Raw genomic sequence first — 72,089 nt, 5'->3', positions numbered from 1 at the left:
AATTAACATTGTGCGAGTCAGGTCTTCCATAATGTTCTTAGTAACCTGTGTGCTCTGGGATAGTCTTTATTTCTTGACAGATATATGTCTTATCTGGTCCCTTCTTGCTACTGAGAATCCCTGTCAGAAAACTGATCCGTTGTGAAAAGAGTATGTAAGTATTATATTTTCTTATTTCTTTGACACACAGTTCTCTGAGTTATACCACATTCATGACTATGTCAGAAAAGACAGAAAAGACTAGATCCCATCAAATATATTAAAAAATTAGGCTAATGATGCTGACTCATAATTGAAGGTACAGAATACCAACAAAATTAGATACTACTTGTTGCCAAAGCTATGGGACTATACGGTGTTTTCATGAAAGAATAGTGAACCACAGTGGAATAAGCAAGGGGCAGGAAATCAAGAACTGGAGTTTATTCCTGATTCTGCCTTTAAGTCATTGTGTGCTTTTGGGAAAAATGTATGCAGTTAGATTTTAAAAAGCAACTTCTGCTGTCTGGAGGAGCTGTGAGTCCCTGAAAACCTCTGAAAAACCTTACAATTGACTCAACTGGAGACCCTAAATTGGAGTGCTTATACACACACACACACCCCCACACACCCCTACCTCTCCCACTTCAGCTCCAAGGACTCTGATGTTTGTTTTCAAGCCAAACTTAATTGGTTTCATTCAGTGAAGCAGTGCTGTACTTAGTTAAGGCTGAAATAAATTTTTTCTCAAAAGTGTGTTTCAAGAACAGCACAGCTCAGGTAGTGCTTAACAGCACCACACAAGTGAAGGAATGGTGGTGATACGATGCTTCTACTCGTGCTTGGACATTGTTCTTTAATTTTGAAGGAAATACTCAGGAGGTCAAGATTGCTACATTAACAGCTACTGGCAGTTCTACAAGAATGCAGACCTTTCAGTGAGATTATTTGACTCAATCTATAAACCTGATGGCAACATCCCTTTGGGTGCCATTTAGGAGACCCCCGTTCAAAGTCAAGTGGTTGACATATGGTCAGTGCTACTTTAACACAAACAATTCAGAGGTCTGTCTAAGGGAAACATGGGGTTTTGTTCTTTTCCTAATTGGGATGTTAAGAAATGCTTAAAAATTATTTTCTAATTCTACTGAAATTTCATACGATAATATACAATCTTACTAGAGAAGTTGGATTGCTTTCCTTGCATTTAAATTTGCAGTTATAAGTGCAGAAGCATGGCAAAAAGATAATGTAATTTCTTAAAACTTTGAAAAGAAATTAAACTGTCAGCTTAGACATTACAGCAACAATCACCGCAGTACTGTAGAAATTAAAAGCACTTCATTACTTATGAAAGTGTAGAACATCATTGCAAACTTCAGTTTTTCTTCTTCCAAAATAGATGACAAACAAAATGGTTGATCACCCATTTTTCATACAGTCTAGAAGAAATATTGAAGCTATGTATTTTGGAAGTCTCTTATAGTATGGCAGGCACTTAAATTCAAGTAATTGTTACTATTATAAGTTTTGAAGTCATGGGAACAAGATTGCTGTTAATGACAGAAATAAAAAAGATTATAAACGTGTGATTTAACTACAGAATATATTTTTCTAGTCTCTTAAGAGTGATATCCTCTCCACCTTACATGAACCCAGAATACAAATCTTTGCAAAGAAACATTATCTGATTAGCAGGAAAGACAGGTCTTAATGGGAATTTCATTTTCTTTAGAGGAAGCATTTGAGGCTGTACAAGGTAGTGGCTGCAGCTGTCTTTCTCTGTACGCAGAGTATTTCTAGCCTGCAGTGACTTCCAGTGTATAACACTTTGACAACTTTAAAAGCCTTTACAGAGATCCTCTCCTCGATGTTGTGGAAGAGTCCTTAAAAAAAACCTGACTTTGAATTTTTAGGTTAGCATTTTAGCAGATCTGGTACACACGCAGATCTGTTCCATGTGTGACTAGTGGTCTTTTAAAATAAAACAGTAAAGTCATAAAAGAAATCATATCAAACGAAATGTGAAAAAATCCATTTTCTCTTTCCAGCTAGTGGTGTGATGCCAGAAAGTAGTATAATTTAAAAATGATGACTAGGAAAGGGTCTGATTTCTATAATGCAGAAAATAATTGTCTAATTTGTATTTGAGATCTGATTTCCATCAAAGAGATGGTATCAACATTTAGCTGATATCTAAAAGTGGGTTATCTTTGGATATATTAAGACATTTCTTCTAAAGTGATTGCTTATGGATGACTGCAACAGGCTAGGGAACAAGAAATAAAATATTCTAAAATGTGTGAACTTTCTTGCATTTCAGCTGTTGATGAATGATGAATCTGCTGATGGATACTGTCCAAAAACCACCCTGTGTGTGTTTGTAAGAACTATGTAAAAGACATTACATGGAGAAATGGAAGAGAAGATTGTTAAAAGTGCATGAAAAGCATGCTCCTTAAAATAAATAAGCAAAGAAATACAGTTCATCCACAAATGGAATAATACATCCTAGTTTCTGTTGAGCTGTTTAATATGCATATATTACTATTTTTTTTTAATATACCTCCTCTGTTCAGACCTGTCTAAACCTGTGAAGTTTTGAAATGCAACTGTAAGCATGAACTGAGGAGAAAAATCTGCTCTAAAAGAGCAACTTTTTCCTTAAATTTTGGAGAAAATTCTCTTTGATTCTTTACTCTTGTTCATTTTTTGGAATACAATACCACTTTGATTTTCATCTTTCATAGCAGCTTATGCAGAATGGTTTGCAAATTAAATAAAGTAATTATAGAGTTAAAGTGAGTGTCTAACAATTGATCAAATTTGAGAGAGATTTGAAAAGGTACTGTTTTCTATGGAGATTTCAATTGAGATTGAGAACCAAAGAAATTAATAGTCATTGAAGGGCTGTTTTAGATATCAAGAGCTTCAAATAATAAGAAGAAATTCATATACTATCACTATTCAATGACAGAATAAAATAAGAGACTAAGGATTTGCTAGATTGCCCTGAAAAGTAAAAGGATGTAAGATTTAGGAACAGTCTGGAAGATAACCATTATTTTAAAAAAAACAAACCAAACAGAAAAAAACAACCCAAAACAATCCACAAAACCTTGTGAACAACAAGAAACAAAAGAAGATTAATTTATTTTTAATTTTCCTTTCTTCCACTTTTTGGAGAACTAGTTTATTTGTGACTGTAGACTTTGTCTTCTTGTTGACTCTGCAACAACTAAGTCAGCCTCAGTGGTGATTGTGTGAGGACCTAGGAAGCAACATACTTGCAGATGGAGACTTAGCCTCAGAGAAGACAGAGAAGACATGAGACTTAAGAATTGTTTGACTGAGACTGTGTTTGCATGATGGCCACTTACCAGAGTGTCTTCTGTACATATATACAACATGGAAGATAGTATGAAAGAAAATAAAAATCAGCAATAGGAACCAGGAGCGAATTGAAATAAATGAGGTTTCCAATTTAGAATCCTGATTTCCAAGTCTGAGAGTGGCTGGAAATCTGGCAGTGGCAAGTTTCTTCTCTGACACAGTGAAGGTCGATCAGTCACAAGAGAGGCTGGTCCAGGACAGGGTAGCACTGCAAAGGATGACGATATGAAGACACATAATATCAGCCTCCAGTGAAACTGATTTCTGAGCCCTTAAACTATTCCTGTTCACAATTCATAATGAAGAATTATGTACCATCTTATTTCCCCTGCATATAAATGCTGTCCTTCACTGCAACTAGGACACAGTTGTCTGTGGTGGCAAAACAGATATATAATTTAGACGTCTCCATTTCAGCTTCAGCTGTATTCTGACAAAAGTGCTGAAATCCACTCCTTGCATATGAAACTTCACTTTTTTGTGTGTTTTCTCAGAGCATGTCAGTTTGCATTTCATCAGTTCTGCCCATATCATACTGAGATGGAGAGAAGAGGCTAAATTAATTATGAGAAGTATTTGTGTGATTTATGCATTATGCAAACATTCTTGCTACAGTTACTGACAGATGCACTGTACTGTGGCAGCATAGGTTTTAATTTTTCATTGTTATTTTACATAAGTTTACAATTGATATTAATACAAAACTCCCTAGTTTTCATATAGTCAGGAAATAATCATATTTTATTTGTAAGAGCATGTATTCCCACTAACTTAAAAAAATTATAAACTATTTATATTCTTGAATTAAAATCATTGCAAGAAAAAGGCCTTCAGTATAGAACTTTTTCCTGTAATATATATATATTTTAAATAAAAATACTACCTTTGGGGAAATAAAAAGCCATAAAACCAGACTAATTAAGCCAGAAAGAGACCTTTAGAAGCCTTTAGTCAAATACGCTGCTCTAAGGAAGGTCAGGTATGGAATCAGACTAGGACTTTGTCCATTTGAGTTTTGAAAAGTCTCCAAAGACGGAGCCTGTACAGATTCTCTGGCCTTTCCCTCATGCCAAAATTTTTCTCCTTATGTCCAGCCTGAACCTCTCTTGGTTCCGTTTATACCTGTTTTCTCTACCTCTATGCACCACTGGCTCCATCTTCTCAATGACCTCCTGGTCAGGTAGGCAGCCGCTAAGTCTCTCCTGCAGCTACTTCTTCTCCATGCTGCAAAAACACCAGTTCCTCAGCCCCTCTTCACACGGCAAGTACTCCAGCCCCCAACCAGCTCGCTGGTCCTGCCTGGACCTTGTTCCACGTCGTTAATGTCTTTCTTGTACAGGGGGATCCAAAACTGGACACAGTATCTAGCTGTAGTCAAATCAGTGCAGATTAAAGAGGGGTAATCCCTTCTCTTGATCTACCAGCTGTGCCCATGTTACTAACAGCCTAGAACACTGCTGGCCATCTTTGCTGCCAGGGCAGGCTGCTGGCTCATGCTTAGCTTGCTGCTGACCCAGATACCCAGGACCTTTTCTGCAAAGCTGATTCCCAGCCAGTCAGTTCCCAGACTATAGGGCTGCCAGGGCTTACCCCTTCCAGCTGCAGAAATATGCATGTGCCATTGAATTTCGTTAGGTTCCTGTCAGCCCTTTCCTACAGCCTTCTAGATCCCTCTGGATAGCAGTCCTGCCTTCAGTTATATCAAATGGTTCTCTCAATTTGGCAACATTTGCAAGTTTGGTGAGGGTGTGCTCCCTTACCTGAAAATGTCAGGCAGGAAAAATACCAGGACAGACCCTTGCAGTACTGCACTTATTAGTCTTCTCTAGGTAGAGTATTGCCCATTAACTCTGAACCCAATGTCCATCTGAACTCATCTAGCTGTTTATCCATCCAGATCATAACATCCCAGCTTGGATATAGGAGTGTTGTGGGAGATGGTTTCTAAAATCTTACTACAAAACCTGAGGTAAGTGACATCTACTGATCTCCTCTCATCCACAAACCTAGGCATTTTAATAGACATGGCAATGAATTTGGTGAGCTATTCATTAGAGTACAAAGCATACACAAAAGTATTGCTCAGATAACTGAGGTCTTGAGTACATCTAGCCAGTTTTAACTCTGTATTCTGGTATGTTTTGGGGAAGCAAACCATGAACAGATGACTTTTGGATGGGAGGCATATCAAAAAGCTCTGGACTGCAGGTGTAGTCTGCCCTGCTCTAAGGATCTAGGTATGCACAGAACAATAATAAAGAAGCATAGATGAACTCTTAACAGTTTTATGTCCTTTCACGTTTGGAGTTGGAGTCTGAAAGGGGATAGTAAGACAAGTAAGAACAGCTAATTAGCGTTAGAGACAGGGATAGTGGAAAATAGGTTTGCCTGGCCTGATGTGACCAGTAATGCTGTTGGCAGCTTTTGTAAATCATCTAAATGGGGAAGCAATAAAAAGTGAAAACTATACCCCTTTATGGGGGAACGCATCCATGGACATCCAACACCGTGTAGAAAGCTAATCACAAGGTAGAACCATGACGTGTAAATGCCAGGCTGCCAGACAGGACTGGACACCTTGCCCAGCACAAGTAAGTGTCCTGTTCCCCTGCGTCAGTGGGAAGTGGAAGCCTTCAACCCGGGGAGGGGGGGGAATAGAGGGGGGGAGTGGTGAGGGGGAGCAGAATAGGATTTGCTAACTTCCTGCTATACCTATCCCATTTTTAATAAAAATCTGAAAGTTACATTCCTGAGTGATGAGGTTCTGTCCTTATGGCTGCTTATGGCTGTGACATTTGGTGGAGAATGAGGTTAAGGGTTCCTGTGTGTTATGCAGCAGCCCTGTGCTTTGTCAGCAATGTGAAGCACTTCTTTTGTGTGCCAGGTCTCATTGCTTGGGCAGAATGACTGCCTTGGTGTACCAAGGGTGTGAATTTTGTCTCTTTGTGTACTGAGTTCGTTGGTTCAAGCAAGACCACAGGCCTTAGCCCACTGCATTCCCCTGGGAAGGGAATGTATTGGGAGTGAGAATTTGTGTGAGCTGCTTCCGTGTATACTGGACATGGTTGTTTATTCTTCTGGGGAACCAGAAGTGTGTGTGGTGTCTGTGTAAAAGACGCCAGCATTTGCCATGGAGATGGATGTCAGCGTGACATCTGCTAGCACGCATCGAACCTGATTAGCCTGTGAGTAAGAACAGGATCAGGCCATTTGTATTGCTCCTGTTTATGCAAGTGCTGTTTGTGTGCATGCAGTGCCCGTAAAAGCACAGGTCTCCTGTCTTTGTACATCTGTTAGTGGCTGTCTGTGTCTGTGCCTGCCTTTTGGAAATGAAAGCTCAGCCCTAGCAGGCTTCGAGAGGAGAGGTACCCTCAAGTCCCAAAATCTTCCAGATTCACTAACTCTTTAACATGCGATAAGCATTCCCAAGGTGGCAGGTGTAAGACCTCAGTGTGAGAAGGGGATTGATCCTTTTGCAAATATGTCCAAAGTGCTAAAATTTGTGACCAAACAGTATAACATTCACTTGAAGGAATATACTCAGTCTCTCTAGAAAACAACACAATACCACATGAAGCCATAAAATTGTGTTGGCTATAGTGCAAGCAGAGACCCAAGAGAAATAACCTCGAGCTGAACTCTCTACAAATTGTTCCCTGGACATGTCTTAAAATGTAAAATATCTCTGAATGTTTAAAAACAAAAATCACATAAACAGTGCAGGCTATGGTAACAGTAATGTAATTTTGTGTAAATGTAAAGAAAAGTGATTTTATCAATGACAATTAAATCTTTTGAAAAGTACTCCCAAACCATACTAATCCAATGGCCTTAGTAGGTCTCTTTTAGTTTGTTTTACAGGATAATTCTCTGAAGAATAACAGCCTGAAGAGATGGAACCAATGGATAATAACAAAGGTGGACAACTGCTGGAAAGTTGCTTAAGAGTAATGGCTAATGAATTGGAAGAAAAAGGGAAATAAAATGGCTTAACATCTTAATGCCAACAGAGACACCTGCTGATGGAGATGTTCCAAGTTGGCTAACTAAAAAAATTGTTAATAACTACTAATTTTAATCCTTTGTTATTTTTGTCTTCCATCAGTAGGACAGAAGAACAAGTCATCCCTTCCAATCCCATGGGTATTTTTAATGTTAAGTTGCTTAGCTTTGCTTTTCCTACCTTTATTTATTTATTTCCCTTTATGATCATATCTGGGCAGGTATAGCTTTGTCTTTCTTTGCCAAATCTATCTTCAACACTTATTCAAATGGACATTTAATATCAAGCTTCAGTGCTCAAAGGCCTTTTCAGGACTCAGAATCAGATATTTTGCATCCTGGATATATACTTCTATGCACAACGGTTTGAGTTAACTACCTTAATGCCTTTACATTCTCCTGCATCATCTTCTAATTTCTACTGAAAAATGAAAATATTTAATTAAATGGTTGCAGGCAGAAAAATAAACACTCTGCAGAAGGTGAACAGTGTAAGTAACCATTGCACTGAGCTCTCAGTAAGTCTGTAGGAAGACTGAACAGTATTGCTGCAAGGAGTAAACAGCCTCATATGTCTCTGTGAGGTCCCAACTCCTACATAGTCAACACCAGGCATTGCAGTAAACAGTGCAAACATCTTCATTGAATAAAGAGGGAGAAAACTGCAAACCTACACTAATTATCATGAAGTGAATACTTCATACCCAGTCACAAAAGAGTGATGAAAAAGTAGCATGGACATGAAAAAAGGTTTTAAAGAGACTAGTGAAAATGAAACCATTCTGATTACACGCACAGTCTATTCTGAGCAAAATGTTCTTGTCAGATCATAGGGTTGTATCTTCTTTTATGTGCTGTTTGGAAAAACAGAGTAGCCGCTGCTCTGCCACGCTAATTGTTCTGTCTCTTGCATGACCATGTCTCTATAATTGCCTCCCACAACCTCAACAGCCTCTCTACCCACCATCATCCTAATTTTTCAGAAAAAAGCCTCAGTTAGATTATGTCTGTAGGGCAGGCACAAAAGCAACTGCATAGAGATACCCAACTTGATCTGTAATTGCTAGATCACTATTCTGGTCTTGAGAGCAGAGCACAGATTCACATAACCTGCAGCTTGTCTGGGTTTTATAGCCTGTGCTGCACTTCTTGCTGCCATGGACAAGTTGGTACTGATATTTAAAGTAGGCTTTGCAATATATCTAAGTCAGTTTTATACTAACTGCAATCACTGTTATGACCTCAGAATTCATGGGCCCTTATTTACAGCCTACCTGTTCAGTCACCACTCCATTACTTGTTCTTCAGCTAAGATTTTGGCTTTCTTTCACATACCAAATAAATTATATGTTTTTTCTTATAATTAATTTTTCCTATTTGTTTTCTATATTTCTGTATCACCTGCTCCTTGTTACAGAACATTGCTAGCATTATCTTACCATTGATACCTTACTGCTGTAAAGGTGTCAAGGGTCCTTATTCCCATTATCACTTCCCAGTATTTAAGAAGAACCTAGAGATTACATTTAGAATCCTTACTAGAATTTCTTGATTCCTCAAAAAGTTTGGTGCCTTTCACTCTTTTTTTCCCCATCTTTACACCTGGACCAATAACCTTTTGGATTTAAGTGAAAACTAGAGGCCTAGGAAAAGGAGTTGGAGAGAAAAATGTATTTAAACCATTTTCAGATAACCAAGCAAGAAGGAAAAGAGGAGGATCAGTCCAGAAAGTATAATCACAGAAAGGTTGTCTCGCTCTTTCTAAACACCTACAAAACTGTTACAGAAGCAAATGGAGAAGTCAGTGCATTTAATTAAGTTTATTGTATTCAACTGCTTCTGCACTAGCTATTGTATGAACCCTGAGAATGGGGTGAGATTGAAAAGCAAAGCACCATAAACTGTCATGACAAATCTATAAGAGTACAGAAACCATGATTTCTTGAGTAGTGCTGAAAATTTTTACTTCTAAAGGTAATGATTATTTATTTTTCCAGATTGAGTTCACTGTGACATTCAAACGCAAACAAAGTGCAAAGGGGCAAGAGAGCAGGTGGGTTACAACACTATGATTCAGTTTGGGGATTCAAGTATATGCAAGAGAAAATAAACCTGTTCAAGAAAAATACTGTGAAATTATAGTACAGAACCATAATTTTCATCATGACAAAAACTATGCCAAGGATTATAAAGTACTCAAGAAATCTAAATAGGTACATAGATAAGGTACTAGCTGGGGGAGTAAAATTAGTTAAAGTTTAAACTTCTAAATGTCTCTTAAGTATCTAAATTTCTCCAAATATCTTCAAGGGAACAAGTGAACTCCATGAAGATCATTTAGAAGATTTTTTTTAAAGTTTGCTTCCCCAGGAATTTGAGTATGCCTCACAAATACTCCAGATTTCACAAGCTTAATACAGAACGCAAGGATAATAAGTCCGAGGGTAAATGCAAGGAATTAGGCTTTAAAACATAACAACTTTTGTAGTTGTATATCCTTTAGCAGACTGGATCAGTTGGATTCAGCCCTTAGGAAATACAATAATTCATTCAAAGGTTGTTTTAAACATTAACATGGCTAGTGAATCCTAAATGTTCTCTCTCTACTATCCTTTTTCTCCTAAGTTATGAATTCATGATCGTTTGTGACCACAGAAACCCATTTTATGTGGCAGTGGGAGAGAATAGAAGTGGTGTTAAAATCAGTTCCCTACACTTGTAGGTGGTGTTGGTGTAAAAGTAAAGTATAAACAGAAAATAAAAGATATAAAGATCCAATGAAACTTCTGTTCTCCTTAAATACCACAGAATCATTCATGTTAGCATATAATAACTTCAGGCCACATTAAAGACGACTGAAACTAAATTTAAAAACCCTCTAGTATTTAAGCAGGAAAAGACCAGGACATCAGGAGTGTCTGGGTTCTCTGCAGGTATAAGAAATGGAGTAAATGACCAAATGATCTGAAGTAGCAGGAAATATACTGCAGGAGGTAAAAACAGCCAAACCATAGCTCCTGCCTGTATTTGCTAACCCAACAGAAAGTTTATTCTGGACCACAAGGAAAATGCACTGGGTACCAGAGTTTTTTCTGTACCTGTAGGAGCCACTGTATATCCTGCCTTTGCCTGTTGTTCAAATGTATGAGTTACAGGGTTAATATCTTCCCCCCCCCTTTTTTTTTGTATAAATATCAGCTCATAGACTTAAGAGTTCAGCAGCTAAACACTGTAAATAAAATGGTGAAGAAATGAACAAAACAAGTGTAGGAGATTTCTCAGATTCATTTTCAGATCTGCGTTTTCTTTACTGATGCTTCTAGTTTGCTTAACATGCTGTATTTGAACTTCAAGAGGTTGTCTTGTAGAATTGGTGTAGTATGAAAAGTGTATCTGCATCAACTCTGTTTTTTTCTAAAAAATGGAAATGAAAATAAAAGTAGAACAGAGATAGCCAGGAAAAATAAATAATTAAAGGCTCCAGGGGTTTAAAATATAATGTGTCTGAAATACAATGTAGATTTTGACTTTTTGCTAAGATCTGGCTTGGAAATCTATCTATTAAAATATTATCAGGAGATTACTTTGTCAGAGACAGAGAAGAATAAAAGATCTGAGCGCACAAAATTACAGCCTTGCAATTTATAGGTAATTTCATGCTATTATATTTCATTTTTTCAGAAAAGTTTAAAAATGTTTCATCATGCCAAAAATTATTATACAGATATAGTTTTCTTTAATGGAGACCTTGAGGTCTTGAAATTGTATTCCTTATTCTCAACACGAACAATATCATTTCCTATTTAAAAATATGAGATCATAAAAGGATTCTGTCTGATATTCAGAGAATACTCTGTTTATGCACACATGCCTGCACATCTGTGCATAGGCACACCAAGTGTGCTGACGTTTCATATCCATATATTGTGTTCATCACCGTCGATTCCCAATACATGGAGTTATCTGTAAAATTATTAATCGTCTGCCATTTATGCATGAGAAAATCTGAAACTCCTTTTTGATACATACCCTGTGGCTAATACCAATTAAGTATTAGCTAAGTAATACAACTAAGGGTTTATTGAACAATGGAAAGAAAACATGAAAAAGCAGTTACGTTACCTGCTACTCACTCTTTGTCAGCCAGATTCATGACCAACCAAACTAACATATCTACCAAATAGTTAACAGTAAAATCTGATCTTTCTCGCTTCATTACAGATTATGATTTTTCATATAAACATATTGCAAGTTCTCCTAGTGTTAGAGTAGGATCCTTGGAAAATTCCACACTAGGTTTTTGGGAAATATGCTTTCTCTTCTCACCAGCATAATCAACTGTGATGCTGCATCCAAGCAAATATGAAGCAAATGAAATACTAAGCATGTACCTAAGGAAATATTAAGAACCTTTGCTAATGAGTTGAGTTGAATTTGCCATTTATACCGGTGATCTGTATTATTACAGCCTGTTTCTGTTATAAGACTTTGTATTTAGTGAGTTGGAAATGACCTGAACACACGAGCAGTAATCTGCTTACAAACTATGCAATTTGTGAACCATAGAAAGTGACTTGTGTAGTATGTGGTACGTGCTTTCATTTATTTATTTATTTATTTATTCATAAACAGAGCACATTGTTTCAGTCAGTAAAGCTCCAGGCAGTGCTGACGAAAAATTATAAAACACAATATGAGAGGTTTTGGAAAAAGTTTTATTAAACTGAAAGAAACTTAGTGTACTTTAATGCTTTCTTCAAAATAGTCTTAAAATGTTCCGGTTTCTGTGTAGCCATAAAGCTTCTGAACACACTTGGAGTAATTTCCTTTTTGTCATTGTCTCTGGTGATACATATTATTTCAGGTATTGCTAGTGATTATTTTGAATCATTTCAGTAGAAAAACAAGTGTGAAATTCCCGAATTTTACTTTATTTGCAGGCTGGCTACACATATGTTAGTCTTTACAGGTTTCATTACACACTCATATCTGCCTCTTCATCCTGAGAAATATTTTCTTCTGTGATGAACATAAGTACCACTAGTAACTGTAATATTTCAATAAAAAGTGGATTTAATAGATAGGGAGAGGCAAAGGGAGAGAACACACGCAAAAGGAGGGAACACAGAGCATAGTATATAAAGAATAAGTACAGTTATTTTTCTTAGAACAGCTTTATCTTTAGGGATAAATATTCTAAGGAAATTTTAGTTGGAATTTTCTGTCACTCATTGCAATTGAAATTACCACCTGCACTGAAATGAGCATTTTGCCTGAAACTCCCCAGCAACAGGATTTTGCTAATGAGACTACCTTTTTCTAACTATTTAGTTGTTGTAAAATATGTCATACACTGTGGATTTTATTTGTTTATTATGTTCCTTTTAAAAAATAATGCTGATTTGACCCTGGAGAATCTTATGGACAGAAGCTGGTCTCACCTGGGTGGAACCGAACTCATCAGGGGAAAAAAGATTCCCAGATTGCTTAGGGGGAAGGCAGATGACAGACAGAGGGGGTGGGATATTACAGAGAGGTGAGAGACTTCTGAGAAGCACAACAAGCAACCAACCACAAAAACAATCTAGGCATCAGAGGGACTGTTCAGAGTCTGCTATAACTCCTAAAACCACTGACCTAGCAGAAATCAAGCCTGGTAGCAACTAGCTGTCCTGCAGGCAAATAACTTCTATTAGTATTTATGCACATTTCATTTAACAGTTTCTTGTTGCCAGTAATAGCACATGCCCGTGATCTTTTACAGTGTTACTGGTCCAAAAATCAGGAATCTGCTCAGCATAGAAAGCATTAATATAGAGCCAGAGCTTTTTTCTTGTGGTGTCAGGAAGCCCTGCCAGAGTTTGGAGACGGGAAAAGGACTACTTCTGTCATGTCTTGCTTAAAACATAAATTTTTATGATGATGTGTTCTGCAATGCTTCCTGCTGTTTTTCTTAATGGTGACTTTAGATTTTTAATACAGGATATGTGTGAAGAATAATAAGCAGATTCATAATGGAGGTGCTACTTAGAGGTCTATGCTTTGCTTTGCCACAAATTTGAGCTTTCACTGGGGCAGTGTAAGGGACGGACTGTAAATTCCCTGACGAGGGGCAGAAGGCCCTCCAAGCCTTCAATGGAATTCCTCAAACTCGCAAGGAAATAAATAATGCAGGCCTGGCTTTCAAAGAACTGATAAGGCTAACACTTCTGGCACCTGAAAGTGTGGGAGAACTGTCTTGTGAAGACAGGATAGTTCTGCCACTCATGTGGTGAGCTTGCTAGTTCTCAGTTCTCAAGGCCATTGTGTCCGATGAGTGAGCTTTGCTTCATTATCCGCAAAATGCATATGAAAGCGCACACCCCTGCATGTGCTAATGAAGATTATAGAGATCATGCTAAACATGTATGACTGTGGCACTCATCTCTCCACCCAAATCATGCCACACGTCACCTGGGAGAACGGAGAAACCTGAGTTGAGGCTGTCCTCAGCAAGGGGGGTGGACCATGCAAATGCAGCAAACATAAAAGGGGAAAATAAGTGCCCCTAGAGGGAGCAAAGAAGAAACAATAGAAGAAGATAGTGCCTGGGAAGATTCTTCCCAAGAAAGAAGACCATGCCTGGGAAGATTTTTCCAAGAAAGAAGAAGATTATGCCTGGGAAGATTCCCTGAAAAAGACGCTGGAACCAGGACCAGTGATCTCTTTATCTCTGTCTTTTTCTCTGTCTTTTTCTTTCTCTATCCCTCAGTTTCTCTTTTCTCTTAGAATTGTTAAGTAACGGTTAGAGTTGTTAAGTAACGACCTTAAGTACGACCTTAAGTACCGCTTGCCATAATTTGTCCTATACGTGCCGTTAAGTAACACAACGCACGCCTCACCACTTGCCATAATTTGTTATATACCTAACCGATTATCATGGACTTGTTAAGACCTATACTAACCATTTTGGGAAGCTAATAAATGTTTGTATATGGACCTTGAGATTTATCTCACCTTAGTCCACCCCGTTGAGAATTTACGAATCTGAAGTCACTTACCCTCCCTCTTTACTGGGAGTGGGACGTGACAGGCAGTATATTAGCTGATGACATTCTTGGACAATTTATATTGAGTGAAAAACATAAGAGGGAAAGTAGTAAAGAGGCCGTTCCTCTGTGTCTATCTACAGCTGTAAGGGAAAGAGAGAAGAGAAAGGTAAGAAGGTATTTTCTTATAATCTGTTATTTTACACAAGAAATATTTCATTATCAATGGGAAGAAAAAAATGAGAGCTCTTGCCAATGGGCTTACTTAGCTGGCCTAGTGGAAAGGCTTTATTATTCTGAATTTAGGAAGATTTAATTATTTATTCATACAGGAGTAAACTGTGGAGGTCATGCCTACTGGGTACAGGTAAAACCTTTTGTACCATTCTGTCATTTGTTATGTATACACCGTATTTTTAGATATTAACAAGTTTATAGAACTTTGAACCTTTGGTTTTCAGACTTTTTAAAACATATTTTCAAGGGACTTCCTTGCTTATGTTGTATTTACAGAAACCTAGATTGCTTCAATGTTGTTATATGTTGGCCTTTTTTTTCCATCTTGATTTTTCCTATATTGAACTCCATTGGCTGCCATGTTGATTTTTTTTTTCTTTTCCACTAGAGGGAAGTGTCCAGTAGTACTTAACATTTTTTACCTGCAGAAATACCTGCACCTGCTTCAATCACCTATCAGTTTCCTTTTTGATAGTCTAAATAATTTGGGTTCTTAAGGTCCTCACTGTAAAGCCTTAGCTACAGCCTTTTAAAAAAGTGTATGTCTCTTTACAACACCCTCTACAAAACTTTGGAACTAGATGTAGTATTTTATGAACTGTATTCATGTGTACCCGGGCAAAACTTTTCCTACCTCTTCCATCTGCAAACTGAAGAATTGTGATAGCTCTCTCTTGCTAAAGCACATTGTATAAATTCATGATGAAATGCTTATGGACCAGGATCCTTAGGTTGCTTTTAGACTAAGGGTGTTTGGAGGATGCTTACTTATCTCAAAGTATGGTATTTACCCATTGTTTCTAGATGCTTAATTTTATTCTGTATTAAATGAAACCAGTTCCCAGCATGATGTAGATTTCTCTGTAAAAGTGTCCTGTCCTTGAAATGGGTGGTATTACAGCATTGATATCAAGACTAAGGATTTTCATCAAAAAGTAATTATTTAAATATAGTTGTACACTGCAGCTCCAGGCTGCTAATAAAATGAATAAAATACACTATTTATGTCAAGATATAACGGAAGGAAATAAAATTGAACTGTTCATTATGAAAGATTATGTTTTCATCCTTGTTCCCTATTTTAGCTACAATAACTTTTGAGTATTTTAGGGCTTCTGAATCATAAGCAATATCTTGCCCATATGGATCTGAACCTTTCCCCTAGCATTATGGAATGCCTACAATTTCCTATGATAGCATAGTATAGCATTTAATTTATCCCAATCTTCATCCTATTTCCTCTTAAATGCACGTTTATCCAATTTTGGATAAATAAATGGACACAGAGAGGATCTGCATGTGGAGTTCAAACAGTTTTTTATAAAACCCAAAATGTATTAACTTTGCTGATGACTACTTTTGCTCTGTCTGCCTTTCCAAAACCAGTAAATTCCAGAGTTAATCAGAGTGGAGTTGCCTTTGAAAGCAACTATACCTGTTAGGATATAAGTTACTGCGCTCAGCAGAAGTTACTATTTTTCCTATAAAATTATTTTTTGTGCGCTGCATATCACCTCTGTCTACTGCTTATTAAGTAATTAACATATTATGTATGCCTATAGAAAGTTATTAAAATATGTGAAGTATATCCAGATCCTATATATCAAACAACTTTTAAATGGAAGGTAATTTTTCTACTGTTCATAACAGTCTGTAAGGTGTGTCTGGGGACAATGTTGTGAATTTAATTGTACTTTGGATATTTTAAGGATTTTACTGCAGAAGAACTGATTTGCACGCAAATAGTCATGAATTTACATACCGAAGAGGGATCAATAAGTTACAGTAGTTGAAACCTGTTCTTGTTCCGTGGGATTAGTTTTCAGGCCTATCAGTCCTGTGGTTTATGTCTTCAGAGAGCTATGTGAATGTTAATGTTGGTACAGAGAGCAGAAGAGGGAATACACCAAGGATCAGCTGGGCTGTCCTTTTTGTGGAAAACCAGAAATCATTGGTAAAAGTAGCTCAGGTTTGAATTACACCTGAACTGGGATTAGAATATTTTTACAGGTCATGATTAGTTCCTCCAAATTTACATATAACATTGGTGGGCTGACCTTGGCCAGATATCAGATGCCCACCCAACTGCTCTGTCACTCCCACTCCTCCATAGGAATGATGGGGGGAGGAAATAAAATGGAAAAGCTCATGGATTGAGATAAAGGCAGTAAGATCACTTACCACTTACTGTCACTGGCAAAACTGACTCGACTTGGGGAAAGGTCATTTAATTTATTGATGACTAAAAATAGAATAGGATGGTGAGAAACGAAGACAAAATCAAAACCACTTTCCTCCCACCTTCCGTTCTTCCCAGGCTCAACTTCATTTCTTTATTCCCAGCTCTTCTACATCCCCCACACCAAGTGACACAGGGAGGATGGGAAATGGAGTTGTGATCAGTGAATGACAGTTCCTTTCTATTGATCCTTCCTCCTCATGATTTTCCCCTGCTCCAGCATGGGTCCTTCTCATGGGCTGTGGTCCTTCAGGTTAAATCTGCTCCAGTGTGAGCTCACCAGGGTCTGCATCTTGCTTCAGAGCATATTTAACTGCTCTGGTGTGGGGTCCTCCACAGGTTGCAGTGTGGATACCTGCTCCAGGACGGTATCTCCAAGGGCTGCAGGGAAATCTCTGCTGGGGTGCCTTCTCTCACCTTGGTGCTTACAGGATTGTCTCTCACGCTTTTTTCCTCACTCCTCACTGCCTGTGCAGCATTTTGTCCTTTCACGTCATTGATTTGTGGGGCATCTACTGCTTACATGAAAAAAACTTTTGATTAACTACCCCGGTTTTCAAGATTTATCATTATGCAGGTCAATTTTCCTTCTACAAATGGTTAACTAAGTCAAGGACCCTGCTTTGTCTAATTTGCTACCTAAAGGATTTTCTAAAATTGTCGTGTTCTCAGAAACTTGTTTTGATGTAAAACTTCACATGTTCCATTTTTCTTCTGCCTTCCTTTTTTTTTTTTTTTTTTTTTTTTGTAAAAACAATGACTGTATTCACAGCCTGTGCGCTGCTGTCCAGCCTCCCTCCCCAAACAGTCCTTGCTGTGGACATTCCACCCAGGTTCTTCTCTTATTTGTTAGAGATTAATTTCTCTAAGTAATAGCAGTACATCTGGCAGAGTCCAGGGGGCAGAGGCAGCCCTACCCTGCCCTCACTGCCCCCAGCCTCCCCTGCCCGGGGCTCAGGACCCCCTTGTAAACTTCAGCCTTATCAGCAGCCTGTGCCCTAGACTTGGTCTCAAGTGGGGTGCAGACCCACACCAGTGCCTTGTTTCCAGTCCCAGCCCCGTCTCCTGGTGGGACCCCTGGCCCCAGCCCATCCCCTCGAGGCAGCCAGGGCTGCTGACAGGCCCTGCTGCGACCCCTAGCTCTGCCCGCCATGCTTAGGCTGGAAAGCAAGGGCAGGGCCCTGCCTGTGCCCGTACCCTGACTCCCCTCCTGGGCTCACCGTCATCCCGCCATGCTCCCTGACAACATGACCATGAAGGAACTTCTTTCCCCTGTTTCTAAACATAAATTCTCTTCTCTAGATCAAAAACTCAGGAAGTTTATTTTGAATATTCAAAAGCAGAACGCACAAACTCTGCTGCTTTGAAAGGCAAACTGTACAGGGCTGCAACCAATATGTTTTTGTTTGGATTGTCGTATGCCTGAGGCTTTAATGATGTTTTTGATCTTCTGCTTAGTTGCTTTCCTTTGTAAATCATTCATCAAAAGTCATATTTTTGTATAGGCAAGTAACAAACTATGTTACTATAGTTACATGATGGATATTATAATGACAAAAAATGACTGGATAAACACTACAATTCAACCAACGTTTAGCTGGCATTTATACTTTACCATTTTAGAGCTTTATTTTGGGGTTATACCCTGTATATACTAGATATACTAGATATAAGTGGTGCGTAGCGTATTAATGAGGTAATGAAAAATGTTCTTTCTTCCTTTATCTCCTTGAATAACAAAGGGGCAGAAAGCTACAAAACGTATGCCTATATGTAGCTGAATTAGACTACTAAATACAAAGTAGAGGACCCTATCACATGTTTTTGTCTGCTTGCAGGCTGATTGGCATATCCCCAAGCTAATGAAGAGGAAAATATGGGGGAAACCCTCTTTAATTATACTCTCAGTGCCTTTGCTTTGTTTAATTTTTTTGTTCTTTTGTCTTTTTTCCCCCTTTTATACATTGTAGCACTGGAAAAGAAAAGAAACTAGATAAATAGGAGGAAAAAACCATACAAACAAAAAACTCCGTTATGCTCATAGCTATCATTGATATAAATATCTTTCTGTAGAAGGCATAGTTGAGATACTGTCTTAACAGTAGTTCACTGCCTTAGTAATGGATATTGTTTATTATATTGTTCTCTAAGAGAAGACATATGCAAAGACTATTACAGAAGAAGTACAGAGATGTTAAGCCTTGTCCAGATTATAAAGTAGCAATACTGGAATTACAGAAGAAGTGACTGCGATTCAAACAGTATCTTTTGTTCTTGCTTTTCTCTCCCAACTACATTAAAAGTTAAAGGTGAGGGGAAGTCTTTATGACACTTCATGCACTTTTGACTTAAGAATAGCAATCCTGCCCCTGTAGCTCCCCATGTTCATTGCCTGCAGTACTCTACCAAGTAGGACCTGACTTCAAGCAAGTCAAAGAGCAACTGGAAATGACCTGTTTTAACTCCCATTAAGTTCAGCACACATTGTATAATCTCTTAACTGAGAGTTAGTGACAAGGAATTGCTTTTTTTCCTCCCATTCTTTCACTCTTCACACTTTGTGTGATCGATAAGAGCACTCAGCAACTCTAGTGGCCAAGTTTATTACAGAGTCACAGAGTCACAGAATCTTAGTGGTTGGAAGGGACCTCTGAGATCATCGAGTCCAACCACAAAAAAAAACAAACAAACAAACAAAAAAAAAACCAACAACACACACCAACACAATGCAATACCTGTTGGAATTGCATATTTCTGTTGCCTGGGCTCAGACACAGAATGCAGTTAAATATATAGCACACATCTTGCTTCAGATGGAAGACAGCTAATGAATTATAGTTGCTAGAGAATATGTAACATTTGTCCACAGGCACAGAAATTGCTTATGCTAGGATTATACCAATCTCTTTAGAGAAAGCATAAGAATACTTAGATTTATTTATACATTCCTCAAGCAGACATTATTTTTACACTCTTCTCTAAGAAACTAATAAGGAAACTGTTGAATATTGTTCGGAAGCAGATCCTTGATTGACAGGAATCCTCATGGTACATTTGACTTTTGATGGTGGCAGTTCATTCCTGAGCTTCATCCTGCACTGATTTTCTTTTTATTTGTTCCCTGGTTTTCATATCTTTTTCTGAACGTAGGTCCTATTCTGTATTATTTTGAATCAGGGAAACAATTGGCAGTTGTAATCTTCCCAGTTTTGAATGCAAACAACCATTTTTAAAAGAGAAAAGAAGTATGTTAAAAACAATACATAAAAACCAATAAGACGACCAAACCAAAACAAACTCAAAAAGTAAAAGATTGTTTCGGTCGTCTTTCAGGGATTTTTTTATGTACCAAAAGTTGATGAAGACTAGTGAAAAGTTACATGGGGAAATATCTTCAGAAAACTTTAGAAACTTGTGTTCTCAGCAGTGAAACTGTAACAGTTTTCCTATAGGTTTGTATTTCATGTATTTCAGAGGTTGCTATAGTAATGAATTGGGTTTTTATTTAACTTGGACTGATACAGAGCTATGACCTTTCTTGATGGTTAGAATTCATATTACTACAGGCTTGTCACTACAGTAATTAATAGATTCTTATTTGTACATATTATAACACAGTGTAGATTTATGGCTAAAAATTATTTTTATTTACTTGGACTAATGTTTTATGTTTTGAATCATATTGTAAGTGATGTCTTGGTTATATATTTAGAATGGAGGAAGCAAAGTAGTGTTTACAGTCTTATAATATGTATCACACATTTCTGGATTGCAGCATGAGCTTAATAAGAAACATGTATTTCAAGCTGATGCTGCACTATAGCTATGGAAGAAACCAGGTACTACATGAATGGAACCTATTAAAATATCATTTGCAAGACACTTTAGTGGTACAAGGTAAAAGACAATTTTTTTATTTTTTTAAATTTTATTATGCGTACATTTTTTAGTATAATAATGATTTATTTCTATTTCAGTGGCAGACCATATAAATTACCATATATTTCCAATGTATCCTTATCCTCTCCTATCAGACCTATGCAAAGCAGATCCTATACATGCTTTCTTGTTACAGGGAATATTTTATATTTTTTTCCTACAGAGTATCACAAATACTGTATATATAACAGTTTTATACTTAATTACAAATCAGTCTGATTGTAGAAACAACCTCTAATCTCTTCCTTTAATTTAAGTTAAATAAAACTGTACACAGCAGCAGCTAGACAGCTTCATTTGCCTAATGCACAGAGTAAACAACCAGAGAGTTACATCAGAATTCAGATCTTGTGGCCTCAGTCCTCAGAGGCTGTTTTAGTAAAAAATAATAATAATAATAAATATGAAAACATAAGCATATTGTGCTTGCTGTGTGGGCAGAATATAAATCAAGACTTTGTGTGTTTTGGTGAAACATTTACAGAAATAGCAATCTTGTGGCATTCACTTTTATTTAAGTGTTCTGAAAAATTCACTCATAAATAACTGTCTTAGGCATGCATACAGTCTCAAAGAACCCTTTTGTGGTAAAAATCATACAGAAGTATTATTTAAATACCATTTTCACTTTGGGAAGAAACCCTGCTAGAAGACAGATCTGTTAAACATGATGTCAGTTGTGAAAAAAGTGAGGAACAGGCTGAGAGAGTTGGGGTTGATCAGCATGAAGAAACGAAGGCTCTGGGGAGACCTTATAGCGGCCTCGCAAGAAAGCTGGGGAGGGGCTGTTTGCAAGGGCATGTAGCGATAGGACCAGGGACAATGGTTTTAAAATAGAGCAGGGTAGGTTTAGATTAGACATTAGGAAGAAGTTCTTTACAATGAGGGTGCTGAGGCACTGAAACAGGTTGCCCAGAGAGGTGGTGGAGGCCCCATCCCTGGAGACATTCAAGGCCAGGCTTGATGAGGCTCTGAGCAATCTGATCTAGTTAAAGGTGCATCCTGGGCTGCACCAAAAGAAGTATGGCCAGCAAGTTGAGGGAGGTGATTCTACCGCTCTACTCTGCTCTGGTGAGACCCCACCTGGAGTACTGTGTTCAGCTCTGGAGTCCTCACCACAAGAAGGACATGGACCTATTGGAATTGGTCCAGCAGAGGGCTACGAAGATGATCAGAGGGCTAGAGCACCTATGCTATGAGGACAGGCTGAGGGAGTTTGGGTTTTTCAGCCTGGAGAAGAGAAGGCTCCAGGGAGATCTTATAACAGCCTTCCAGTACCTAAAGGGTGCCTACAGGAAGGATGGGGAGGGACTCTTTATCAGGGAGTGTAATGATAGGATGAGGGGTAACAGTTTCAAACTGAAGGAGGGTAGATTTAGACTGGGTATTAGAAAGAAATTCTTCACTCTGAGGGTGGTGAGGCACTGGAACAGGTTGCCCAGGGAAGCTGTGAATGCCCCATCCCTGGAAGTGTTCAAGGCCAGGCTGGATGGGGCTTTGAGCAGCCTGGTCTAGTGGGAGGTGTCCCTGCCCATGGCAGGGGGGTTGGAACTAGATGATCTTTAAGGTTCCTTCCAACCCAAACCATTCTATGATTCTATGATTCTATGAACTCTGAACTGAAGAATGATGGACTGTCACCATCATCATAGGGTTTTGCTATACCACTGATTTTTTTTTAAAGCACATATGTCATTAAGCTCTGAGAAAGAGAAAAATGTCATGCTTTTTGTTATCTGTCAATAAAATAAGGCATCTTCATTAATGCTATATCTAAGAGCAGGTTGATGAAGAGGAAAGAAAGGTTGATTTTGTATTTTCCATATGTAACTTTAATATCAGAATGTTTTATTTGTGGTACTCAAGTATGCTTTTATCATAAGTCATGTCAAAAATGTAGCATTAGCATTCTGAATCTGGATCTTTCTGTTTCATTACTTCATTTGCTGTCCCAACTTGTCTAATTCTAAAAAGTTGAGGTTAGTGATTAAAAAATCAGCCAAATAATTCAAACTGTTGTGCAAATAGTGTGTAATGAAATACCGCAGTTGAAATTATATGTACTGTAATTGTGTATTATGTTTTAATTGGCATATTTTACAGTGAGATATAATTCTTGCACAGTGTTTGATCTGAAGAATGGATGTTCCTCGGCTGCTTGTTTGCAAGTACAATAAAATTCAGTTCCATTCAAATATAGATAATAATAACTTCTCAGGTTTCAATCCTTTCAGTTTTTGGACATGCTGGCTGTCAAGACAGTGTGTTCTGACTTATTATCTGTAATTTTGTAGAATTCAGAGATCTGCCCCATTTAATTAGAAATCAGGAAACCACCCAAGACTTTTACTGACTTTCATGTCAGGCTTCAGAGTGTGGCTATGTTCTTTTGGCTATTCCAATGTGAGATTTGAGAGACAGCTATTCCTCTGGCAAGTATGAAAGAATTCCTAAAAGAACTCCTTTGTGGTGGTGGAATAGGAACTCCACTGGATAAAGAGCATATTCTCATGCACTGATACAATTATGTTATGCTTAGCTTCCTGAGAAGGGATTGTTACCTTACAATTCAGAACTAATTTCACTAATAAATAATCCAATTTATATCTTCTCATGACAATTTTTTTTTTTCTGGAAGGAAGCGGGCTTTTTTTAATCAGTTGTTCATACTCCCCTGGTGTGGTAGAAACAAGTTTCAATATGTGCTAACAAGAAAAAAAAAGGCTTTTTGCAATCTTTTAAAATGAATTATAAATTCTTTTCACTTTCTTCATTGCTTTAAGCCCTTGCAGCATAATTGAATACTTTGAAAGTTCTCCTTTCTTTAAACACATAGTGTAGAGTTGGAACTAATCATTTGACTAACTTCAGTGAGAAGACAAGCAAATAAATACTGTGGAACTCAGTAAAATAGTTCAAAAAGCACATAAAGTGAAAACAAACTAAAAAAAATAAATTAGTTTCATAGCCACTCCTAGTTCCCCAGCAGCACTGTTAGCAGAGACACTGGAGAACAGACAGATCCTGTCTACGTGAAGACCAAATCCATATGCAATGTGTAAGAGTGTAGGACTGCACATCCCTCTAACGCATCCGCCTCTATTACATTTTGTGACTGGAGACACAAGGTTTGCAAATATGGTGTTTAGCCACTAAACGCCCTTTGGTAAACTTCACGTGGTCTACATTATAAAGTAGATTTGGGAGACCTGTGTAGTATGAGTGTGATTTAATCTCATATAAAAAGAAAAAAATGTTTATACTAGTAACAGCCTTAGGTTAAAAAAAAAAAAGAAATTTGTTTTAGTACAACGCACCCCAATATATTTTTATATGTTCCAATACAAGAGCTACAATATAACATAAAAAATTACCATTATAACTGTATCGGTACTAGGAAGTCCTGCTCTTTTCTCTACAGCAACATACTTCACAGGAAGAAAGATAAATAGTGAGCTGAATTTTGTACAAATACAAGGCACAAAAAAGTTGTTTTGTTTTGATTTTGTTCTTATTGTGGACCAATAGTGAGGAGGGATGAAGAATAAGTGATTAGATGAGAAATTCTTTGTTCATTTATTTTTGGTCTCCAAGATCTTTTTAATAAAGGCAAATTCCACACATGGAAGAAAATGGAAAGATCAACAGTCCTTTCCACTACTCTTTAGATGCCCTCTTTGTGAGGAGATGCTCGCTGGCTGTGTCTATATTACTCCTTTTTTTTCTTCTTCTTTTTTTTTTTTTTTTAAATTTTTCAACAGCGGTACTTAAATTTTTAAGCAAATTCCTTGTTTAATTTAATTTAATGCACCTTAATTTGCTTCACATTTCAGTAATTTTGGTGCACGCCATTCATTTTGGAACAAGTTAAACCACAGAGTTCTTCAGCGCACATCAAATACTCTCAAGCCTGGAAGAAAACATAAGGGTCTGAGATGATGACTGGTCCTTTAAACAGTTGCAAGCCACATGCCTGGGGAGGTGTTTGGTGTGGGGAAAAAAACCTAAATCTATTTCTGAACTTAAACCCTCAAATTGTATGTAGCACAGATACAGAGACCTTTATACCAGATGTTTCCAAATCCTGATTTGATTCATATTACTCTGAATTTCTTGTCACAGAACCAAAGAATGGTTTTGATTGGAAGGGAACTCTGGAGGTCATCTTGTCCAACCTCCCTGCTGAAGGAGGGCTGCCTAGTGCCTAGACTTGCCTAAAGCAATGACCAGATGGCTTTTGAATATCTCCAAGGGTGGAGGCTCCACAACCTTGCTGGGCAACCTGTGCCACTGCGCAGTCATGCTTACAGTAAAAACATTTCTCCTTATGTTCAGACAGAACCTCCTGTGTTTCAGTTTGCACCTATTGTCTCTTGTCTTATCACTGGGCCTCACTCAAAAGAGCCCTTCAGGTAATTGTACATATTGATGAGATCCTCCTGAGCTTTCTGTTCTCTAGGCTGCAGTCCTAGCTCTTGCAGCCTTTCCCCAGGAGAGAGATGCTCCAGTTCCTTAGTCATTTTAGCAGTGGCCCTTCACTGGGTCTCTCTGCATATCTCCTTTTTACTGAGGAGGCCAAAGCTGGGCCCAGTACTCCAAGTGTGGCCTCACCAGTGCTGAGGAGAGGGGAAGAATCATCTCCCTTGACCTGTTGGCAACAGTCCTCCAAAGGCAGCCCAGGACACCATTAGGCTTTGCAGCAAGGGCCCTTAGCTGGCTCATGTTCAACCCAATGCCCACCAGGATCCTCAGCTCCTTTTCTGCAAAGCTGCTTTCCAGGGGAGCAGTTCCCAGCATATACTAGTGCATGCAGTTTTTCCTCCCCAGGGTAGGGACTTTGCACATCTCCTTGCTGAACTTCATGAGGTTCCTGTCAGCCCATTTCTACAGCTTGTTGAGGTCTCTCTGGATAGCAGCATGACCCTCTGGTGTATCAGCCACTCCTCCCAGTTTTGTGTCCTCAGCAAAGTTGATGAGGATGGGCTTTGCCCCACCATCCAGATCACTGATGAGCAGGACGGGACCCAGTATTGTCTCCTGGGATACACTGCTCCTGCCTCTGATCACTGCTCACTGGACCTGCTCCTTCAGGCAGTTTTCAATCCACCTCACTGCCTGCTCATTGAGACAGTATTTCAGCAGCTTCTCTATGAGGATCTTGCGGGACACAGTGTTGACACAGTCCCCCACAACATTCTTGACTCTAAATTGGAGAGAGATGGACGGATGGATAAGGAACTGGCTGGCTGGTGCATCCAAAGAGTTAGAGCCAACGGTTAGTTTCCAAATGGAAACCAATAATGAGCGGTATCCTTCAAAGGTGTGTGCTGGGACCAATACTATTTAATATATTCATTAATGACATAGATAGTGGGATTGAGTACACCTTCAGCAAGTCTGCAGGAGATACCAAGCTGAGTGGTGCAGTTGATTCACAAGAGGGCAGGGATGCCATCCAGAGGGATCTTGACAGGCTTGAGGAGTGGGCCCATGTGAACTTTATGAAGTTCAACAGGTGAAGTGTAAGACCCTGCAAGTGTGTTGGGGCAATTCCCAGTATCAATACAGACTGGGGCATGCAGGGATTGAGAGTAGCCCTGCAAAGAAGGGCTTGGGGGTACTGGTGGACAAAAAAAACTTGAATATAAGCTGGCAATGTGCTTTTACAGCCCAGAGAGACAACTGTACCCTGGGCAGCATAAAAAGAAGCATGGCCAGCAGGTTAAGGAAGGTGATTCTCCCCCTCTACTCAACTCTCATGAGATGCCACTTGGAGTACCGCATTGAGGTCTGGGGTCCTAAGCACAAGACAGACATGGATCTGTTAGAGCGGGTCCAGAGGAGGGCCACGAAAATGGTCAGCAGGCTGGAGCATGTCTTCTGTGAAAGAAAGGCTGAGAGAGTTCGGCTTGTTCAGCATAGAGAAGAGAAGGCTCTGGGAAGACCTTTTCATGGCCTTTTCAATATATAAAGAGGGCTTATAAGAAAGATGGGGAGAGACTTTTTACCAGGGCCTGTAGTGACAAGACAGAGGGTGATGGTTTTAAACTGGAAGAGGGTAGGTTTAGATTGGATGTTAAGACGAAATTTTTTGCAAAGAAGGTGGTGAGGCACAGGAAAATGTTGCCCTGAGAAGTTTTGGTGGCCTCATCCCTGGAAGTGTTCAAGGTCGGGGTGGACAGGGCTTTGAGCAAACTGATCTAGTGGAAGGTGTTCCTGTCCCATGGCAGAGAGGTTGAAACTAGATGATCTTTAAAGACCCCTTCCAACCCAAACTATTCTATGAAAACCTTACATTAGAAAGTAGAAAAGTAGAAAATATCCACTGCTCTCCCCTTGTCGTCTAGGCCAGTCATTTTATCACTGAAGTTTATCAAGTTGGTCAAGCATGACTTCCCTTTTGTGAATCTATGCTGACTACTACTGATGACTTTCCTGTCCTTCATATGCCTGGAAATGGTTTCCAGAATTAGTTGTTCTGTTAGGGATTGAGGTGAGGCTGACTGGCCTGTAGTTAGTCATCTGGGTCCTTCTTCCTGCCCAGCTTGAAGATAGGATGAGCGTTTGCTTTCCCCAGTATTCAGGCACCTCTCTCAACTGCCGTGATCATTCAGAGATAATAGTGAGTGGCCTTGCAATGACATCTGCCGGCTCCCTCAGTACTCATGGCTGCATCTGTCCCGTCAGAGCCCACGGTCTTCCTAATATAGCTCTACCCTTATCACATTCAAATGTCAGCTTTGAGGGTTTTTTGAGATGATTGGAAAATGTGGATCTTGACAGTAAGTTTATACATTAAATCTATAGTGAATTATTGTGAATTATTCTGTTGATATCATCCTCTGCAACCTACTCTTTTAGTAGAAATCTAGTTGTATTAATTAAAAAATTGTTAATTATGTATATTAAAGTACTCAGTGTTACGATTTTCCATACATGTTTACAGATTGAAGGTTGCATTTCAGTTAAACTGTGGCACAACATGAATGGGACAACACAAATGAAGAAAATGTCAAGTGTCTCATGAAAGCCAGAGACTCTACTAAAAAGTAAAATAATGCAAAGTAGTTTACAGCAACTTTATACTTTGTGTGAAAGATTTATCATTATTCTCTACAGCCCAAAATGGATACAACCCACTAAGAATTCGATTGCATTTCTCTTTCCTGCCAACAGATCCTGATTAAACAAAATGTACATGAACTCTAAGGCAGATTCATGTTTGCTTTTTCCCCCCCTCGAAGAACCAGAGATGTTAATTAAAAGCATTATGGTGAAATGAGTCATCTTGTACAAAAAAAACCCTATCATCAATTTGAAGACTGTTACCAAATAAGATTTCCTTTATCAGACCAAAGGAATTTATAAGTGGAAAGTGTCAAGAGACAGAAAGCTGGATGATAAAAAATAATGGTAAGAAAACCAATTTCAAAACTTTTACAACCCATTACGAAAGAATGCCCAGAAAAGTGATGCTGTTCGCAGTAACTTACTGCATCCACTTAGTGCATTGGAAGCGCATATTCAAAAGAGATTGATTCATACATAGTAATCATGACTCACTTGTAAAGATGAGTAGGTAAAACAAATTAATCAAACAAGTATTAACACTAAAATTATTCACCAGTAATAATTTAAATATTTAGTAGACCCCATATTAATTAATTTCAGCAAAGATGAAGATAAAAATCCTAATGTCTTTTCTATCATTTTTCCATGGCCTGAGGTGAGCATGCCTTCCAAATATGGAAAAGCTTTGTGATGCAGTGGATGTGTTTTGAGATTGATGAGAGAGAAGCAAACCATGTTGAGCTTGTAGCTGCACAGTGTGCTAGTTTATACACTTTTCCATATAATAACCATATTTGACTCAATGTAGCTAAAAGAGAGAGATCTCTTTCTCATGCTGCAGTCTTGCTAAACAAATCTTTATTAGGACTTTTTCCCCTTTTTAAGTACCTTTGATGTAAGTGGTCTTGATTCCCCCACCAACCTGAGTACTTTGCTTATTCCTCAGAAGATACATTCCATCCCCCTTTACCCTACTCTACAAGAGGAATATTCTTTCATTTCCATGTTTGTTCGCGTAATATTAATGTGAGAATAAAGCCCATAGGATTCATATTTAGTTCGGACTTGTCCTGGAGCTGTATGTGTCACCCTAATAAACTGCTGTTACTACTTAGCTGTAGTCCCTTTCTAAGGGTGATGTTGGACCACAGGAAAACTTTGAGTAGGTATGAGATGGTTCTCTAAAGCTGTTTACGTCTTCAGCCACAATTTGCAAGATCAAATGTTTTATATGTGTGAAATAATTAACCACTCCATAGTTGTTATCACAGTTGCAGGCTTTTTGATCACTATGTTTCTACTATACTATTGGATTTTTAAAGGTAAATGACCCTTTTTAACAAGTAAAAGACGGTAAGTTGCATATTTTACTGGCTGTAACTATTTAAATGTCAGTTACATGTCCATGTTGTCTATAAACATTGCTGCTATAATCTTTTATTTATGTGTGAATGCTATTGAACAACTTTTTTGTTTCTTTTAAATAGCCCCCACTTCCCAACTAAGCCAAATATATTATCTCTCCAACTAAATTCTCTTTTGCAGACTAAAGAGCTTTTCTAAGTACATACACAATTTTACTTAGAAGTGTACTAACGGTAATGTCCTAAATCATTCTTTAGAGTGCCACAAGAGCAGCACCATATATAAGATTCTAACAAGTTAGTTGATCCAGATTTTGAATTAATGCATCATATTTCTGTGGGTTTTGTTTTTTTTTTTTCCTTAATTGTCATATGGAGTCTACTTAGCATTGGGAATGTGAGTGTTTTACTATGTGAAACTACAGAAGTCAAGATCACTTAGTAAATTTTCTTCCCAGGTTCTGAGATCCTGTAGGTAAAATGCTTGGTAAGTAAGTAGGCACATGTCTCTCCTACTTTGAGTTATGCCACTACATGCAATAGAAAGTAAAAATATTCCTATGATGTGTTTTCTGTGCTATGAAAAATATAAAACTTGTAAATTTAGGAAAAAAAATATTCAAAAAAAGCAAATGTAGATACTGGCTTAGAATGTATATTAGATAGTGGTTTTTTTTTTTCTGAAATATCTTTTTCAATTTGGAGAAATCTTCTTCTGTGGAATGTATTTGTTCTGCAAACCTACCAAAAAGTGTTTTCCTGAACAAGTATTTTCTGTCTTAAATCTGCTCTGATTAATATATTTTGCTGCAGTACTTTTCAACAAATATACTGAAAGAATGTTAAAGTTACAAATTCAAGTACATCAGGTTTAGAGAAATCCAATTTCCACACTCTATGTATATCATAATTCAATAAAGGGCCCACAAATTATTTTGTCTGTAATTCTGTCCTCATTCATTTGGTGCGATGGCCTTCCGCGTCATTGCCTACAAATTCCACAGAGCAACTGTGCAATTTTCCAATGTGGCATCTGTTGTGCTAAACTTGGCAGAGGCTGCTTTTAAAAATCTTTGTCTTCTACATCTAAATAGGATGAAGTGTAAAAACATTATTTACTATGATTCATTTTTACCACCCTGTTCCAGTCCACAGGAGGTCATGCTTTGAAGAGCAAATTAGCCTCATCTCTTCATGCTACTCTGAGGTCAACTGACAAGACTCAAAAATGGGCATGTAGGCACTGGAGTCGTGTGAAGTCATATTTCTCCCCACGATCCACCTCCTAAATTATGAACACTATGGCAGTTTAAGACATTTTAAATAAATAAGTGTATTTCTTTAAAAACTATATATCTTTCAGTATATTTGATGAAAAATATTGCTGCAAAATATTAATCAAAACAGTTTTATAATAGAAAATACTGGTTCAGAAAAATATTTTGTTTTATATTGTCTTTGGCAGGGGAAGCCAAAAAATATTCCTGTGTTACAGACATGCGCAAGACCAATGGAACAGTAGTTTTTACATTAAACTTATATTCATTCTCTATGAACTCATAACATCTCTCAAACACAACCTGAGTTCAAAGTTTCTTAACATAGTTTTATGCTTTGACTCAGAGTTTTCCTAATGCTTTTCCATGGACAGAAATTCTAGGTTCTTTACCCTGCCCTTGACAAGACTCTGTATGTCCTGGTTTCAGCTGGGATAGAGTTAATTTTCTTTCTAGTGGTTGCTGTGTTTTGGATTTGGTATGAGAAGAAAGTTGATAAGACATACTGTTCTAGTTGTTGCTAAGTGATGTTTACCTTCGTCAAGGACTTTTGCAGCTTCCCATAGAAACCTAGAGGGAGCAGAGACAGGACAAGCTGGCCAAAGGAATATTCGGTACCATAGATGTCATGCTCAGTTTATAAATGGGGGTTGGCTAGGGGGCAGGAATCTGCGATCACTGTTCCGTATGGGATCATCGGGTGGTGAGAGTGACATGTGTTGTATTACTTTATTTTGTATGTTCTATTATAATTATAATTATAATTATCATTATCATTGTCTTTATTCTTATTTCCCTCTTCTGTTACTGTTCTATTAAACTCCCTTTGTCTCAACCCACGAGTTATTTTTCCTTTCCCCTTCTTTTCTCCTTCTCCCTACGCCACTTGGTGGGGAAATGGAGGAGTAAGTGAGCAGCTGCATGGTCTTAGTTGCTGGCTGGGGTTAAACCATGACAATGTATTGCCTTGCTGCTCTTTATCCTTGTTCCGGAGCTGGTTGCTTTCTGATATCCAGCATGTGCCTGCTCCCGACTCATCCGAAGGTGCACTTCTATGAGAAGAACTTCAAAATACTCAAAAGTCTCCACCAGGGCCTCAAAAAAATGAGGTGATTCTGTGATTCCATGATTCTGTGAGGTGAGGTCTCAGCAGGCCCTGAGCTTTGGCTCTTATGTTCTCCAAAGCACCTGCGGGGTTGGCAACCTGTTCATGACAGAACAAACAGCTGTCCCCAACTTTCTTCATGGCAATCATGAGGCTAAAGCTGCCTGAATGTTTTTGTCCCAAGACTACCATCAGCAGCTCTTGGAGACCAGTGCCAAACGCTGTAATGACAAGGACCTGGTAAGCTCAGAATCATGAAAGCTTGCCAGTGTGCATCCCCTACCACATACACATGCATGCAGAAAATAATGATTTTCCCTTTGGAGTTGGGCAGGGGAGGAGTGATAAGGAAAGAAGAGGAGGTGCTGTGAACTGTGACTATTCCACAAGTCAGGAGATGTATTGCTTTCACATCCTGTACATCTGGTAGGGTGTGCAAATGAAACAGTATTTCAGAGACAGTGTTTCTGATTTAGTCATAGAACTGATAAGATAAAAATGTTTTTTGTTTTTTTTTTTGTTTTTTGGTTGTTTTTTTTTTATTTAGCCTCTTTGTAGAATGAAGGCATGGAAACATTGGACAAATGGAAGGGTGGGTCTGTGTCCACAGCATCACAAAAAATGTTTTGTGTGCTTTGTGTACCTCTGTCTGTGCTCTTGTGTATTCAGCCTTGATGATTAGCCAGTCATGGATAGCATTGGTATATATTAAAAGATAGTGCGTCTGGCGAAGGCAGCCTCTGCTACCTCCTGGGCAGATGAACATGGATGCAGCACTGGGCAGGCACCAGTCACACCCCTGAATAGCCATTGCGGTTGCTGCAACCCATGCAGTGAAGCAGGGAGTGCTGGGCTGGGTTAAGTGCTATCTTGGTCTGGACTTCACAACGGCAGTACAGCACCTTCCTGTTCCCCAACCCTAGGCATTATGACACAGCATGCTTCCCTGCCTGAGGGTGCCATCCCACACGGCTGGGACAAGAATACGAACCAGGCAGGAGCTGATGTGGTGCCCAGCCCACAGCCCCCAGGAAAACCTGTCTGTGACTCCTGATGCCTGCTCAAACGCAGTCAGATGGACAAAAAGCCACAGCAGCAGTGGTTGCTCCTGTCTGTGCAGGGCACCTCTCACTCAGGGGGCAGCCACCACCTTGTGGCCCCTGTGCCAGCTGTGACGTGGCCACCACTGTCCTGCTGCCCACTGTGACACGGCCACCACATCCCCTGGAGGGTGGGGAAGAAGGTGGTATCTGCCACTTCTCTTGGATCAATGTTGTCCTTACCCTACTTAGGCAGAGTTCATCCAGAGGGGGCAGGTAAATAAATGTAGGTGTCGAAGCACCAGGGAGCATTCAGGTGCTTTATGGACTTGCCTATGACCACTTTAGCTGTCCTGTATATGTCCATGTATATGTCATGTATATGAATATACATGAAACTGGCAGATAAGACACAGGACCTAGAAAAATGCTTGCCCTTTAGGATCAGACAGATCAGGATACACAAGGGCATCTCAAATTGAAAAAAAACATTTATTTCAATTCCACTTGTGATGCCCAGAACTGCATCGACTACAGACACATTACACATTAAGATGCACAGAGCAGGATTCGGGTATCTGAAAATAGGCTCTGCAGTATCACTTCAGGTATCGTGAGGAGTCCCACCTGAAACCAGCACAGTCTGGACACAAATGCTGTGTTGTATTGGTCTGCTCTGCCTGGATGTCTCAAATATCCCACAGACTCCCAAATAACACCAATTATTTATCTGTTGGTAACGGAATGCTCTCTGTACAGAATAATTTAATTGCTTAAAGTTAGGTGTCTGGCAGCATTTTAGATATCCTAAAGTATCCTGCCATCTCAAGATGTCACTTTGCATATCTCCCATAGACCTCTGTCACATAAGGCAGCTCTAAGCAGATATCTTGGGTATTCTAGACCATCTAGAATGTCTCTAGATAGAAATATTTATGCTTTTTAATTGCTTTGCTACAGTTAGACATCTAAATTTAGTTGCCTACAGTGTGGTACTGAAAGATATCGAGGGATTTAATTCTGTGCTGGAGCGGTTACAACTCTTCTGGCTTATTTTAGAACTGCCTGTCAGGGTGGGATCAACCCAGTCCTGGAAATGCTGGTTTTCTTTTTTACTTTAGCACTAGAGGTGAGTCCTTTAGTTAGACAGATGGATTATTTCATCTCACAATTTATAATTACATGAATAAATGCTGAATTGATTATTACAATATACATATCACATACGTATATACATATATACATACAGCTACATCTTATTGTAGTCTATGTATCCTTCAGAATCTCATGAAAATGTGACTGCCCCATTGCCCCGTGAAAGATAATGTCGCAGTACCTCAGTGTAATACCTTACAGGAAGGAAAGATTAATTTAAATCACAAGTGATTTCAGTCTCACACTCACAGGCTCATACCCACCAGCACCCCAATGTGTGTAAGCAGTCTGCCGAGCACTCAGGCATGAAGGCAATCTTATCAGGGCTGTTGCAATAACATGGAGGACAAAGGGGCATCAATTTTCAAGCTCCTCCTCACACTTCCTGGGTTCAGCTTAGGAGTGTGCTGGTTTTACGTGTGTCTCATTGGTATCAGTCAGGGGATAACAGTGGTTAATCTCTCTGTCTCGTCCCACTTCTATGAGTTGTCAGGATTTAATCACTGTCTGCATTTCAGATCTGGTTGTCCTGAGAATTTGCAGGTGGATATGTCCTAGTATCTTGATGACCTGCTGCTGTGGGCATCAATTTTTCAAAGTTCTAGAAGATTCTTGAGCTTCTGTTTTCTTATATATTGTAGAAATTTTGGTACCTGCCAGCAAAACATCTACCTTTTATGATTCATAAGTTTTCTTCTCAAAAGTATCCCAAACTTCTGGTGTATTTCAGCAATATATTGTCATAAACTTTCCACTTTCCTGGCCTAGAATTACAAATGAAGATTACAGTTCAATTCCTCCTACGCAATCATTTTTGTCTTTAAATTCTAACCTAATGCAATCTTCATATGCTATCTTTCTATTTTATTGGATTCTGGTGATCTTTCTTATGTGCCTTCTCACTTTTTCATTTTCTATTATTCACCTCACTTTATCCATTTTTATCCAAGACAAACTGGAAAAAAAATTGACAAGAAGCAGAAGCAGCGCATGCCATCATGCCGTTGCTAGGACGGACACACTCTTTTCGTGCACTGTCATCATACTTCCACTGACTGTCCTGCTGCATATTTATCAAGGGCTACCTCTCTGTCTAAGCTGAACTTCACTGATTATTATGGAGATAGCAGCTGACATCAGGTACAGTTCTTCATCCAGGTTCTGCTATGCAGCAAATATGGTTGGGAGCAGCAGCTGACTCTCTCCTGAGATCAGCAGCAAAGTGATCAATACCACAGAAAGTGGCATTGACAGAGAAAGTCAGGATGGTTGAAGAAAAGCTGAGCTATGCAAGAATTAGGCAGAAACTTTGAGTAAGTTCACCTTCTTAAGAAGAAACTTATTTTCTGTATGATTTCACCATAGAGCATATTTCTTACAATGTTAAATATTGATACACAATCATAAAAAACCAAACCAAACCAAAACAAAACAAAACACAAAGAAATCCCAAGAAATTTGTATTGCCAATCTCACATTCTGTTAGCAAGAGCTGGAAAAAAAAAATCATAATAGCAAAAAAAGAAACTGTTCAAATACTTTATGCTCAGACCATTAAGGTTACTTAGAAAGTTGTTTCAGAACCAGTAGAATGATTATGAAAGTCTGATGATAAAAGTGTAAGAATGTAAGCCTTGAAAGACAGGTTAAATCACTAGAATCCAGCCTCTTCAGGCCTCAGTATTGGCTTGGGCTATTGTCTTCCATAGCAGCCCTGGCATGACATTCAGTTCCAGACACTGTGGTTCACATGAAGGTTAAATACAGTTGAAATGTGTCCCCTATGACTCTGCATGGCCCTTGTGCGTCTCTTGTGTCCTTGCAGCCTAGAAGAAATACAGCAAGGAGGGGAGGAAAGGGAGGTGTTGAGGGACTGCTATGTTATGGCAGCCTCCAGGGGAGAGGTGCACCCACACAGGCAGGAGGGATCACTGGTACTCCACGTTGATGTCTCCCCAAGGGCCTGGGTTGCACAGTTTGTCCATCCCTGTGCATTGAAGCAAGCGCCAAGAGACACAGCACTGTTTCCCTGGGGATCTGTGGGCTGTGCCCTATGTGAGCCTCCTGGCACTGAAAACTAGTGACGTGGTGGCCATGCCACAGTGGACATCAGGTTAGCAGTGTCCACATCATAGTGGGGGTGTGTGACATGGCTGGCACCAGGTATAAAAATGGCTGTGGGGCTGGGGCAGGAATTAGTTTTGGAAGCACCACAGGGCACACATTGGTCTTCTCACTCCTCAGTCAGTCACTGAAGATTTTTGAAAATTTCCATGGAACAGCATTGACCTCAGAAAAAGGAAAGACACACGGCACCTGCCTGCAGCCTGACCTAGCCTCAGAGATAGCTGTGTGGTTCCCACCCTGCTGCCTCGCCATATGAGGCTTTCCTCAAAATGGTTTCTGACTCATGGGCCCATCAGACTGGTCTTCTCTTTCTCCCGGTCGTTCTGGGAATTCCCTTTGGGGTTTCCTTTATTGTCCTCACATACGTGTTCCCCTGGATTGGCATTTTGTCCTGGTTTCCCACACGTGCATGCAGGGTTGCTTGCGCAGCATCGTGCCAAGCCCAGAGGCTGCTCCAGAAATGCTGCACAGACATCCTGTTGGTCTGGGGCGGACATGAGGCCTCTCAATCTCCACTCTGCAGGAGGAAATGGGCACCTCATCTGAGGCTGCTCAGAGATCACATGGGTATGATGGGTTCAAAATGGCCACTCATAGATGGCAGCCCCATGTGCACCATGTGCAGCACTAAAAAAGTGTCTGATGGGGAAGCGGCCCCCAACAGGTGCTCAATGGACACGACAGCTGGGACACGACAGTGCCATAGGTGGGCTGAGTGTCCTGCCTGTGAAATGTCACTTACAAAAAAGCACGCTCTGCAGAAAAGGATGGGGACATGAGCCGTGATGTGAAAGAGTGGGGTTGTGACAGGCAGGGCACACCACCCTTTGGGGTCTAACAGCCGGAAAGTTCACTAGAGGGTGTCTTGATACCTGTGGATGCTCCCACCATGCTGGGTACAGTAGGTATATCTAGCTTGGTGTAGCATGGTGGGAATTTTGACTCCATGACATTGTAGGGGGTGCAATGGGAGAGTGTACCTGCAGCCATAAGTTCCACATAATTCTTTGTGGAACACATATTAAAATAATTTATTAAGCATAGTGTCAAAACCTCCCTCTTGGACTACTACCTGGTAGTCAACATGCAGATAAACTCTTCTTTCTATGACATGAGCATCCACAATGTACGAGTGCTGCTTCATTTTATTATTATTGGTGGTAAAAAGTGCATAAGCTTTTCAATCAGAACTATTTTAGGTCTGCACAATGTTCAATTTGTTACAGACTAAAATTGTTTGTGGTTTTGAATTCAATAGTATTGTCAGACTGATAAAATGTCTGCTCTCTGCAAATAAACTTCCTAGTGGTATATTGCAATTCTCAGCAAGGTCTGTCTCTGTCAATTCATACAACATGCTCAGGTAGGCAGACTGGAACAAAATGAATATTTTTTGGAGGTGAATTAATTTCCTTTGCAGTTAGTGGGGCAGGTATGTGTGAACAATAGAAGTTTTGCACATATCTTTTTTTCTTTAAAATCATGCCTGCAACTAGCACGCACATCCCACAGAAGGAAAATTTAGCACAGAATAAAGATTTAGAATGTTTGCTTGGTTCAAGTCAGTAAACAAGTATTTTGGGCTGATGAGATTTAGCATGGAATTATGGGAGTACAGAGATTTCATGAACCAGCTAGGTTGGCTGTCAGACATCTATTTACGTAATACAAGATATGGGGGATGAAATGATGGCTAATGCAATTTTGTAAACAAAGGAAAATTGGAGTGGTTGTATTCCACCTGTGTAACTTGCTACCACTACTTCAATCTTCAGTTGGCAATGTATTTTGGAACTTCTGAAGTGCGATTTCTCTAAAAATAATTCATTAGAAAAAAAAATAAAAATCATAGAACAAGACTGAAGCAGACTTTATGTTAGATTGAGTTATGTTTGCCTACCTGCCTGTTCAAAGAAAAGATGTGACGAAATTAGTCACATGCATAGCATCTACAACAAGAGAAATAGTAGCATGCATATTGAACTGTGAGGCTTAGTTTGTATGGGATTCAGTGCTTGCTCAAACTGAGTATTTTCTGCTCCCAGGACATCTGTTTAACTGTTTCATGGCAGGTTTTCTGACACTCTATAAACAGTTTTGCATACATAAGCTATTTTAGAGACTACCTGCCTGCCTTCTAGAACATGATAGAAGTATTTTATTTTAATTTGTTGTCTATTTAGAATTGGTAGGATTTGCCGGGGAGGTAGAAAATACAGCAGGTTGCCTACACCTGTTAAAGCCAGCACTTGGCTCTACCCGTCTATACATTAATCTCTAGCGCTACGAAGAATAGAAAACACTATCACAGCACAGATTGTATGGGCTGCTACTGACCTTATGTCTAGAATCTCCCAGCTTCTTGTTATGCTAACCATGACTTTCGCTTGAGCCCTAAGGATCCCTTACTCTGATTTTGTTATAAATTATGCAGTTAACATTAGCTTACTTGACTCTCACATTAGCTAGCTAAGGACTCTTAAAGCTGTTTTTAAATCAGCCTAATATAGCCTTTTAACTTAGGGCAGCTTATTTCAGGCCTATTGGTCTACACAGAGGAGAGCAAAATATTGGGGAAAGAAAAAACTTGTGTAGAAGGAATCATAATTGAATTAAATTCTATCAAATGGAAATAGCAATACAGAAAAAGGACAAGAAAAGTGGAAGCAGTGTTTGGAGAGAAACAAAAGGAATAGGAAAATAGTAAAATTAAGGATTTCTATTGATATGGGAAGAACAATGAAGGCAACAAAAAAATTCATTATAGAGGTACAAGTGTACAGGTTCCAATGAAAGGGCAGTAGGTCAGTAAAGTATAAGCCATATGACAATTTAGCAACTATGCAGTTAATGAGAAATATGGAAAATAAGCATTTAGGCAAATAATGAGCAGGTAATCAGCCAGGCAATTAAGCAATAATATGCAATGTCTTATGGCTGCTACCTATTTGATTAAATTTAGGTAGAAAGAGCCTTATCTTCTTTTACATACCAAAATACTGAGTCTCCAGTTCAGTGCTCATTAGGAAATCATAGAATCATAGAATCTTTTAAAAGTACAACTCATTTACAGTAAATAAAACAAAAAGAATGAATGAGCTCCTAAGAGCTGGCTTAGTTTAGATGAGTTCTCTCCATTTGTAAGCAACACATTGCTGGGATTAGGATGGTGAAGCATGTGGTAGATTATGAGAAATGGGAAAACTCACATTGGGTACAATACCAGAAAGCACAATAGAAACAGAAAAAGCTATCTGACTGCAAGATTGAACTTTCTCAGATAGATATGATTGCTGTTAAAAGGCTAATGAACAATAGCAGTGAATATGATGATAAGAATATTTCACACTTCACATAAAAGTACTTTCAAAACCTTTCAAAGGACTTTCTGGTGTAAACAAGTTTCTTTTCCTTCTGAGTTCATGTTTAGTGGCCTGGTATGTATCTAAAATATTTTTAATTATTAGGCCAATTGGCTTAAAAATATGACTGACACCTTGTCCATAGAGTTGTTATTTTAAAATTACTTGGGAAAATAATTTCAGAAAATCCCATATCGTCAATTAGCCACTTACACTTTTTTTTTAAGTATCACATGTAAATGTGAGATACTTAAAACATACATGACATAAAAAATACTGAAGATCTAAACTGGTAAGAGTGAAAAAATGAGAATCTCATTTCATATGTCATGAAGCCGGATAGCACCTCTTTTTGTGCTAATACGTTGACATAATTCACTATAAATCACACAGTGTCTGCTTCAACTTCTGGAGTTACCTTCATTAAGTCACAAATCACAGCAATCGCTATAAATAACAAACCTAGTGCATATTACATTTTAAAATAAGCTATCTGTGAAAACAAACCAGTTTCATGGGTCTGTGTTGTTGCCGTAATAGATGCTCCAAGTCACAAGGTTTATAATAAAATGAAAATGGTAGCTCAAACTAAGTATTTTACTTACAAATAACTTAAACTCTTTGTATGATGATCTTTCCTTTTCTGCATATGTCAGCTGATAGGAAAGAACATATGGAAAAGAGATTGAATTCAAACTTATGGATGTCATAAAAATTGAAACAACTAGCAGAATGACAGTAACTAGCACCAACAGGGAAGACAACTGGCCCAGCTATATACTTGCAATGAAAAATGAAGCCAGAGTCAAAAAAACCCCTTTGATTATCTGACATATAATAATGCTGGTCCTCAAATTTGTCATGCTTGTGTCTGTTTCAAGGACAGGGCTACTAACCCAGAACTTAATAGTATTTAGTGTTTCATTTTGCTTATGCCTGGCATATTTTTGCATATATTTTTTGGCAGTGAATCCTTTGTCAAAACATTAATCTCAAAGGTCTGAAGGGCACAGAGGATTTGTTCTGCCAACTACCACTGCACAGCCATTTATTTGGCTTCATAAAACGGAACCCTTAACACAGACTGATAAAGCTGAAGTCTGTAGAGCAATTTTTTTCCAATTTTCAAGCAAATTGTTCTAATGAAATTTCAGCCTAGTAGTTTTAAACTCACACATATGGATAGGTGGAACTGAAGTAAATTTTCTTTTTAAAAATATGGAAAATCTCTTATCTAAAGCTTCAGTACTCAGTCAGGGCATGCTGCATCTGAAAGAGACGTCCAGACCTTTGTTAATAAAGATATAATCTGAGCTAATTGAAATTGCAAGAATAAGATGTGAAAAGCTCCTTCTTAAGTTCAAAAATAAATTGTAATAATCCATTGTGACAGTAAAGTATCTTCCTTCTGATTTTCTCAAAGCATTGGTGAACCATTAAGGAGCTTCAAGGCACACCTTTCCAGCTCAGCATGATGCTCTGTGGTCCTCCCACAAAGGTCCAAGAAAGTGAGGTTCTGGACAGGCACAGTGGCTTAATTTGTAAATCTGTACAAATACAGTACTATGGCCTGACAGTTATGCTAATTAGCTGGGTGTCCCAGCAGAGATAATTAGCTCCACGCTGATACCACTCTGCTGTACTTATTGCCATTAGTACTTGGCACTAGAGCAGTGTTCTCCCCAGTTGTCCACTTTATGACACAGAACCTGCTCTTAATTTCTATAGTCTCTGGATGAAACTTTTGTAATAATAATTGGGAAGCCAAGGCATAGGAGTGGGAAGGAACGCACTGAGGACGAGCAACAAAAGCAAATCACTAAACCTGTGAGAGCTTTAGGGACTTCTGTGACTTGTAGATAAGTCCACTTTTCAAGTCTGTCCCAACAGCAGTCTTAGCACTGTAGTTATGTTTGTGTTTATTGAAACTAAATTAAAAAGACCAGTACAATAATTGATAAGAGAAGCAGAAAACGGAAGGCTACTTTTTTGTGAACTGATGTTCAGGGAACCAAGGAGTTGTTTTTTGCAATGCACGCAGACTATTACAGTGATATGTTAATACCTTCCTTGCAAGTCGGTGTTTCTGCGGAGAGAGACCAATATGTTGGTGTAAGTTTTATATCAGTTTCTTCAATGTTTTACAATTTCTTGGCATCTTAAGGGATTTTCTCACATTTGTAAAAAAGTATGTTTGTCCTCTATTTCAAAAACATCTTCATTGCCTGAGCTGCCTGCAGTGTCAAAATCGTCACAGCCATCAATATTCATTCAATATAATGTCTAGGTAGAAAAGGGCATAAAAACATTTTGCACAAGATTTGTATTAGTTTCCTGTATTTTTTTTCCTATTGTGCCAACCTTTATTTATAAATGCACAATGCTATCTAGTTGTTGATGACTGTTTTTTCTAGACAATGGTCAGCATTATCTGATATGAAGAGTATGCTGGGCTGCATTAGGAGTAGCGTTGCCGGCATATCGATGGAGGTGACCCTTCCCCTCTGCTGAGAACTGGTGAGAGACATCTGGAGTGCTGGGTCCAGTGCTGAGCTCCCCAGCACAAAGGAGATATGCAGCTACTGGAAGGAGGCTCTGTTATGCAGGCTTTCCAGCCTATTGGGAAATAAACTCTTCAGGCTCATTTCTTGTTGCATGCTATTTAAATGCTTGTTCTTCAGAAAAAGCTGCAGTATGAATTTCCCCATTACAGATACTTAATGGCAGGGGGAGAGGGGGGAGGGTTGGTGGTTTTGGTTGTGGAGATTTTTTTAATATTGGAGCATTGAGAAGCACTGATTTTTTACACCTTTTTTTACTGTGTACTTAAAATCATTACATGCATATAACCAAATTTCCATACTACAAATAACAGACAAAGGCAACAGTTAATAGCTAAATACTAGTGCTCTATATTAAACTATTCACATACTTACATAAAATGAACATTACGTATTTTCTTTGTCAAAAGTATTGCCAGAGATTAATGTTTTTATTTTCTGTAAATGTGTATCAAAATAATTATGTAGGGTTTACAGTAAAGATTTATTATTGGTTTAATTGGAAAAAATGAAGCAGGTATTTTTTTTGGCCTAGGCTGATATTAAATATTATTTCTTTATAAAAACCTCTCCTATTTTTTAATCGTCACATTAACTGCTATTTAAAAACTAGAAATGGTAGGTTTAATTTGTGTAGTTAGTTTTAATCGTTACCCGCTTCTGTTTTGCTATTGAATGATTAATAATACATTGAATGTCTCAGGTAAACAGTGCTGTAAAAGTAGAAAATGGTTAACTAACACTTACTCCTTATGCTTTACAGCATGTTCAGGTAGGTAGGAAATAGAACACAGTGAGAATTTTATTTTTATATTTTTCATTTAAATTAGAATAAATACTTACTAAATTTGAAGTGCTGATTTAGGTACCACTTTGAAAATCTCCCACTTGAAAGGTGTAGTGACATATGATTTTGAAAAATTCAGGAGTGTTTAAAATATTGTATCATGAGACTAAATAAATACATGAAACATTATTTCCAGTTATTATATGTTGTTACTTTACTGAACATGTTCCTTAGACACAGCTGTTTGTAGCATGCCGTTAAGAAAGCAGTTGTGTATGTATGGCTGCAGGGAGAGTAGTTTCTTATTTTTCCATTGCATAAACCTGAAGGGTTAGTTCTGTGCAGTGATAGCTAGGATGGCAGAAATGAACTCTCTGTGACTTCAGGGCATCTTACTGCTTCTCCCTGCATGCCTTACATTTCTTATGTCCTAGGCTGTCAGTGGACATTGTACTACTGCTACTGCAAGTCACCAAGAGTCTGTGAAGGCTAAAATAAGAAAATTGTGGAAGGGTAGGAAGAAATAAGGTAAGCATTAAGATAAGAAATAAGAAATAAGCATTAAGCTCAACTTGGACCTGGGCACCTTGGACTCTTGAATAAGCTGTTTATTCCTTGGATTTCCAGAAATTATGCCAGGTAGTCTGAAAATATAGTGGTTAGTTACCTGTGTTCATATTCATTAGGACTCAATAGCACTCAAATATTCTGAGGTTTTTTACTCTTTTTGAAGAACATTTAGAGTAAATTGCATTTGACTACTAGAAATCTGTGGGTAACAGATTTTATTGAGATGTTGATGTTAAATTGTGAAATTAATTTTGTTTAATGTGTGGTGAATTAACAAGTGTCTGTTCTGTGGAATAAAGATGTTTAGAGAACCATATTTTATCCACTAACTTATAGTGGACAGAAGATTATTAGATGCTTTACACAGAAAAAATAAAGTTTGTGATCTTTCCCCAAGGAGTTTAAAATCTCATTTTAGAAGCAACATGGTGAAGAATATTAATGACTAGTAAAGATGATTAGATAAAGCTATAAAAAGGTTACAGTAAAAAAAAACAAACACAAACAAACAAGGAATTATCAATACAGCATAAATAGAACAAATTTTGTTTGAGAGATTGGTATACGGGGCCATGCAGTAAACCCATAATGCTCTTTGTGAGTACGTAATTACTCTTCTACTCTCCTGGCTGTTTCCTCTTCTGACGTGAATATTCTATTTTCTCTTATTCCTCATTTTTTTAGGGGAATACAGTATTAAATATATAGGTTTATTAAGCATTTTCGTTTAATTTTATAAAACCAGGCTGTACCATATGATTAACTCTGTTGGTTACAAATGTTATTTTTAAAAAGTCATTAGCACCTCACAGTGATCAAAACATGAAATCTCTAATTATTTCAAATGCGAAGAGGAGGGAATGATTATGAGCCAATTAGTATGTTTGAGTATTTTGTGAAACATTCTGATGTGAATTATTACACGTATATATGCACAAGTGTATATGTATATATGTGTGTACATAAACGTATGTTTTACAGACTGAGTAGGGAGACAAAGCATTTTGAAGCTGCAAAACTGTAGAATTAAGGTAATTTAGATAACTGTAATCCAAACTCTTTCATTGCATATTTTAAAGGGAGAGGAAGTAATGTGACCTTAGCTTGCTTCTATTACAAGATTGTGTTAAACACTTGCCATTTTCTCCCTATGTACATTTATGTCAAAAAAATGAGCTTACAGCTCAGTGTAATACCTTCATTGTTATACCAATAGCCAGAAGAGTTGTTAATGAGCAGTAGCAATTGATTGAGCAATTAGTGAAAACTAGCGCATGGGCATAAAAGGGAGTGCAAGGGCAAGCAGAACTCTGGGCAAAGATCAGACACAGTTTCTGCTTTTCTTCATTAATTGGTACCTGCTGATCTGAGTGCTTATCTATGGTACATTTGCAGAACATATCCTTAGTTCCGTTTCAAATATGGTTCAAGAGGACTTTACTGAGCTATTAATTTTCCTCTCTTTTTTCTCTTGTCTCTTTGAACAGCTCAGGTCTTAAGAGAGCTCTTGATAGGACCTTTAGGTCAAAATGGACAATTCATCATAAAGTATTCTATCCAAGGACCACCTAGATCTTCAAGTCACCAAAAATATACCATCAAGTGTTCTGTATGTTTTTCAAAAGTAGCGTAAACCTTGTCCGCAAGCCCTCTTCTTCTCAAATTATGCACACACACATCCAGAGGATAACCGTAGCATTTTGAATTCTCCACTTGAGTACAAAGAAGGAATTTCTCTGGCTCTTATCTTCTGTGAAAAAAGAAAAAAAAAAAAAAAGGTTTAATTAGTTTTACTTGTATACACCTGGCTCACACCAGGTAGTTAATCTTACTCTTCATTTGTGCTCTCATAATTATAAGGACCTTGCATTGTTCACAGAGTTTAGAATGATATCCCTCCAGTTCTCTGGAGACATTTGCTGGTCATCTTTCTTCACTGCATACTGCCAACACCATCAGGTGTGTGTCTAGAACAATTTGTATATAAGATAACTGTCATGTTCAATCACACAGACATACACAAGGATGCTGTAGGGGATGTCATGGAAGAAGGTTTTGGGTTTGTTTTTCTGGGAACACTCTGCTCAACTTGTCAGGCGACTGCTGTGGGTGTTATTTCAAGGAGGTAACTATTTTCAGTATTTTCATATTAATGAAGAGTCCTGTTTTTTACAATACTAAATGCAGTAAAGTACCCATTTGCCCTTCCTTTACCCAGGTAGCACTATATATATAGCATTTTCATGGGAAAATAGATATGTATTTCTATTGCTGTATATGTTGTTACGTGATCTCACAGAAGTTATTTTCCTTTCACTTTAAAATGCAATTTGTTAACTAATTCCATTTATCCTGACTTTGAGCAGATCAGGATGAACACTGTTCAGAACAAATGAGTTTAAAGCCTCAGCAATGTGCAAATCTGTATTCTAGAGACCCTAATAAGCTCTCACCTATCAAATGCATGTCTTTACTGCAGGCTACGTCGTTCTGTAAGTTTTAAACATGTCACACCAAATACTGGAAACAAAAGATGGAACTCTCTACAAAGTACTAACCCTACAAGGAGCACAAGAGATGAAGTGCCGAAGATTAGGAGGAAAAAAATTCAAGAAAGATATCTCAGGTTATTCTCTTAAAGAGGATTTTATAGCTTCACATTATATAGAGGGAACTCATAGAACTGGTAATTTCATATTGCTGACATCAGATTGTTACAGAAATACTTTAAGCAATTGTCTTTTTAGCCTTCTTTATTAAGATTAGCCATATAGCAATGTCAATATGCTATTCCTTGTACACTAGCAGCACTGAATATTCATCTTGCCTACACCAGCTGTGCCAATGATATGTGTGCACTCCATGGTGGTACCTGAGAATTACACAGAAGTAATAGTCAAAATATGCCAGAATAGGATGATACACTATAGTAACGCTTCAGAAATGGATCCTGCCATGTTAGGCAAAGGGAAATTGGTGTGAAACTAGGACATACTCTGATGTTTCTCTTTTTCCTCCCGAATCAGTACTGCTAAACTTTCAAAAGTCCTACTTGATTCCTGCTGTGGATGTGCAGATAATTATACACATATACATGCATAAGTATATCAATCCATATGCAAATGTATAATAACATAGAATTCTGAACAAAACTTGATATACTTTTCAATTGCATGCTTTTCACTAACATACCAACATTAATCTACAGCAGCAAATTGATTAAGCTGATCAAATGATGTGGTTTTAAAGCTCCCACTAGGCCATTATGATGGATCATAGCTTGACAAATGATGAATAATGCATAAGGGCCAACATGTTGACATGTTACTTAATTACGTTGTTAATGCAACCGTGATACAAGAATTTCAGAAGGCAAAACTGGATAAGTCTGAAACAGTAGGATGGTTATCTAAATTCATATAGCAAAAATGTCAAAGACTGAATAACAATCAGAGTGTGACACAAATAATAAAAGTAATGAACTGCACACATAGTGTCGAAAAAGTAAGGGAAAATGGTAAAGATAAGGATGATGATGTCTTTGACAAAACATTTAAAAAAATACTGAGATTATTGTTTGATTGTCTCAGTGCTGCCCTCTTAAACTCTCACAATCTTCTGTGAAGGGCTTGTGTAAATTAGCATGCATAGGAATGAACAAAAATATTCAGGAATACAGTGAACAAAGTAACATGGCATTAATTAAGATTGATTTTTGTAGTGATATCACTAGTATCTGAGACAGACACATCCTCTTGTAAACTGAACTTCTTAAAGTTTTCAGTACATTTTCAGTGACTGTAGATTATATTTTGCCATCTAAATTTCAGGAACTACTCTTAACACCTGCCAGGGGAAGGCAGATCACAACACAGCTTTATTATAAATTAAATATAAAAACAGATGGTTCAACAGAATAGGGACTATCAATTATAGTTATTGTTCCTAATAGGGAAGCAGTAAGCGATCACTGAAGGCTTCACTACAGTCAATAGTCTCCTACTAATCACATTAATGGTATTCTAATGACTCTTTTGGTAAACCTTCAGAATCAAGAGTAAGCTCTCCCCCATATGTATGAACCTGGATGTGTTCATGGCACAATCAAAATACGTAATTTCTTTTTTTTTTTCCCCTGTTCAGGGGCAAGGTTTGCTGGTTTTGTTTGAACTCAAGTTCACATTTTCTCATCATCTATCAAATGGTCTTACTGATTTCCATCAGTAAAGATAAATATTAAAACACATAGTATCTTGTGTTAGCCCTACTTGTGAAAATCTTTTTTTTTAATTTTGATTGGCAAAATTATTTATTGAAGGTAAAATGTAAAAAGTTATGCTGCTAATTTATAACTATTTGTTTTATCAGACTATGAAAAACAATTTATTGCTAATTTTAAGTGTTCATTTTGATAATATAGATCTTTGATTTTCTAAACTCTGTATCAAAAGTAAAATTTTTTAAAAGAGCAAAAATATATAAAGATTTCCACTTGACCTCAAGCAGAGCTTAATTGTGTATATTAAAAGTAATATAAATTGTGCACATTTCTTTATATAATTTTAAGCAAGTAGAATATATTGCCGAGAATCTAGATTTATCATAGAAATTATGATGAACATTTAATTACTAAGGTATGTACCTATACATGTCCATTTTCTTGAAAGAAATCTCTCAGGATTTTGCTTACCAGTAATTTGAGCTACTAATAAAAATCCCTTGAGTAATATTAAAGTAGATTCTAAAGTCCAGACTGAGCCAGTTTTCACTGGATGAGCTCATGGAAGACACGGCATTATGTGAACAACATACTCAATAGTTTATTTCTCTGCAGCAGCCACATTAGACATTGTGATATTTAACTGCCCTTTGCTCTTGGGTAAACATAATACTACCATGGAGGAAAATCAGACTCTGACTAGAAAAGAATGAAATACATTACAATAATCTAAAAGGACAGTTTCAATGAAAGTAGCCAATTCAAAGTTAAAACTGCTGTAATCCGGATGTAAACTAGAAAGTGATGGAGAAATAAGCGAAGACACAAAAGTGGCAAAAAAGCAAAAGACTGAATAATGATAAGGGACATGATCTAGAAAGACAAAGAAATACGTGAAGCTGGGTTAATGGTAGACAGTGAAGTTGAAAAAAAACCTAAATGGATTAAATGCAAGAAGATCAACAATTTCAGAGGAAAAAAGCTAAAATGAAGAATAAGGAGAAATGAGAGGGGAAGAGGAGGATATCCTGTAGCAAACCCATGAACTACCAAGGAAGGCAGCTGAGAGGAGGGCTAAAGAATCAGTGTGTTTTCTGTGTGACAGTGTGGGCAAGGGCACACTTCAGAAGAGATGTGAAATAGCACAACGTAGGAATTTACAGTCCAAACAGTGCTGAATCATAGACTTTTGTGGCTGAGAGTTGCTGAATATATTTATAGATTAACTCCTAAAACAGTTATATTGTGATCTGTGTTACCTGATTAACATAAAAAAAATATCGTTTGATGTTTCAAAATGTGGTAAGGACGTTATCTATGTAATACAGAAAGTAATATATTAGGCTATATTAAAAAGGTGTCAGATTTGAATTCATGACTGTTAAAATGATAATAACAGCTCCTTTTTTATTTTTACACAGTTGTTCTTGCCTTCACTGGTTTGAACTGTTTGCCTACTTGACATCTTAGGTAACCAGCTTCCCCTAAAGACTAAAGCTGAGCTATGATCTGTTCTGCTTCTGTGCCTCTAACTGATCACACTCTTCATTTATTTCTTGCCAAGAAATCTCTGTACTACAGCTCACTGTGTGAACAGTACCCTGGTGTTGGCTATGCCAGAATATCTAATACAGCAAAGGCGCTTCCTTCCTGGCATAGATTTAGGTTGCTGTGCTTTGTTTCTAATCTGTGAGTCCCAGAGGGGTAGCCACTGGTATTTACAGCAATTTAGTTATGCTACAAGTGACGGACAGAACTTCATCTGTCAAATCTTCCCCAAAGTAGCTTGAACCGTCTGTAACCATACTGGCATATGTAAGCCTTTTTGGACCATGTGAACTGTAAGTGGCTTAACTGTCTCTGTACACCCATTTCAGCAATCTACTCTCTATGAGAGAGTATATCCATATTGTCAATTTGCCTTGTTCTGTATTTCTGTTGAGGTTCTCGTTTCCCACATCATCTGTGCTTCATTCACACTTACTCACTACAGGGCTTATTTCTGGAACAAATTACCTACCTCCTAGAGGAAACCTGGGCAAAGTTAACAGGTCGTTTGCTCCAGGACCTACCTCAGACAGACAGTATGGATGTTACTGAAATAAACTCAGGCCCAACACGAGCTAAGCAGGCCTTTGATTTCAAAAACCCTTATCCTACACCTTATGCCATACAGATTAGTATAATTCCATTAAAGTACCACTCTGGATGGCTTTCACATAGATTTCTCATTATTGCAAAATTAATTTCATATTTTTGTACTTTCAGGTTTGAAAAGAAACACAAATAATCACTATGATTGATGGCAACAGGAGTTTCATATGGGTGCTAGAGCTGACCGAAATGGAAACTTTAAAATTCTCTTACAATCAGAGTACCTGAGGCAGGAAGGTACCTCTGGAGATCACCTGGTTCAAGCCCCTGCTTAGAGCAGGATCAGCTAAAGCACACTGCCAGTCCATCCCTGGAGACTCAACAACATCTCTGGGAAACCCGTTCTAGTATTTGACCACCCTCACACTGATAAAATCTCCCTTGAGTACTGTTATGCTCCAGGGTGAACAGTTCCAAATGTCCAAGCCTCCCCTTGAATATCAGATGTTCCGATTTCTTAATCATTTTAGTGACCATTTGCTGGATTCATTGCAGATATATCCCATGCACTTCCTCCAGTCCTAGACCTGGAGAGCTGCATCCTTACTCTGGAGCTCAGCTGAGCCAAGGTCTTTGGCATGCTGGGTATCTATCTGGGTCAGTGGGGGCAGTTGCTGCTCCAAGGCCTGTTAGGGACCATGCCCTGCAGGACACCACCAGCATTGCTGAGCACACAGTCTTCAGCAGTCTCGTCTGCTGCTGGAACTCACCAGTGGTCACAGCGTCCTGTAGCTATCCTCTCCCAGTAAAGCCAGGCACCTTGGAGATCTTGAAGTGTTACCAGAGTCCCCCAAAAATCCCAGCAGTTGTTCCCAGGAGGTCTAGAAAAGGGGCTCCAAAACTGCTGCACAAGCATCAGCAGCTGTGGGCTGCCTCTGTTAGCTGTGTTCTTCTCTAGTGTGATGTGAAAAGGGTGCAGGCGTATACAGTAGTCCTTTAGTCAATTTTGCATGCTTGTGTATTTTCTTATTATGCATCTCTGTGTGTTTTCCTCTCCTATAATTCTACTCATGTATTATGTATAACTCAATATTCATTGAACCAAAAAAAGACAGATTCTGTAACTAGTGTTAAGGGTACATGACTGTGCTGCAATGATAATTTATTTATCTGCAGTAGAACAACAATAGAGAGAGATATGGCTACATCAGCTGCAGGCTGCCAACTAACACAATGAAACATGGAGGTTTCTCTGACCAAAGTACCCTGTATATACTGCCCCCACATATTTTTTCTGTAACAAGTAGAATTCACACATCCTAGAAATCCCATGTTTCTTTGTGGCAAGTCATGCTAGAAACTTTCAACCATCAGTCTTTCCTAGTCATATTCTCTCTTTGGGTTTGTTTTTTGATGATTTGTACTTGAGGAGTTTTAGATTTGTTCTGAAGAAGGAAAGAAAGAAGTAGTCACATATAATGTGGAAAAATAGCGTTAAGTACTAGTTCATCGTTCTATCATTAGTACTATCATTCTTCTAAGGTGCAATTGTAGACATAGTTTATGTAGATAATATAATTATGAAGATATTCCATATTTTTTATTAAGTGACACTAAACAGCATTTTCTTTCAATGTACTAAGTGTTACATAGGTTTTTCTTTCTCTTTTCTGAAGAATTTTAGAAGAGGCAAAATGAGGAAAAAAAAAAGAATGTTTTATTATGTGTTCATGCCACACTCTGGCCCTACTCCTCTTGTATATGAAAAATAATATATAGGAAAAATGTATTGAAAACTCTCAGCATTTCAAATGTGCTGATAAGTTTTGATTATTCCATTCTCCAAGTAAGCATATAAAGTAGGTGGGTGTCATCTCAATTTCACAGACAAGAAAGTGAAAATAATCATTTAAGGGTTATGTCCAGCTTGCATTAGCATAAATGAAACCAAGCTGTTGTAGTTAACAGCAAGATGAAAATCCATGTATTATAAACTCAGGCTTGTGAGTATACTATGCGGGAAGTTTGGATGTTCAAGACTGGAGTTTAAGTGTCATCATCGTACTGAAAACTGATTTCACTGTATTGTTCACTTCATGAGTTTATATGAGAAACATCAATGTAACGCATTTTCATGGTGCTGTGTTGAAGGAAAGAATAGGACAAATCCGCCCCCCAAAAAGCTGAAACAATCAAGGCTAATGAAACCTATGTCTAAAAAGACTTACTGTAATAAAAATTAATACTACAAGTTACAGGCACTCATTAACAGTTCAGAGAGCCACCATCTTTTGACACAAGTCCATGGCTGACTTTATTTTCTCCTTAGTGCAGTTAGTATATTAGACTTCAAAACAAAGAGCATGCCCACATAAAATCTAATTTTGACTTTCAGAAACACGAGCTGGCACATCTCATTATTTTCTCTTAAAGCCAATCAGGCTTTGAGCTTGAGCAAAACATTTATTAGTTTATTGTGTAGAGGCATATGGGACACAAAAGAATACTGAATATAAATATAATTTTTTTTAAAAAAAAGATCACCCTGCTGATATCTCACATAGTATTATAGATGCAATAATATTTTTATTACTTGGAGTAGTATAAAGCAAACAGAAGTGAGACAGACTTTTTGTGGAGCTTTTGAATACATTATACTCATAAACATCAGCATATACAACAAGTTTTATAGTAAATGTGTGCAGATAAGGTGAGTCTTTATTGGTACACTAAAAATATTGAATTTGGGACTGAGAAAATGCAGTAAATGTAAAACACGTATCCACTTTGTCTTCTTCAGCCTCATGCTGTGGGTTTTTTCCTTGTGACTTTCTTGCTAGAAGAGGTTGCCATTATCAGACTAAGCTTAACTCTCTGTCATTGCTTTAGTGTCTGCTGCTCTGAAGTCTGCATGTTGAGTGGCTCCTATGATCATGTCCAAACATTTTAATCGTTTTTATGTTGGTTTACTTAAATAGTAGGTCTTGGCTAAGCTTTAGGTCTTTCCATCTCCCTTCCTACTTTTTGCCTTTGAGCCCTCAAAACCCACGACAAATGGAGTTCCAGTTTTCCCGTTGCATCCATACATTACACACAGGCGTCCCTCTGGCAGGCACTTTGGATAAAGAATACCCAGAGGTTCAGATGCAATCTATGATGTAATATAAATTTGCTCAAAACAATAGCGAACACTGCAGAAAACAGAAGGGCTCTAGATGATATGCAATGGTTAAGCTACTCAGAACAGTTTATTTTCATTCTCAGTTTCCAATAGAGGTGGTGGATCTCAAGCCTCAGCCAAAAAGTAGATGTTATTTCATTTACATGTGGCTTTTGCATACAGCAGTTACTTTGAAAAGAAACATTGCTAAGATTTGAAGTGTTGTCTTAATGCAAATATGGTGAAATATCATGGGAAAGCTATGTCTTCAAAACTGTCTTAGCATTTTCCAGTATTTACCTCTAAGGGATGTGTCCTCAGCTGTTGAAATTGTTATCATGCAGTTGGGTAGCTATGGCAGTTTGCTCCACCAGAGCATCTGCACCCAGGTGAGCAAGTCCTCTTCTCTTGCTTCAAGCTTCTGAATGTTGAAAAAATAGCTTCAAGTTTATTTTCATTGGCACAAAACTAGAAGCGATGTAGTCACACCTTGTAAGCGTAGGTCTTATTTTTATTAGCATAATAGTTTGAGCACAGTTGTCAGGAATGTCTAAGGGATTTTCCTTCTTGCTCAATGAGCAGCAATTAGTATTACAGCAGACACATGTAGTTTTTAAGAAAATAATAGATACTTTAATTATACAGATATTTTTTACAGATATTTTACTTAATCAAAATGCCAGTTTTTTTGCTTGTGTGTAAACAAATGCTTAAGAAGAATAGCTCTGATTATTTTTTTTTTTAGCTAGAAAATACAGCTGAAATGTCTCATGTTAAAAAACCCCTACTATTTCTACAATCTAATCTGTTAATTTATGCCTTTCTTTTTAAAGTTACAGACATTTAAAAAAGAAATAATACATACTTGCTTGTCTCTGTGGTGTCTTTAGGATATGCTAGTCATAATTACGTGCAGCTAATAATTTTTGTTTGCTTTAATTTTACAGCTGGCCTACACTGTAACATTTTAAGACTTATTTATTTTTTTATTTAATTAAGTTAAAGGATAGGGAGTTCAAGCTGTCATACAAATATAATTGTCTGTATGAACTTGTAACTTGAAAGCACTGTCATCCCTTAATCTCGGAACAAGATTTAATGTAAAGATTCTTGTTGACACAGCAGTGGTTCAATAATGTCCTGAATCCTGGAAAAAGCAAGTTAGACACATAATTATCATGCTTCTTTTAAACTGTTTCATCTCTGTTATCATTATGACCTGGTAAGCTTTGCTATTGTTTTCTGAAGTCTTTCTGGTATAGAGTTAACAGGTATGTCTTTACTGGCTGTTCTGAAGTTGATCAGACCCTGACTCTTGTCCACTCCAGTCTCCTCTAATCATTCACTTCTCAAACTTATCACCTTGAATGAGGATAGCTTGCATCAATGTTCATTATAATTAGACTATATTTTATTAAGCCTCTTTGCGGTACATGAGTACATGCTTCTTCAATATATACAAGGTCACTGCAGTGCGTGTATCAAAGCACTGATTGACTGATGTTTTTATAGACCATGTTCACACTCTTGAATAGGAAGTACTGAAGGGCACAATCTGCAATGGAGGTGTTGGTCTCAGAGGTTCATTTTACTAGAGATGCTCTCCTTTATGTTTAGCTGTACAATGTATCTATTTTTGTGTCTGGTTTTGGTAGGTTTATTTCTCCACAGAAGGAGCTGATAATCTTCATTAGCAGTTGAACAAGCCATTCATCATGGGACGTCACTAGTCAAAAAATCCAGATCTTTTTCCCCACTTTTTTTCACCTCTATAACTTGGGCTTTCTCCAGTTCTTGGTGTGTAGGAAGCCCGTATTTAGTCACAGAGAATGACAGTTAATACATTTTGCTGATATACTAGTTAGAGTTTTCTTCTTCAAAAAAATCGTCCTATGTTTTGTCTCACTTTTTGGTACAAAGGTTGGAGAACATGAGATGAGTAATAATATTCTGCTTGACTGCAACCCACTGTTAGTGTACTATAGCTCTGTTGGCTTTGCTTTTGCAGCTGTCATGGTTTAAAGCAAGTTGGTGGAAACTATAAAAAACAATGAATGAAAATATAAATAATTCAACAGTCTGGGTACAACAAATGTGCTTTTTGTAAAGTCACTGCTTGCAAGTCCCTTAATGGTTTTTACCGTAGTCAAAAAGCATGGTGATAGGAACGAAACAGTAGCTTTAGTGTACTTGGCTTTTCAACAGGCTTTCAAAATTTTTCACCAATGGCTCTTATAGAAATTCAGTTCTCACAGGCTAGATGAGAAGGCTATACATTAGTAACCAGATTAAAAAATAGGGGAAAAATAAGGAATATGTCATTGATTTTCAAAGAACTTGTTTCCAAATCAGAAATGCTATTTGGTGCTATTTTTCCTCCCCTAGAGAGTTGTCTGGATATTTTATGAACACAGTAGCTACAACCAAAATATGGAAGAGGCCACACTGAGGTGCTGTTTAGTCCTATGTAGGCCACAGAATTAATGAATGAATATATAAATGGTTAATTAAACCTCTCTTTAATTGCTGTTTGCATATTTTTACAGTGGTCTGTGCAGTTAGTGTGTGGAGCACATCAGTCTAATCTGGAAGCAGATACGACCCTGGTAGTTGCATACCCTATGAAGACTCATGGTTGTTTTCCTGTTAGCAATAAAGTGCTGTATAAATAAGCACAGACTACCTTTATGAAGTAGGCTGAGTCAGATCTCGCTTGCAGCACTACAGTCCCTTCTAAAACGATACCCAGGAGACTGAGTGCACCCTCTTGCCAGTCCTGTCCCCTGGATCAATAAGCGCCAAGGCCCCACAGCAGAGCTCTCTTTGTGCTGCGTCTCTCGGGCGGGCTGCGGTGCCCGGTCCCAGCAGGTGCAGAGCTGCAGCTGTCTCTGGCTCCTCCAAGCTGTTCTGGGCTCCAGGAAAGACCCTTCTTAGCCTCCTGCAAAAGGATATTGCAGCATTTGTACAAAAGCCATCTTCTGGATTCTCCACACAGTCGACATGTCATCTGCTGCTGATAAGCTTTGCCAGTTTTTAATCTTTTCCTGCCATTTGACTATCTGTCTGAGTTGTGGTGCCATTAATTAACTCTGCCACTTTTCACCTCACTGTTGCCATTTGATTAACTTTTCCATTGCTGCCTTTTGGGTTTTGGCCTGGTTTTAATTCATTGCTGCCATTTCATTAACTCACCCTGCCATTTAATTTAACTTTTGTCTTTTGATTTACTCACTGTTGCCAGTGGATTTAACCTTGTTTTACCAGGCAGCCTGACTCTGTCTTCCAGCTCCTCCCCTGATCCTTACCTCTTCCTTCAGCCAGACATTTCCCTGCTTCCCTCACAAAGGCTCCACTAGATCTTTTATCATATTCTCTCCCAATTTATCTGGTCTTCCTTTCTGCGTAGGGTATTTTTCTTGAGGCATTAAGTTAATCGTATTTTTTTTAAACTGAGTCATATATAACACATCAGGTAACAACATAAACTTACATTGTGAGTAATTCAGTCCTTCTTTGACAGTTGTCTTTGGAAATTTGTACATTGCTGTTCACACGCACAGGTCTGATACTGCTCTGGGCCTGCTGTATTGCATTGAAGAAAAGGAGTCTTCAGAGCTAGAACTGTTTCCTTAAAGCATCATGAATATATATTCTGGTTGTAAGGAAAGTTAATTAACTGATTTTTGGAGATCCTAGAATATGCATCAAGTTTTCAAGCTTCCATCTAATATGTCATTACGATTTTAATAGATAAAATTAAAAGATGTTTCTTTATTTTATAGAATACCTTGGTAAAAGTGCACTTCTTCGATGTCTCTGAGTCTTTCTAAAACAGTATACTTTTTTCTTTTTTGCCCTGTCCGTATATCTCTCTATATATATTTTCCCTATTTTTTTTTTGCTATAGATCAGACTGTAAATAAACAAGTCATAAATATATTTTCTCCTTTGACACTTAGCCATTAACATGGACTACTCTTAGAATCTGTCCAGAAAAAATAATACATAGAAAATGGACAGGAGAGCAAATTACTTTTTAGCTTAGAAAAGAGCTTTGCTACACCACTGATTCTTCAGGAAACACTGTCATTGCAGGTATCAGCAATATATTTGAGAAATTGAAGGGTGTTTGGTGACAATTATGGACATAGAATGATTGATTATACAATTCTATATTAACCTTCTATAGTGATTTTTGAATCTTCCTGGGATTTCAGAGGTGACGATGAAGAGTGGGAAATATTGAAATCCTGTTAAGAATTAATCTTTGTTATTTATTTGTTAACTTAAACTTGCTTAGCTTACTTCCTTTTAGTTTCTATGGTTATTACCGAGGATTATGGCTAGATCAATACCCTTTGTAGTCATGTGTATAAGTCTTAAAACTTATGAAGTCTTCCACATCTCTACCTTCCCTTTTCTTCATATTTGTATTTTATTTCCTTATGTCAACAGTAAATTTTCTGTGGATGTGAAAATGCCCTCCCCTCCACTGTTATCTATCATCACTCATAGTGAAGGTGATCAGGGAGTCCAGTCCATCCCTACCAGGTGTGCCCTTGTTGACACTAGGGAAAGAACCCACACCCTCTCCACGCCCCCCCGGGGGTGTACATCTGATACATCTACAGTCACAAGGGGTTCATTGTCCTGGTACACTGGGATAATTAAGTACCAGGCTGCCTGACAGTCCCTGGACAGTCCAAATCACATGGTTTGCTAACCCTGAAGTTCCCTTTTCCTCTTTTTCTTTTCCCAAGTTCTTGCACTTTAACATCCTCTTGCCTTCCCAAATAAACACCTCATCCCCTGTTTATTCTATCTTTACACCCTTATTTAGTATGTGTGGCACGATTGCCTGAGCAATTACAGCCTCACATCAGCAGCTCTGTGAAGCTATGACCCCACTTTGCTATCCCTAATGTTACCCATTTCTGCCATTTCTCGTGTTGCTGTCTTGTTAGTACAGTCACCGGTCAAGGCTGGCCAGCTGCTGCACTCCTCTTTGCTCTCTGTAATGTCTTGCCATTTCTCATGCTGTTATCTTGCTACTGCAGCTACAGGTCAAGCCTTGGCCTTCTACACTCATTCCCTAATGCTTCCCCTCTCACAGATAATGAGAGTTAATACAAGAAGGAGCCACATGTCCCCACCTCTCTGCCCCTGCATGCACCTCCCGTGGTCCACTCCATGGGCTGCACAGGTGGGAGCAGGAGCTAGGCTCTCCTGGACATTGCCTGTGGTACTGTGGTGCCAGTACCTGTAGTCTGATATTTTTGAGTCAGACTTTTTGGGCCCTGCTGCAACTCTCACTGGACACATACGACACTTAAAAGCAGTAACACCACCATGAGGTTAATAGTTTAACACGATCATGTCAAAAAGCCAGCTCTTTGGGCCCGATAGCACATGCCACCCCTCTTCAGCCACCTGTCAGCAAGATGTCAGCGGCTGGATGGTGGTAGTTGCACAGTTGCACAACATCATGCTTGAAATAAGGAGCCTTTGCAATGGAATTGGTAAAAAACTAATAAGTGCCCTTTCACTGGGCCTCTGAATCCACCCATCTGCCTTTTCGTCTCTCTCTCCTCCTGGCCTATGAGCTGTTTAATATATTCATTGTAAGTAGAAAGTCTGAATGAGAAGAGCTCTGCTTGAAGCAGTTAAGGGTCTTGAACCTAGGTCTTCAGCACACTGTGAGAGTGCTCCTCTTTGTCATACCAATTAACCCGGGATACAACTTGATCCTTCTTCTCCCATTCCTTCCCAATTGTAAAAAAAAGTTTCTTCAAGCTTTTTTTTGTTGTTGCTAAATAGAATTGTTATTTCTGCATTTTGCAACAGAAGAGGTTGGAGGTGGGAGCTAGGGGCATTCATCACCTTGCAATGTTTAGAGCTCAGCCTGGTAGCCGTATGAATGTGTAATCATCTAAAACTCAGCTGTGAGGAACTGTGGGTTTAATTTAGGAAGAGGGCCAAGTAGCAATCAGATAACTCACCTAATTCACCTTAGTCCTCAGAACTGTGGTTCCACACTGGGAACTGGAAATTTGAGTTGGTTTATGTGCTTTATTATAGAGTAATAAGTAAAAATAATTTTAAAAAAGGATCAAAAGAACATGGTGCTGAGCTTAAAACTACTGGATCATCACAGGAATATGTAGAATAAAACAATACGATGGCCAAATCTAGGCAAAGACTGAAGCCAGATTATAATTAATGACCTATGTGTACGATGGAATCACCAGCACTTCATGCTTGTGTAGGTGGATTTCAGGTCGTTAAAGCTGGAAGTATTGTTTAAATTAATCTTACATGAAAAGATTAAAGGAAAAAAAAACTTTACACCTTGCTAGTGACGATAGCCCATTTTATACTAACCAGTGTTCCTCGTGCAGGATGTGATACGAGTCATCCGTTCTGACAAAGGGAGAGTACCAAGAGCTTTCAAATGAATATGTTGTAAGGAACTGATCAAGTACAGAGAGCTCAGATGATTTTATTTAACTAAAATGTCACTATTATTACACTTCAGGTTTTAAAAATCACTGTTACCTTACTTTACTCTTACCCAAGTCTACCCATTTTTATTTTACACTTCCTCATAGGTCTTAATTAGATTAAGTGGTTTTAGAATAGTGCTGACTTTTGACTCAGTCTCATGTCTTCCAGCAGTAACTCTGAATATCACCTCTTTAAAGTCTAAGGTGCTTCTTAAATTGGATGGCACTCTTTTTGGATTCAGGATATAGCAAACTCTTTATGACACCATTTTTTTAAAAACAAATGAACTTGAATGATGTATCACAATGTGACAGATTATAGCTTCAAAACCAAAAGAGTAGAGGGTTCAAACATCTTGTGTTTTGTGGTTTCAGGAACTCTCATTCCTGTGACTATAATCAGTCAATACAAGAGCTGGACCAGAATTCTGAGTCCCAAAGTTGGTCTATATGGCAATTGCTAGGACTGGTGTGGTTAGTGACAAGGAAGGTTACCTACAAGGAAAGCAGAAACAAGCATTTCAGATGTTGCTGGTAGAGTCAAATGACGTGTTTGTCAACAATGTTGACCTTGATAGAGGACTTCTGCTTCCAGGACAGCCTTCATAGCTTTAATCAGATCAGTGATTCAGTATGCTAGAAGCAGTAATAGGTTTAATTCTTACAGAGGGCAACCCTCTATTCTGAGGTCACTGTGAAATATTTCCCTTTGGTGTGACTATGGACTGGAAACTGTTCCTGTTTTAGCTATGAATCACAGGTGCTCTGTATATAAACCACCTGTAAAGTTTGTTCAAACTTTCTGGCTAAAGTAGTCCAGTAGTCCCTTCCTGCTGCAACCTTTATAGCTATAAGCCATTTCTCCTTAAAGTAGTAATGGTTCTGTCAGCTACATAGGCTTGCCTGTGCGTTCTTTCAGTAATCTACAGAAGGCAAATTTGGGAAAGATCTTGTATATCTTCACAGTATAATTTTCATGTGTATAATTTAAAAAAATAAATGTCATTCCCCAAACCCTCACTTGATCCTACACATACACATTTATTGATTAAGTGACTGCTTAGGATCCAAGAATTTGCCTTTCAGTTTTGAATAGATTTATTGAACGTAGTATCTGATGCCATGCTGATAACAAACCCTAGTATTAATAAATCAAGTACCTGTATCAAATAATATGGGATGATGAGTCAGTTAAGCATTCCATTGCACTGCACAAGATCAATGTGCAGCTAGCAAAGTACTGAGACCAGTCAACACATTTTTTAATGCTGAATTTGTGTTTGTTTACCAAAAATAACGGTCTGATCACGAAATAGATTTTTTAGGAGCTTTCTGGAAAGTGGAAAAGTCTAGACACACTAGGGAAGACTTCCTAGAAACACAGTTATACACATGTGAAAACAATACCTGAGAGACAATTTGTACCTTCCATGATGATGACATTGCAGTCCTTCTAGGACATTTAATTGTTCTTACTATGTTTGGGGAACTGTGAGTTGGGCAACACTGCTGTTTTGGGTAACAAAAAAATATCTGTAAAGTTGTTTGACTTTGCATAGGCATTTCTACATAAATTAAGGTTATGCTTCAGAGACCACATCATATAATTCTTCTTCTCTGGATTGTGCTTTACAGAGATATGGCTTAGAAGTGGGTACATAGCAGGTACATAGCCAAAATTAACCTCAGGGTTTTTGCAAGCTTTGAACTTTTATATGTCTCTTGGGTGGCCAGTAAGGGACAAAATCAGATGTTCTCTGTTGGCATGATGAGTCAGAGCTTTGTAAGGTTGCATTAGCAAGCTGGATTCATCCCTGTCTTTACTGAGATGAAAAATCCATTTCACATGGTGTTTGAACTTCAATTTAAGTAAGAATTCCTGGGATTTACAAAGGTTTGTAGGCTCTGTATTCTTCCTGAATTAACTAAACTAGGTGCATGTGCTCTGCAACTTTCGGGAGTGAGGCACGATATTTAACTCTTTCTAATCAGTGTTGTATCTACAGGAGATGCGTTCATTGTATGTGTATAATTCAAAAGATCTTAAAAATAAACAGCTAAAAATGCTGTGGACTTGGATGATTATTTATTTATTTATTTTAGTTTATGCAGGTGGGAAAAATCTGATTGTATTATGATTGTTTTGCAAAATTATATTTAGATCTTGTTTGCATTTTGGTGTCTGTGTAATTAGATCATAATCAAATAATTGAATTAGAACATATTTCTTATCTCAGCTCCCAGTGAACACTACCATTGGGGAAGAAAACGAGCAATGAAATACATCATGTTGGTGAGAAAAGGTTCACTTCTGAGATAACAGAATAGCTGTATGACCACTCAGTCTTAGACAGAGTAAGGGCAAAGCTGGGAAATATAGTAAAACACAACAATATGCTGTTTGAATGACTTGTTACTGAAAATATTATTGCTTGTACTCTACCCTTTAGAAAAGGGAAGGGTTTCAAAAATATTCACTGATTTAGCAGCTGCAGCATCCTGTATAAAGTGTTACGGTTATATAGGTGCTTAAGTTGCACCAACTTTTAGTGAAATCTAAGCTGAAATCAGAAGTGTGACTGCAGTCCTCAGTGGACCTAAGTTTGTGATGTGTAGATGTATATATTTTAAGCTTGCTGCAGCACCATGCAAAATTGAATAATGTCACTGTCTTCAGCAGCCTACCATTTGAGGTATTTAATTTTTTCTTATAGAAATCTTCTTTTTTCAAACAATTGCTGATTTAGATGAAGCTGTTACTGTTTCACAGTAATAATGGTAGTTGTTATTTACTTAACGCTTAGAGTTGCCTCACACTCTTTCTTTATTGGGCAAATAAAATGTAACTCAATTTTCCTGGTTAATAATTGCACAGTCCACTAGAGTATTTATTTCTTGAAGTGGTAAAGAAATGTGTTCACATAATAGTGTTTTTGTGATCTGAATGGATGACAACAGGTCTGGAGAAGACAGATCATGCAACCCGTTTTTCCAGAAAGAATGTATTTGCCTTTTCTTCCTTGCAGACAGTGAGAGGGGAATCTCAGAATAATTGTACCTTGTGAAACAGAATGGAAGTAAGAACTGTCATTCTTACTTTTCTTTAGGTTGCTCATCTTTGTAGAATTAATCTTATTTTGGGAAGAAAAAATGAGTTGGGAGCGCATTGTACACATGAAGAACATTCGGGGCATTCTGTGTGTAGTCTTCATTTATGAACAGTCCTTAACAGCCAGAGTGTTTGCACTTCACCAAATGACTGAATCACAAATATTATTTCCTGTCTTGCATGTTGGGGCCTCTATTGTTTGAAAGATCAAGATTTATAATGGTTTTCACCACTTAAAAACCTATACAGTTTTCCATTTCACCATGTAATGAGTTTTATTTAAGTAAATTAACTATTCACTAGAAATTTGAAGGTGGCGCAGGGACGAAGAGTTGTGGTAAATATAATTAATATTTTTTACATCCAACAAAATGATATTGTTTTCTTAACTAAAAAGATTTATGTATAGGAAAGGTTTTCTTGCTGAAACTTCAATCCTTGCTTCTGAAAAGAACGTTATTTAAAAAATAAAGTGTATATAAGATGAATAGTTGACTTAAAATGTACCTGTGCAAAGATAATTTGTGTCCAAAGTAGGCTCCTTGTAGTCAGTGAATAAGCCAACTTTTGTCTGCTTGCTGGCATGAAATACTACTTTCTAATCTAACACGTTCAAGATTGCAAAGCTGTATGGCATTATTCAGTATTACTCTTGACTTCATGTGTCTTCTTGTTTTAAAAGCTATCAGGTGAACAGAAGGGGCAAAACGTATTATCTATCTAATGTGATCTGTTATAAGTGACAGACATGGAAAAGCAACTATATCACTGAAAAAATGGCCCAATTAAAGACAATTATGAAAATGTGGTGGGAAAGATAATTACTTCCCCTGTACAACCTCAGAAAGTACATCCTGCACTCACTAGAGAAATGCCACTTAGTCAGTGATTTGCTATAGAAACTGCATTCGTAAAGGTCTTGTACTGCTCTTTGCCTTCCATGAAGTCTCGTGAAGTCTGTTTTCTTTCGGCAGAGCTGCCTGCTGTTCACATAGGTGATACAGAGGGTGAAGTACATGCTGGGCTGCTGTTTCATGGGGCATAATTTTGGCTTCTTAGAATGTCTTTAAAAGAATCATAACTCTCATGGTCACAGAAGTTTCAATCTGCAGTATTTTCTCAATTTCAATACCTGTCTTTTACATAATAAGCTTGTTCTAGTTTTTTGCCCCACGTTAACATAGAGAAAGGTAAAGCCTCTTTCCACATCACACTCTGCGGTCATACTACAGTTATGGGAACACTGTATTTTTCAAATCTTTACCTTTTAGAATGTCTGTATGTTCTAAATATTGTTTTAATTTTATTCAGTATATACACATCTCTCTATATCCCCTCAATGACTATTACACTTTATATAGCTTCTCTGTCTTTGTCAGGGTTATGCTTGTACCCATTCCAAGGAGATGTTGTTCTGTAAATATTATGTCTTTGGTAGCCCTTGTTGCAGTTGTCAGGAGAGCTAATAAAACTAGCTAGCAGGCAGAGCTCTTCAAATTACAGCCTGTTAGAGCCTTTGAATCCTATCTTTTTGTCTTACGCCTGCCATGGACTGTCTCGCAATATTTGTGTAACTGTCTCTAAAGTTTTCCTATTTCCTATTCTTCCTAATATTTATATGATATTTGGTGTTAAATATTGAATGAGTTTCATGTATATTTCCTCTCCAGAAAGACAATTATCTTTCATGATGAAAGGCAAAAAAGCCATCCTGAAAACACCAGCATGGATAAAAATAAAAATTGTGACTCAGAGAGAATACTAACAAGCTTTTCCTTCTATATAATTCACTGCATGGTCATTGTCCACGGCAAATTTATAAGTACATATTTAAATCCATTTCTGCATAACGCTTAACTGAATTCTCCTTTTTAAGAATGAATTCAAATTCCATTGTCATCATGGAAATTCAGTATAAAGACTAGCAAATCCTATCTAATTATTTAGGGATTTTCTACAACATAGGGAGATTTTGGGCTTTAGCCTTATAAGGTCAGCCTTTGAGGATATCTGATGCTCTTTGCACCATAGAAAGCAAAAAGAGAATATCCTGTTCTCATTGTCACAGCCTTTTCTTAATACTATTGAGCTCTTGTCTTCTGTGATACCTTGTGTTGTTCACTTGTGCAGCTTTTTGTGCTTCTGAGAAAAGTATTCGCTTTGACATATTTTCTGAACATTAGTTCAAGATAGTCTTCTCTTTCCTTAATGACAAGTGTGAATGCAAAAAGCACAAAGGTTTTTATCTACCAGTTCCTCTGCTCCAGAAAGTTCCTCTCCACTGTTGTACTTTAGCTTAACCACTAAACACTTAGCTAAGTTTCAATTTATATTCATTATTTCTGACTATAACTGTTATATTCTGTTGGGTTTTCTCTTCCATCTAATCAGAGAAAGCTGACTAAGTAGCACGGGTTCTTAGACAATGAAATTGAATTATTCTTCCAACCTATGACTTTTGGCTCCTAACCAAAAGGCGTGCTGATGTGTAAAGTTTATTCACACAGAGAGGTTCTAGATGCACTTTTACATATTACAGTTTCAGATTGACTTTCTTGTATGATGTTGCATGCATAATTTATGTCAGATGATCATAATTACTGTTGACTTAAGCTTAGGAAAGTTCATAAATAATGTTTCACTTTATGTTTTTAATTAATATTTTTATTTTAACTTGTGTGTTTATTTCTCTGGTGTTTACTTAAAGTGTACTTCAGAAGTGTTGATATAAAATCAGACCATCTCACAGACATTTGATACAACAAGGACATTATTAATTCATATTGTAGTCTCAGGAGGCTGTTACCTCTGATTTGGTAATTTTCTACTTTGATCAATTCTTTTGAGGACAAAATATTCTTGAGTTACAGGACTAAGGTAGAAAAAAACAGCATTTGATGACCTATTTAACTTAGTATTCCCAAGCCTAAAACCAGTGATGTTATGTGCAGTTGGGATACATTCAGTATTCAGAACAGGTTTCTTACACTGAGCTTGCATGCAGAAGACAGATCCTCTCTTAATATATTCTAATGTATTTTTGTTTTTCATATCGGAGTTGCTGATTTAAAAATATTTTAAGTGCCATAGTATGTAAAGCCTTGTTCCAAATACCTCACAGCTTTAACAGACAAAGCAATCATTATAGCAAAGAGATTTAGATACATTAAGATAATTTACACAGCCATCTGCTAGCTATATATAAATTGATAACCAGTGATTTATTTCAATTTATTAATAACCAGTTCTGAAATTTACTCCTTGTCTGGGTTAGGCTTGTGGATCTCAGCAGTGAAAATTTAACCTGAACCTCTAGTATGAAGCACTTCACTTGTTTGAAAAGAACTATGTTGATTTACATCACTTGAGAATCTGGTCCTCACATTTATATGTAATTTAAATCTTTCCTCAACACAGCAACTCATTCTCTGGTATTCCTGATTGTCACTGTGAGAATGTGGATCTGAGGCAAGAGTAGACACAAACTAAAAGGAGAAGTCTAACCCAACACCCTCAGTTCCTTCTTCCTGCTGCTTCCCCAGTCCCAGAGCTGGCCTTCTTGTCGCTATGCAGGATGGTTGGTTGGCTGATTGGTTGGTTGTATCTGAGGGACAGTTTTCAGACATCTTTCATAGAATCATAGAATCATAGGGTTGGTGGGACCTCTGGAGATTATCTAGTACAACTCCCCTTCCAGAGCAGGGTCACCTAAAGCAGGTTACACAGGAACGCGTCCAGGCAGGTTTTGAATGTCTCCAGAGATGGAGACTCCACCACCTCTCTGGGCAGCCTGTGCCAGTGCTCTGCCACCCTCAAAGGAAAGAAGTTCCTCCTCATGTTTAGATGGAACTTCCTGTGCTCAAGTTTGTGCCCATTAGCTCTTGTCCTGTCCCCAGGCACCACTGAAAAGAGCCTGGCCCCATCCCCCTGACACCCACCCTTTAAGTATTTATAAGTGTTGATAAGGTCCCCCCTCAGTTGTCTTTTTTCCAGACTGAAGAGACCCAAGTCCCTCAGTCTTTCTTCATAAGAGAGGTGTTCCAGGCCCCTAATTATCTTGGTAGCCCTTTATCACAGTCCAGTTTATTGCATGGCTGCACAAAACCTGCTGCTGCCATAAAGGAATATGAATAAAGAAGAGGGGCAGTCTCTCTCTCTGTGGCAGCCCCTTTGGTTTTTGGATTGATCTGAAGTGGCAGTGCACATTAAATATGTTGGATTGAGTAGATAAAATATGAGTTCTGTGAATGAGAGTGGTGCAATAACTTAGCTGCCTTGTGTTTTCTTGCTGTTTTTATTCAAGCACATACGTTTGGTTTACTGCATAAACCAGAAAATATATCTTTGAGATTTTAGTATCTAAAGTTAACTTGATGAAGATTTAGCTGTAAAATAATTCAGGACAGTTTGGTGTTTAGTATAAACTTGAAGTCATATTCCAGTACTTCTGTGTGTAGCTTCAGAGAGTCCAAATCTCAGTTTAGCATGCAGTGGAAGTGGTATCTTTCATTAGTGCATCACACAATAGTTTTGAGCTATCATCTTTTATCCTTTCTGTGATGTTTCTTTTTTAAAAAAGGAAATAACTGTAAATATATCAAGGCCTCTGCCATCAAAGCATAGCTCTGTAGACAACGTGCAAACAAGGCAGAAGAAAAGGTGATCCTTTTCCCACTAGCCTGGAAAACTATGCTTGCTGCAGAAGTCAACAAATAGGTGAAAGAACACAGGCAGAGTGGACATAAATAGCAGCTACCGTATTTTTTGCATACAATGAAATAATCTTGCTTTCTGTCTCTTTTGTAGTGAGAGATTATAGAGTAAAAATCTACAGTTAGACAATAAACCATGCAATCTCTGTAGCTGGTACGCAGAGCAGTTTTTGGTGGAGAAAAACAGGCATGTACAACCATTCTACTGAAAGTTGTTAAATTTGAATTATTAAGGGTTATTTTATACAAACGTTCTTCTCAGATTTCTGCGTGTACCAGCAGTTTCTGATTGTCCTGACCACCCTGCAACTATATTTATGTGTAATATTTTTCTGCAATGTCTCTCCTCCTGATTCTTATTTTTGATGAAAAATATAAGGGCTCTGTAGGGGCAGTGTAGAGGTAAATGAACCCAGGTGCTGGATGCCCCCTGAGATGCTCCCTCCTCAGGGGCTGCTAATTTAGGGAGCAACAAGTCACCAATTCACACAAAGGGAACCTCCTTTCCTGAAAGCCAGCTGATATGATGGTTCTATGGGTGAAGGTGTTTCCTTCCCCTTCTTCTTGAAGGTGCTGGCAGAGTCACTGCACGCAGGTGGGAGTGTTGCTGAAGGAGGCTGTATGGCTGGGCAGAGGCGTGGTCCAGGGCTCTAGGGAGCTCAGCGTGGAGGCAGCACAGTGGTAAGGGTAGGACCATGATTTGGGGATGTCACACGGTGGCTGTGTTGGGATTATGTTTCCTGGCAGTAGTGGTGGTGGCAGCCCCCAGCTCCTCCACTCCCAAATCCCAGAACAGGCTCTTGCCCCCAAGTTTTGTATATTGCCCGTGTGCCAGGAAACATGAAGTGTGACCAGGGCAGCCCTAGGATGAAAAAGAGATGGGGAGAGGTTGCAAAGGAGGATCTCAGGAGAAGACGGTTAAAGGCTGTAGAGAGCAATCAGAGCCTGCTGGTGCATCTGTGGTGCTGGCAGTTTGAGCTGTTCATAGTTTGGTTTGTGGGGAACAGGAAGCCTTTCACTCTTTTAGTTAAAAACCTTAAAGAAACTGAGTTGTCCACCTTCTGCAAAAGTGGCTCTTTACACATCGCTTTGACTTTCTGAAGAACAGATGACTGTACATTAGTGAGTCACAGTGAGTACAGGTCCAAGTGGCTCTGGATAAATCATCTACTAACTGGCTTCCAAATCATGAGACTAAATCATGAATAACAAATGTTTCACGATGTGGAGTGACTAAGAGCTAAGTATTTTTATGAGATCTGAATATTTTAGACCATGGCTGCGTCCTCAGTAGCTGAGGACATTGACAACTGCCCTTCCTCCTCCTGCTCTTGAATCTTTCACTGAAGATTAGAGTGTAGTTTGGTATTGCTACTGAGGTCCTTGCTTCCAATTTTTTAACATCTCCCTGTAATTTCATTAGAGACTCCAATTTCACTGCCCCCCCATCCCTTCCCCAATATTCTTCAGGAAGCCTGCTTTGGAAATATAATCAGTCCTTTGGCATTTTTATTTTGTTCTGCTTTGAAACAAAAACACTGTAGATCACCAAGGAAATACTTGCCATGGAAAAATGTTTCCCAGCAGATAGAATTCACCCTTTGACAATCACTTCTCTCTGCTGCTGTGATGCATGCAAAGTTTGCTTTGTTACACAAACAATGGCTTTGTTTTGCAAATGAAAAGATTGTACTGGCCTACATTATTTTGTTTGGCTTTCTAGGAGACTATCAAAAGGCTAAAATGGTCACTTATAATTACGTGTCAATCTTTTCACATCTCCATTTATATGGTGATACAATCTGAATAGAGATGTCTACTTAGAGGTGTTAAAGGAAGGGTCTTACTGAGGACTGGTTAAGCTGTAGTACCTTGATGATAACAGAGGGTCAAACCTTTGCTGGTAATAATTGACATTGACTTCAGTTGATATTTGTACCAGAGAGGTTTTACTCTGTATGTTTTCTTCATCTGAATGTTTTTAATTTCCAGGGCTCCTTATATGCATTCTAGTACTACTTAGATTAGATCATAACTACCAACAGAAAGTGTGTATTTTGAGTACTATCTTGTAAAGAAGTAGTATTTTAGCCATGATAGTGAAACTAGAATCCACTGACTAGAATTTTAGGACTGCCACCTCTTTTGTGTAGAAAATGTCTTATAGGTACTTAGCTCAGCTCTTGCACTGCCAGGAAGGTGGGATTCAGGCACCTGGTGTTCAGAAGAATGGGAGTCAACTATGCCTTCATCACTGGAGACTGGTCTTCTACAGCAAACAAATTATAGCCCCTCACGCTATAATGGTAGGTACCAGCGTCAAATGTAAAGTTAGTCATGATATGCAGCACGTAGTGAATTAACAGTTAAAAGTGAGAAAGTATTAGACTTTCTGTGCATTATGTGGACAGTTCTGTATTTCTTAATTAATGTTATACACACAAGAAATGTGAAAGTATCTGCTGCCACACAGCAAGTGTACCTCTTCTGTTCATTTCAGTTCTATAGGCAAAAGGGGTTAAGTGAATATTTCTTTGACAGTAACTCCTTTTAACAGTAAAAGAAAGCAATTAAATTTATACTGGACTCCCTAGTGGTAAAACAATTTGAATTGAAAAAAATCATAATTATTAACATTCTAAAAAGTTGAACAATGTTCAAATCTTGTAGTAGTCTCATTTAGGATAAAACGGCAAATTCTATGTTCTAGTGTGGAATCTTGCAAACACATGTACAATCCCTTTACTGATGGGTGTATGATAAACAATATAATATGGATGTTTGTGTGAAACGCATTTATATATGGAGGGTCCACTGGAGCTTCATAATTTGATGCATCTCTTAAATAGTTACTTAATGCAATTAAATTACTCTACTTGATAGAGCAGGCAGCAAAATTGGAATGGGCATTTTCCTTCTAAATTTTCCACTAGAGATGGAGCTTTTTAATAGGAAACACTGTGGGCAGAAAATGTGGAGAGGAGCAATATATCATAAAACTGGAAAGCAGCTTGTCTTGCAGCATTTGGCCTTCTACAAATACTGCTTCATATGCATACAGAAAAAAACCCACAAAAGTACTCTTAAAAATATAATGGATTAATAACAGGCTTTTAAAATCTACTTTACAGGCTGCTTTTACAAATTCAGCTTCCAATCATCTCCTAAAGAATAGTTTCTTACAGAGAAAATAGCTGCAAGATTGAGGTAGCCGGACTTAAGTCAAATAAGCATGTGCTAATTAGCATATGCTTAATAATATGCTTATTAACATATGCTCCCTTCTAAGCGTGTTACTCAGAGAAGTTATAGCGATGATGATATCTTTTTTTCTATGGCAGGGACATAGGCGCACTGGTTATGTAGTTTTAAAATCATTATTAAATAGAAAATAAGAGTTAATACCAAACTTCTTTTTTATAAAATGAAGATTATAAACAATAAGAGTAACTCTTCTTTCTTCTCCCATTCACTTGAAACTACAATATCTAATTGTGGTTTTTTTTCTCATAAATGCCACTTAACGTGATGTTTTATTGCCTTCAGCTGCAAAAGAGGACAATACCTTCTTATTTTGATTGAATTACTTATTTACTTTAGTCTCAGGTTTTATTTAACATTTCTGTAGCCTCCCAGGTGATGTTTTGCTGTTCAGAGTTCAGGGCTATGGGAAAAAAACTAATTTGCTTACAAAAATGTGACTAGTGATGCAAGATTTGTGTTTTTTATGGGTATTCTTTTCTATCCATTTGTCCCTTTCACTAATCTCATCATAAGAAGGTCTTATCTTTTTTTTTTTTTTATGAATTGCAATGCCGTATTTTTCCCCGCTTAATTAATTTCCAGGTATATGGTGCAGACATTAACTGGAAGTAGAGCTTATCTAACATTCACTGTACTCCCAAATCCTTTACCTGTTGGACAAAAATAGTACCTTAATCCCGTTTTAATCTTCGGGAGGCTGATGTTTCTGTTGCACTATTTTATCACAATAAAAAACATGAGAGGAAGTGGACCAACTCATATTTCTGTGGCCAATGACTTATGAAAGAAATAAATCTCTATCTTTTTCAGGCAACAGGTGTCCTTTGTCACTGATGATTCTGCTCTCAAAAGTGACTTCTGGGTATGACAGGACAGCGGTAGTGATCATGCTTGTTCCTGGCTATCATGATAATGCCCTGTGGTTATGAAGTGGCATATTAAAGCTAGTCAGCAGTGAGTGTTGGCAGGTCCCAGATTTCAAAATATCTGGAGAAATAGCATGTGTGCTTTCTTAGCATCCTTGATCTTTTGGGATTTCTGAGATGTGCTTAGGCACATCTTTCTTTTCTTCACATCCTATCCTTTCAAGAGCATCGAGTGTGCTTCCTTCTTCAGGAGGATCCAGCAATGTTTTTTTTCCTGGCAACAGGACCAAAACTTCTAGAAACAGGCCTAGCCATGGCCTAACCTATTCATAATGAATCATGTGTAAAGAAAGATGGAAATGAGGCTTTTAAGTAATTTATATACAACTTCAGGAAAACAGGATGTCTTTTTTTTTTTTCCTTTTATTCTGTTTTCAGAATATCTTCAGAGCTATACAACTCTTTTTTAGATCAGGGTTCATGAGGCTTCATTTTAAGCTGATGGTGGTATTACCTCATCTATTTCTTCTTCTTTCTTCTTCTTTTTTAATCATTCCTAGTTAAACTTTGAGCAATGTTCAAAGAAAACAAAACTAAATACTCATTACCCTTGTTGCAGCTCATTAACTTCCACCTGAACACATTTTCTTTTTGATTTCTTCCTAATATTTTTGGGTATATACTGAGATTTCAAAGAGTTTTTGGTCATTTCAAAAATCCTTTTGAAAGTACTGAACACTGTTTTCCATGAAGGCTAATGAAGAATCTGTATTGCTTGCAGCGAAAAACCTGGCAGCATTCAGAGAATTTCTACTGTTTTAAGATGTGCCTGTGTATTCACTATGAAGTACAATTGTTTTGCATCAAAACACGGGCTTTTTTGAATGAGGCAATTTCCCCAAGGTGTTTTCCCAACAGCCAAATCC

This window comes from Chroicocephalus ridibundus, chromosome 1, assembly GCF_963924245.1.
Source record: "Chroicocephalus ridibundus chromosome 1, bChrRid1.1, whole genome shotgun sequence".
NCBI classification, from domain to species: Eukaryota; Metazoa; Chordata; class Aves; order Charadriiformes; family Laridae; genus Chroicocephalus; species Chroicocephalus ridibundus.
This window is presented reverse-complemented; position numbering follows the sequence as displayed.